Source organism: Ruditapes philippinarum, unplaced genomic scaffold (assembly GCF_026571515.1).
Source record: "Ruditapes philippinarum isolate M1 unplaced genomic scaffold, ASM2657151v2 ctg3534_1_1_1_1, whole genome shotgun sequence".
In the NCBI taxonomy this organism is placed as follows: domain Eukaryota; kingdom Metazoa; phylum Mollusca; class Bivalvia; order Venerida; family Veneridae; genus Ruditapes; species Ruditapes philippinarum.
Genome location: NW_026852240.1, coordinates 31,987 through 104,075, shown reverse-complemented (window position 1 = coordinate 104,075; position 72,089 = coordinate 31,987). Strand labels below are relative to the sequence as shown.

The 72,089-nt window shown below is 34.6% G+C and overlaps 1 protein-coding gene across 2 annotated transcripts; it reads left to right on the top strand.

Annotated features, from left to right (window-relative positions):
- Positions 1-12,670: 12,670 nt before the first annotated feature.
- On the top strand, positions 12,671-43,557 carry LOC132753696 (uncharacterized). 2 transcript variants are annotated; one of them, XM_060744194.1, is made up of 5 exons: positions 12,671-12,829; positions 23,594-23,695; positions 26,602-30,050; positions 37,844-38,867; positions 41,422-43,557. In XM_060744194.1, the coding sequence occupies exons 3-5, from the start codon at positions 26,630-26,632 to the stop codon at positions 43,274-43,276; spliced, it is 6,300 nt and encodes a 2,099-aa protein (XP_060600177.1). In that variant the 5' UTR covers positions 12,671-12,829; positions 23,594-23,695; positions 26,602-26,629; the 3' UTR covers positions 43,277-43,557. The 2 variants fall into 2 exon arrangements, with proteins under 2 accessions (XP_060600177.1, XP_060600184.1); XM_060744201.1 differs by lacking the exon at positions 12,671-12,829 and adding an exon at positions 22,372-22,390.
- Positions 43,558-72,089: the final 28,532 nt, after the last annotated feature.

Sequence of the window (72,089 nt, the reverse complement as noted above, 5' to 3'; positions counted from 1 at the left end):
GTTTGCGACCAGCATGGATCCAGACCAGCCTGCGCAGTCTGATCAGGATCCATGCTGTTCGTCTACCAACTCTATTACAAGTAGAGAAACTGATAGCGAACAGCATGGATCCTGATCAGGATGCGCAGTCTGGTCTGGATCCATGTTGGTCGCAAACGCACTATGTTGGTTTTGTCGTAAAACGGCTCATTTTAACAATCAATCACAACTTTTGAATTGTTCCACATGACCATTTAATATATTTCCATTCCATATTGGGCGCTTTAGATATAAATACCCTATATTGGACAGTTGAGTGCGTATGACATTGTCCATGCATATACATCATTGACAGGTTAAAACGTTTTCTGCGGAACTTTAAGAATTATAGACCCTACGGGGGATAATCCAGATTAACTCCGGGTATCAAAATAAACGACATTTTATCCTTTCATCTTTTGTATAATTATTATTTCAACACAATATTCTTTTTAAATATGAATATGTGTGTATTTCTGTGTTGTTTAATAATGTTTTTTTTTATATATCAAACAAATGATTTACCGAAAGCTTTACCAATCACGTATAATACAAGTTTAAATTTCACGTGCCCATCGTATATCGTGCATCAAAAACAAGTTACGTACGTCACTGTGCGATCAAATAAGCTTTATACGAGTAGTCTTTTAGCTTCAATAGAAGACCTGTCAAATGCAGGAAATGAGAAAGATGTTAAATATATTCTTCAAGAATATTTTTGTAATTAAGCATTATGCTGTTCTTATATAAAATGATTTAAAAGCACATGTTGCCTGATATATCAATATTTTCTTTAATTCTTTAGAAAGGTCAGATATATGTTTAATAATATTTTGGTAATTAATTTAGAGCATCTTATGTGTGAGATAATGGTAGAAAGTAGCGTTAAATTGTGAGGCAATGAGTTGTAAAGTACATGTACCTGTAGTACTTTGACTTCCATATAAAATATGAGCCGCGTTATGACAAAACCAACATAGTGGGTTTGCGACCAGCATGGATCCAGACCAGCCTGCGCCTCCGCTCAGTCTGATCAGGATTCATGCTGTTCGCTATCAGTTTCTCTCCTTGTTATAGGGTTTGTAAGCGGACAGCATGGATCCTGATCAGACTGTGCGGATGCGCAGGCTGGTCTGGATCCATGCTGGTCGCAAACCAATTATGTTGGTTTTGTCGTGACACGGCTCAAATGTAAACAAAGTACATGTACCTGTAGTACTTCGACTTCCACATAAAATATTAACGTATTATAATTATACCAGTTGTCAAAGAGCAAAGAATAGAAAGACAGGTCATCTATAATGGCCAATGAGTAATATTTTTTGTAAACTGTTACAAGATACTAAAAATGAAAAAAAGAAAAAAGGTTTTAAGGAATAAATAAACATTACGGGGGCTTAATGGGCCTTTAAGGTTTTTGTAAACGAGTGTATGTGTTATATCTTCCTGCCATGTATATTAGAAAAACACGTTTATGTATGCAGTATATGCTTAATGAGTGGCGATTCGCCCGTTAATGCACAAAATGCAGGCTTCGCTGTCGAGTACGGACCCAAGACATATCACCAGTCATACCCTTAAAGGGTTAATTCGAAACACATAGTGGTTATAATTTACCTCTATGCAATTTCCACGGAGTAAAGAAGATCGCTGTACGGCGGTCAATGAGCACCTAAATGTAAAGTAACCTCACCTAAATGTAAAGTAACCTTTAGTAAGACATTTACGAAAACCAAGAAGCCCAGATAAAGGCTGTTGGTGCCAAGCAAAGGGCATGTCTTTCTGTCACTTCGTACTAGGTGTTCATGCACACAAGCACCCTTCCTCGTCGTATCTGCTTACTTTGTAGGCCCTTTTGGGCTTCCGTCAGGGCATCGGCAGCTGGATCCGTATTAAAAGTTCTGGTGACGATTTCCTAGCTGGGCCTCTCAAAGACGTGCACGTACCGAGGTCATTTGCTCATAAAGAGAGAAATTTTACTGTATGATTAATGAAACAATAAATATGTACATGAAACTCTTGGATATATCTTGTTTCAGAACGTTTTAAGTACTTACTGCTTTAAGTCATCCCAAAATTACTGTTTCCTGTGTGGCATAACTTGAAATCACGTATATTAAAGCCTTAAGTATGATAAATTGTAGTCATCGGTATTGCGTTTTTGCCCTACGCAGAATACGCATGCGCGAAGTGCAACATCCGTTACTCTGGAAAAATTGCCCTGTAAAAAGGTTTATTACGATGAGCTATATGGGCGTTCTAGTTTCACTGTTGTTTTGTCGGACTACTTTCTTCTAAATTCAGCCAAATACACAAAATTTAATTGGAAGACTTTCAAATTGTAATGTCTAAAAAGAGAAAAATATATATAATAAACAGAAAATTCAAGTTTTTTTTCTATAAATACAGGATTTCTTTTCGTCTTGTGATATGAAAATTATCATATTTCATACCACTCGATAAAAATAAATCCCTTTATTTTATAGGGAAAAAAACTTGAAAAACCTCAATTTTGTCCTAGATAACATGCATAAGGTTATGAAATGTCAAAAACATTTGACAGTGAACAGTTTTTCAAAAGTGATTAACAATACATCTATAATTATATATACACAAAATATGGGACTTAAGATGCATTTTAATTAAGTTCCAGATAAAATTATATTGTGAATGAGAACATTTTAACTAACACATACAGGTATTTGATTCATACGGAAGCGTCCTGGTGCCAATTTAACATTTTCTGAAAAAAAAATCCTACGTAGGACTTTATAACTCTCCCTTTATAAGTCTTACGTAGGAAATAAAAAAGCCTAATTAGGAGTTTTTAACTCCTACGTAGGACTTTGTAACTCCTACGTAGGAGATATAAAACCCTAAGTAGGAGTTTTAAAGTCATACGTAGGACTTACAAACTCCTACGTAGGAGTTAAAAAAGCCTAATTAGGAGTTTATAACTCCTACGTAGGACTTTGTAAGTGATAAATTTTCAGAGTATTCGAAATAAGAAAACGGAGTTATACAACATTATAGCTAGTAAAGCGCCGGATGTTATCTTACATTAGTAATCTTCTAGATCCAGAAAATGATAAATCTTCGAAATCCTTTTGGAAATATATAAAGTCTCGTAAACAAGACAGCGTGAACATTGGAACATTGAAAAACAACGGTCAAATCGCCGAATCCGCTAGTCATAAGGCAGAAATGCTTAACAACCAATTTTGTTCAGTATTTACGAAAGAATCTTTGGACAATCTACCAAATAAAGGAATTTCGCCATACTGCTCGATGCCCAAGATAAACGTTACATTAAATGGTGTTGTTAAGTGTATTAACAGACTTAATCCCAAGAAAGCTTCTGGGCCAGATAAAATCATAGTCTAGAAAGAATGTGTAACTGAAATAGCACCAATTATACGGTCTTTATTCCAACAGTCAATTGATAAATCTGAAGTACCATTGGACTGGAAAAACGCTAACATTGTACCAATTTTCAAAAAAGGCGACAGAACCAAACCATCGAACTACCGCCCTGTAAGTTTAACCGCAGTTGTTTCTAAAATGATTGAACATATAATAGTTTCGCAAGTAATGAACCATTTAGACATCAAGAACATTCTTCATGAAAACCAGCATGGGTTCAGGGCTAAACGCTCGTGTGAATCTCAACTTTTATTAACTACAGATGACATTGCTCGTAGTGTTAATCTTGGTCACCAGGTTGATATGGCGGTGCTTGACTTTTCTAAGGCTTTCGATAAAGTGTCACATCAGCGCCTCTCTGTGAAAATGCAATATTATGGTATATGTAATGAAACCAACTTATGGATTAATGAATTCCTTAACGGTCGTTATCAACGAGTAGTAGTAGACGGAGAATCATCAAGACCGTCACTGGTAACATCCGGCGTGCCCAGGCAACCGTGCTTGGTCCTGCATTGTTTTTACTATACATTAACGACATCGCTTCGGATATTAAGTCATCAATTCGCCTATTTGCTGACGATTGTGTAATTTATAGACCCATACTCACCAGTAAAGATCATAATATTTTACAAAAAGACCTGGACACTTTAGTTGATTGGAGTAATATCTGGCAAATGGAATTTAACGTCGATAAATGTGCGACCATGTCAATAACAAATAAACGTAACAAATCTGTATTTGACTACAAAATGAAAAATCAATCACTACATGTTGTTAAAAACCATCCATATCTGGGAGTTGAACTAGCAGATACTCTGAAATACAACCTACACATCGATTCAATCACAGCAAAAGCTTCTAGTACTCTTGGTTTTATCAAACGGAACTTAAAACATTGCCCGACCACAGTAAAAGAAAGAGCTTATCAAACTTTGGTTCGACCTAAACTGGAATATGCGTCACCAATTTGGAATCCCCAACAACTTAATACATCAAAGAAACTTGAACAAATACAACGGAACGCGGCAAGATTCGTCATGAATAAACCATTCAATCGTAACAATCCATCTAGCGTAACATCAATGCTACACGACCTAAAATGGCCAACACTTGAACAACGTCGTCAGTGTGCGGACTTAATTCTCATGTATAAAGTGTTTAATAACCTGGTGGCTGTACCAGTTGAATACCACCCTCAACTATCAACAAGATACACAAACTCGGTAAAGTTCGTCACTTATCACTGCAGACTTAATGCGTACAAGCATTCATTCTTTCCAAGAACTGTACCTTATTGGAACAACCTACCAGCTAACATCACAACTGTGGACAACTTGGACAGTTTTAAAACTGCTGTCCAGTCTTACGTATTTGTGTAAATTATTAAACATCGTGTATAGTGTACAAACATGTTGGATTTTACTTCACATTACGTTTTCACATTATTTTAACTCGAACGCCTGGTGCCGCACATGGGGGACAGGTTTTTAGCCCACGTTTTATGGAGCACAATTCACATCACCGCTCGTCGCTGATGTCTGCACAGCGGATTTACAGACGAGTTCATCATAGAAGTAGAAGTAGGAGTTATAAACTCTTAATTAGGCTTTTTTAACTCCTACGTAGGAGTTGTAAAGTCCTACGTAGGAGTTATAAACTCTAATTAGGCTTTTTTAACTCCTACGTAGGAGTTATAAAGTCCTAAGTAGGAGTTTGTAAGTCCTACGTAGGACTTTAAAACTCCTAATTAGGTTTTTATAAGTCCTACGTAGGAGTTATAAAGTCCTACGTAGGAGTTACAAAGTCCTACGTAGGAGTTATAAACTCCTAATTAGGCTTTTTATCTCCTACGTAGGAGTTATAAAGTCCTACGTAGGAGTTTGTATATAAGTCCTACGTAGGAGTTACAAACTCCTAGTTAGGCTTTTTTATCTCCTACGTAGGAGTTATAAAGTCCTACGTAGGACTTATGAACTCCTACGTAGGTCTTATAAACTCCTACGTAGGAGTTATAAAAACCTACGTAGGACTTTATAAGTCCTACGTAGGAGTTAAAAACTCCTAATTAGGCTTTTTAATCTCCTACGTACATGAGTTTGTTTTTTTATAGAACATTATGAATTGGCACCAGGGCGTTTCCGTAGATTTATCTTTACACTTTGGACATAATGTGTCTTACATAAATGCTATCTAGATTATTATTTATGTAATAGATATACCATTGCTGCGTTGACGATTTCTGGGTTTGCGTAAATTATACCATAATAACGTGACCTTTCTTATGCCTTAACCTCACGAGACGAAGTCGAGTGAGGTTGCATAGGAAAGGTCACGTGATTATGGTATAATTTACGCATCCAGAAATCGTCAACGCACCAATGGTGTATCTGTTTTAACCTATAGCTCCGCCCAGAAACACTTACTCCTTCGATCTTCAAAACTGAAAATTATACCATAGTCTGGGTATGGTATAATTTACGGTTATTGGAAATTATACTTGGAAGAATTTTAGATAAGAAGCGCTGAAGAGCTATAGGTTACAGTGTGGCAATACCACGTGACATTAACGTCATTTTCGGCATCATTTCCAAGACAAATGTTGCTCGATTCGGAAAAGAAAATAGCCGTAAATATTTTATTTCTGTACCAATTTCTTTGGGATATGCACCAGTCTACGGGGAAAATTATAAGCTTTCCACAGAATATTGGATCATCGTCAGTTTATAAGCCGTTTTATCAAACACTTTGCATAACCTTGGAAGTTATTTGTATTAGAGCGGGCTTCAGTTGCAAGCTATTTCGTTTTCTGGCGTTATCTGGTCTACGTCGTGATTAAAAAGTCAGGTTTACATCAACCGGGAGTACGGAAGGCAAAACTCTACCTAAATATGTTCATATTTTTATTATGAATGACATAAATCTTAAATTTTTCTTCAATTGTCAATTCTGGCACCAGTTCCAAGTCGAAAAAAAGGACTACAGTTTAAAGCAGATTTTAGAATCCGTTGCAAATGCAAAGCAACATGCCTACCGTTCTCTTTCTACAATTTAGTTTTTCGTTGTTGATCTTTCACAGAGAGATTGTGAAAAAACTGATTGTTCCTTAAAGCAATAACACTTACTTGTATCGCAATAGCGCACGTCCAATCACGTAGATTTAGTCCTGTCGGAAAATAATATTTTGGTTTCGTTTTGAAGATGTTTAAAGTATTGCTTATTTTATCCTATGTATTAAAATGTGTTTTATTCTATTTCACAATGGCGAAATTTCACAATGGCGAAATTGATAAGAAATATATGTGCTCTCAGTGAGAGAAAGAGTTAAAATAAAAAAAAAACACGTTTGTATGCTATACACTTTAACGCGAGTGTTGTAAAGCTAAAGGTATTTTTCAGTTTATTTTTGTAAAGAGTAACTGACAAACACTGACACTCGTGAATGTGACGAATAGGTTCTTCTGTCCTCAAAAGAGAGACTTTTAAAAGGTATATATGTTTTCTGGAATTGTTGTATACATAATAAATTTCTATAGAGTTTGATAAACGTAATCACAATTTGAACTTGGAACTTTGCCGTGTAAATCTGATAGTATTGTTACTTAGTTGCATTACTTGTGATTCTCTATTTATAAAAAAAGACCCAAAATTGACATGAATAAGAACGAGAATGGACGCCATGTCGAGTAAACAAAGTAGAAAATAGTAAACAGATAAATGATTTTACAAACTAACAGCCATCGATCACAGTCAAATTTCTTGAAACAAAACATTCAAAAAGACGGCAATAACAATGATTATCAATAATTATATAAATATTCACATTAACATCTGTAAATGCAACATCGGCAAGATCTATGACTGGGGTCTGTTGGACCGTATTTGGTACAAAAACGAATATGGTACAAATGTACCATATTCGGTCGAATATGGTACAAATGTACCATATTCGGACCGAATATGGTACAATTTTCGACCGAATATGGTACAAACATTGTACCATATTCGGTTGGAATAAGTTTTTCTATGCTCGCCAAAACGTATTTGGTACATACCAAAAAAACTCATAAAATGAAAATGGCCTACGTATATGGTACATAAATTATGTATTTCTTAATAAATGAAATAGTCTGCCGATGTGTAAACTTTTTTTCAAACTCAAATTCATTGTATTAACCTAATAGTGGAAGTGACAAAAGTATCATCATCATCATCATCATCATCATCGTCGTCGTCGTCGTCGTCGTCGTCGTCGTCGTAACTAGCAGTAACAGAAACAGCTAACCTAACCACACTTTACATGGATTTTGCTGGTTGTGTAACTGTTTCGCCGGCTAGCTCAGTCGGTTGCGCGTCAGATTGGCACGCAGGCGGCCTGGGTTCGATTCCCGGGCGGGCCAGATACTTTCGTGGAGATTGGTCACGAAATGATTTCTACGGCCATTCTTCCCCCTACCGCTGTTTCAAGTAGGGCAGTTGTCAATTACTGGCGAATGTATCTGCTTAGTACTGGTTACTAAGTACTAGTACTCTAAGACTAGAGACGTGCTTGCTCCAGGTAACTCTGTAAAAGTTTGAGGATTATCGCATTTTGGTTATGTTCATAGAGTGTGAACTTGTAAGGGTAAAGGTAGGCGAGCAAATCCATGAAGCGCGCCAGCGCTTCTTGGAAAATTTGATCGTTTAATACCCCTCGGTATTAATGCTTATATTTTAATACATTTTAATAATAATTGGTAGGTTTTGTCCAGATATGATTGCTTTAAGCAAACGTCGTTGCAGGAATGTCGACGTCGCATTCGATTGGTCGAATGACGTCGCGTCAGCCATATTAATGATTTCGTGCATTGTTTGGGTCAATCTAAAACTTCTGACAAGAAAATATTGCATGAGAAAATCCGAAAAATAAACAAGAAATTGGGCCGAAAAAATAACTAACGAAATTCATATTTCATGCATTTGCAGTTGTTTTACGATAGAATTTCTTCGATATAATTCAATATCCTTTGGTCAGTAGTTTTAGATTGACCCAAACAATTCACAAGATCATTAATAGCAATTTTCAAATTTTCAAAACTTTTTTTTTCGAAAGTGTATTTTCACCAAAACACGATTTAAGAGATTTTGAGCTCTTTTAAATGAATATATCTCTCCAAAAATAAGGATGTTTGACTGGCTGCTTTAGACAGGTGTGACTGTATTCCTAAACATTAGGCGAAAAGAAAAAAATTGTCTGGTTCCGGTGACCCGACCCTACCTATTTTTTTCGCCCGACCCTAAACTTTTTTTTATTTGAATACGAAAAAATTGGTCCGATTTTTTACTCAATATTCAAGAGAATTGTAAAGAACGTTTTTAAAGCGTTCATGTAAACATTCTAAAAATAAAACAAAACTTAATAATTTTAGTTTAAGTTTTGAATCTATAATATGTTGTCTTGATTAAGGGAAAGTAAATTTTGAAAATAGAAATACATTGTATGTGTCAATTATTTGAATTTGAAACATTGGATATTCAATCTTTTTTGGTTGGTAAGCAGATGTGTGCGTTAGAGTGTTGGTTATTTTCTGGAACAGGAGTTGTTAGCTTTAATATAATGAACTATCAAACCCAAAACCATTTGATTTAAAGACTGAAATAGCACAGTATGAGTTTTAGATGAAACAGTCTTTTATTTACTGGGTTTATTACCAGTCCCCTCTAGATCTTGTGGCAAGGTTCGAATCAAAACCTCATATTTTTAAATAAATGTACGAATTTGCACAGCACTAAAGCATTCAACGTAAAGCATTCCCTGCGACTTCTTTTTACGCTGATATTCAGTCAATTTAAAATGTTCTACAACCCATGATTTTGCCATATAATTGCATAAATACTGTACTAGTCATAGCAAGCACCGAAAATGGTCTCGTTTATAGCGAATTATATTTTCAAAATATAACACGTACAGAAAGAAACAATTATTAAACCTATAGGGTTAAATGTGCATAAAAAACTCCTCCAGCTTGCACACTATGCATGTTTACAGTACATAAAAAGCTTAGTGTTGCACGCACAGAAGACTTTAATCACACAAAATATACATTAAAATAACGTTATTATATCACCTTTCACTCAGCATCAGTAAAAATAAATAAATAAATAAAATAAAAAGAAATGCCGACCTACCCTACCTACTTTTTGGGGGCATGTCACCGGAACCAGACATAATGTTTTATTTGGCCTTACTTTGTAAAGTTGATTTGTCGTTCCGACGTCATATTGCTGAGAAGCCGACAAAGCTTTGAAGTTTCCGATTTTTTCTTTGATGTAATTGATGATGATGACAATGGTGATGATGATTGGGGTTTGATGATTGTGATGATGATAACTGCGATGTTTATCGGCCGATGATAATGATTATAATGATGATGATGAAAAAAGTTTTTTATTATGTTGACGCCAATGATTACCGGCCGCCGATGATGATGATTATGATGATGATGATGATGCTGATGATGATGATGATGATGATGAGATGACGATGATGATTATTTTCATGATGGTATTGAAGACGTTGATGCAAATTGTAGTTATGATGATGATGATGATGATGATGATGGTGATGATGATGGTGATGGTGATGATGATGATGATGATGATGGTGATGATGATGAGATAACGATGATGATGATGATGATGATGATGATGACGATGATGAGTGTGTACCATATTCGGAACGAATGTGGTACATTTTTCATCCGAATATGGTACAAGTTTGTACCATATTTGGTCAGGCATTTTACCCCAAAACTGCAGATACGTATATGGTACAATTAGACAGTTGTACCATATTCGGCCGAATATGGTACAAATTTGTACCATATTCGTTTTTGTACCAAATACGGTCCGACAGGGTCCATATGCCATTGATGCGTCCATTGAATACATGGTCAAAAAGTGTGTAAGCATTGATAAGAATATTCACAATTAAGACCACCCCGCAATTAAGACCACTTTGGTCCAGTCCCGATGGTGGTCTTAATTGAGGGTTTTTACTGTAATTGATAGCTAACATAAGCTTAGTAAAATTACGATTACATTTGAAGAGTATATTCAATTTTTATACTTCAACTGTCAAATGACTTACTTCTTTATTTACATATCAGATGATTCACTTATTTAGTATATGCGTCATGTTTATCATGTTTTAGATTTTAATGTATGGTCCTTTTTTATATCTTAGAATGCTACAAAAAGCCTGTTGAGGACATCTGCAGGTCACGCCGCGTGCAATAATTCATGCATTTATAGCCAATGACCACATCGATAAGAAATAGTCCCAAATAGCCCTATCGTTTTTATTCAGTTGAAAGAGACATTATTGTTAAAAAGTTCTACTCGATTTAAATGTGTTCAAACCATAAATATTCCGTTCCCTTCCTCTCTTTACAATGTATATTGGTGAGCTCTCTGATAAAGCTGAGTTGACTGATATAATTAACTAAATTTGTCAGATATGCAGTTTATCAACAGAAATAAATGCAATTATAAAATAGATAGTGTTTAATAGTGTGTTTAATTGTGTTCTTAAGTGAACGAAGTTATATCCAGTTCACGAAAAACGGTTACCGTGGGTATGAAAACAGGATGTAAAAACATTTTTATCAACGAGTGCCACTGTGTTCTGTCATACACGTTCATTGGACAGACTAGCTTAGTCAATCTGAGCCTGCAACATTTTCAATTTTGCCGTTTTTGGCGATATTTAGGGTTTTTGTTTTCAATTCCACGTTTAGTATTGCTACATGACACAAATAGATTTTTCATAATCATTACCGTGAAAGAACAATGATTAAAGAGCAAATCAATTTCTTTACAAATGCAGACAACAATTTTACGACTTTTAAAATCACTTTTAGCGCAGCGAGTAAAAATCATTTAAATATTCATTTGTGTTTATGTAAATCGTATAGTAAATACACTGTTTTTCATGGTTAACATAATTATAGAAAGAGAACGGTAAGCATGTTCCTTTGCATTTGCAACGGATTCTAAAATCTGCTTTAAACTGTAGTCCTTTTTTTTTCGACTTGGAACTGGTGCCAGAATTGACAATTGAAGAAAAATTTAAGATTTATGTCATTCATAATAAAAATATGAACATATTTAGGTATAGTTTTGCCTTCCGTACTCCCGGTTGGTGTAAACCTGACTTTTTAATCATGACGTAGACCAGATAACGCAAGAAAACGAAATAGCTTGCAACTGAATTCCGCTCTAATACAAGCAACTTCCAAGGTTATGCAAAGTGTTTGATAAAACGGCTTATAAACTGACAAAGATCCAATATTCTGTGGAAAGCTTATAATTTTCCCCGTAGACTGGTGCATATCCCAAAAAAATTGGTTCAGAAATAAAATATTTACGGCTATTTTCTTTTCCGAATCGAGCAACATTTGTCTTGGAAATGATGCCGAAAATGACGTCAATGTCACGTGGTATTGCCACACTGGGTTAACATATGTTAAAACAGATACACCATTGGTGCGTTGACGATTTCTGGGTTTGCTTAAATTATACCATAATCACGTGACCTTTCTTATGCAACCTCACTCGACTTTGTCTCGTGAGGTTAAGGCATAAGAAAGGTCACGTGATTATGGTATAATTTACGCAAACCCAGAAATCGTCAACGCAGCAATGGTATATCTATTACATAAAGAGGTATCTATTATCACGGATTTATATTACATGTAATATAAATCCGTGCTATTATAATCTAAATTTAGGGGTTTAGAAAATCATGCCGTACAGGAGAATGAGTTATTTGATTTTTGAAATAATAATTTTGCAGAATAATTTAAAGCCAGTTTTAAAATTTCAAGTTGAGTGGTCAAAGCTTTTCATTACAGATTTTGATTTATAGATCTAAATGTTATAACGAGTTGAAAATTTTGAGAAAATAAACTTTTTACGAATATAATTTTCAAGCAAGTATACAGTATGAAAATTATGACACCAATTCTTTGCTTCACATGTTGTTGAAGCATCTACAGTTCATTATAGACGAAAAGGTATCTGACGATAGTATTTTCACTTCCAATTAAAATGGTGTGAATAGTGATTGAATTTATTAAAATTAAACTAAATTTAGATGGGGTGTTGTTTACGAAGGGGAACAACTCGTGCGAGCTTATTGCTAGTATATTATTTCGTTTAAAATGACGCATTGTAAACAGTCGTAAACTAGAATCAACCTTCATCGCGTAACGCATTCCATTGATTTCTTTTGTAAAGGGGACGACATATCAGTTATTTTGGATCATATAAAATTTGCTATATTCCTGCTCTATCCTTACATTGATCTCCATTGAAACGCTTCTGGATGTTCAAAGAAAGATAGAGTGTAAGTATTTATAGCAAATTATGACTTCATGGTCGGGTATAACCTGTCCTAGCGATTGTAAATAATAATTTGTTCGACGTCGTCTGTTTCAGTATGAAACGGAAATGGCGGCAAAAATGAAACATCTACGTAAATATCGACAGGATGCAATCAGCATATTATTTTCATCAGACGATCTGAATTAAAATAACAATTAGTGCCTTAAATTCTTTTCTGTTTTTCTTCAGAAACTGTCGACTAACTTGGAAATTAAAGTGCTGGAGCATTTTTTTTTACATGTCATGTATCGACGAATATCCTATGACCCATTTTTCATGTGTTTAGACTACAAAAATAACATTAACCTTCAGTCTTGTATCAACCTAAAAGTAAAAGGTTTCGATGATGTAAGGGATCAATAAATTACGAAACATGCATTATGAATGTGTCCGTATTTTGGGTCACATATTTGCTGTAAAAATGAAAGTAGAGATCTTCTTTGATGACATCCTGGATCATTTTTGATAGGGTACTATAAATGGTCTAATCAGTTTGTTTGACATGACCTATGACTGTTAATTTGATTGGTCAAATGTTTGGACGAGGTAATAAGTTGTAATAGCTTGATTGGTCAACTGATTGGATTATCTCTAGTAAGTGATGTCAATAATTTTGTCAAAGACAACAGGGGCAAATTCATGTGTCATCAAGGCATAATGTGACATGTGATAAATCCCATTTATATCAAATTAAATCTATAGCAGATAAACTGTTAATAAATATTCTTAGTATTTAATTGAGACAGTATTTAATAAACATAATAAAGTTAATAACTTTTAGGACAGTTTTCAAAAAAATATCCTAATTGTTTTTTATAATAGTTTTGTATGCTCAAGTTAGTTTTCAGTAAGAAATGGCATTTATAATGTTGTATTTGATATCAATAAATTAGCCAAAGAGAACAAAAATGTTATATTTCATTTAGATTGATCAATTTATCTTTTTAGATTATTTTGAACAGTTTAAACTTAATTGTAATTGAATCAAACTGTAAACAGGGGAGACAAAAAAAATCTGTTTGAAATGCAGCAGGGGCGTAGCTAGGGGTTGATAAATTATACGCAAAGCGAGGCACGAAGTGTCGAGAGGGGGAGCGTGCGGGAGGGGGTGTGGTGTCCCCCTCCCGCTGGTGGGGGTACGGGGGTCTCCCCCGGAAAATTTTGAAAAATTAGATGTTAAATCGTTGGCTCTGGCATGTCTTGAAGCACCTTTTGCACGTAAAGCATGAAGCATTTTTATGTCATTTTCCCCCCATAAATTGATAAACATATAGCTGCTCGTTTTACTTTTTAACTTATTTCATTATAACTTCGAACAGATTTGTGAAGAAAAAAGGCAGTGTACGCCTCAAGTTTTCTAGTTTTCTTATTTTACACATGCATATAAACATACACAACAATTTTTCCATGTGAAGTTTGATTAAGGATGCAGATCATGAAATTGGTAAATATGTATGAATGTCCGTTCAATTGTAAAACGCATTAAACCAGATAACAAGTTTTTTTTAGCTTTTCTCATCAAATCAGTTTGGTAAGAACGGCTTTTCTCTTAAGCCTTCAGACTTATTTATCCAAGTGTATGTATTATTTCCAAATGCACAAGAAAAATTATATACTCTGAGAATACTTCTATTCCATTGTAAGAAAGTAGGGAAATTAACAGATACAACGAGATATTAAATGGTCTAATGATCACTCCATAGGTTTCCTCAGGCGGTGATGAGAAAGTAACGAACTTACTCGTATAGATATACATTATATTTTGTTGCCCACAAAAAATATGGCCTCAATGATGACTGCTAACGCCTCCCTGTTCTTTTGTACTTTCTGCCATTAAGCCGTTGATACGGACTCGACCATATTCTGCTCTTCCTTCCTGCAGATGCGTACAAAGTGGTCGGCTCTTGTGGTGGAATTCATGTGTTCTTTTGAGTGTGTGTGCCCATCAACGACTTATCTTGCGTTGCCCCAGTCAATCAACGGACGAGCAACAAGCACATTTTCAGGCGTATTAAAGACAAAACATGGAGCACAAAATACCCCATCAAATAAAGGGATGTACCTTAAGTAGATGGGTGCTTCTCTTGCTCAAACACAAAGTCTGGCACTCGCCTACTTGTTGCCCTTTTTTTTCGAGTTCTCTGACAGATGCAACCCAACTTGTATGTGGCTCGAACCCTTCGGTGAGGACAACATTTTTTTTAGAATCCGGCATTCTTAGTCGGCTTCTGATATCAATACTTCCGATATGCAGGAATCGTGTCACAGGGAGCTTCTAGCAGTTCGATCGAGGGGAGGAGAAGCGGGGGAGGGGGGCAAAGAGCAGGAGGTGGACGGAGAAGAAGAAAGGAGAGAAGGAGACGCGACATTGGCGTCTGATTTGTTGATCACAGGAGGGTCACATGCCAGGTCTTGTGAATTCTGTTTTGTTTCTGTCTGGTCAGATTCATTATCGACTTGAATAGGGTCCTGTTTTAGGACCATAAACAGGGTCGCTTGTCCTGGAATTTGACGGAGGTTTCTTTTCACTTTGACAATTAACAACACACCAGAAATTAAATTTTGCCCCGAGTTGATGATTTTTAAAATGTTGAACTAGAACTTAAAAGATTTAAATACGTCGTTTTAAAATAGAGCTATACCAAAGGAAACGATTTTGAAAGGATTGGTTAAAATCTTTATAAAAAGTCTAAATAATCTTTATTTTCTGAGAATTTAACCAACGATAAGTTATTGTGAGCCTATTTTGTATGTGCTTTTCATTTATCTCTGTGCAATAAGTTTGTAAATGCTTCGAGTTAACGAGAAACTTAAATTCCTATGGCACATATATTACGATAATTAATAGAAACGTCATACGATAGAGTGACACAATCATAGTTTACACTTGTAAATAGTATGACGCAAGGAAACATTTTGTAAAAACAGAAATGGAAATCTAGATCTATAGCAATAAAATCATTAAAACTTAGATTTTCTCAAGTTTATTTTTTTACCTTCGGATTTTTTTTATACGCAATTGCGTATTGTGCGTAATGGGCGCTACGCCCTTGTGCAGGAACAACTAAAAGAAATGAAAATAGATGAAAATAATATTTTAAATTTTTTATATGAAATAAAAAAATACCTCCATTTATCACACTTCATGCACATACTGTATTACATGCATACATGTACAAAAAAAAATAACATATATGACATAAGGTGGGAAAATAGGAAAAATTCTGAAATAGGTAATCAACACCTGTTAATGGTGACCTCTATGATGGTCATCGATCAGAGCGTTTCTGGTCTTTGATAAAGTTAAGCCTTCACATGTTTAAGTGTATAACCTGATGTCAATTAATAAAACGTTTGCTTAAAGTCAACAAACAGTTGCATGGTTAACAAAGTAAAACAATTGCCTAACTTTAAGACTGGAAAAGTGATAGTACAGTATACAAAACAGTGTCATAATCAGAGCTCCAGATAGCGTGCGTATAAGCGTAAAATACGCATAGAAAATCTAAAATACGCATCACTTTCAAAATTCGTGCGTCACAGTTACGCACAACAAAATGAAAATACGCTCGTATGTCAAAATTTATGCGTAAAAGAATAGAAGTGTAAACATTTGATATGTAGAAAGAAAATGTTTTGAGCATAAAAATACAATATATTTCCATTTTATTGCATTGAAAACTAAAAATTCTGTTGTCAACAACACATGTTAAAGGAAATACAGAAGGGAGGTAACTCTATCAACCTGTGAAATTATTGAAGAAATTTGTGCCAGATAATCATCGTAGGAGTTAACACAGTATTAAGTTTGTTTAGGCATCTATTGACATACTTATGCCTCAATATAAACAAAAATATATTTTAATTTCTTTAACTTTTGTTGTTAGAACAAAATAACATGTTTTTTACCTGCAGTTTTGTACTCAATATTTTCATACCCAGTCTACAGTTACGGACAATTTTCTCTCAGACCAAGACTTTTTTCAAGGAAAGATAAAAAAATCTTGTTTATGTTCTTTTATTCTAATTTCAACTATAATTGTTCAAACTGGAGTACATGATAAGGTACATGCCAACAAAAATAAAGAAAGAAAAATATTGACTCCTAGAAAATAAAATAACTTGAGGGCATCCACTAGAGGAAGTTTTGGAGTCATTTACTCCTTCATTTGGCCTGTGACTTCCGAAAATCAATACTTTCCTTCTTTACCTATATAATGTGACTTCCAATATCAGAGATTTTGAAGTCTTTGACTTCCAAATTTTGAAAATGGAAGCCCTGATAATTTTGCTGTGTATCCTAAACTTGAGTTCCAGTATACTCTGGAAGTCTGACTTTACATGGCATGTTTTGTATTGTTTCACATTAAATCAGTATTTAATTTGTAAAGGTTTTTCTTAAAAAAAAAGAAAATAAACAAACAAACAAACACAACAATAAGTTTAATTTGTTTATAAAAAATGCAAAATGCTTTTTTGACAGATTTTACCCCTTAAGTTTTTCAGAATTTGCATTTTACCCCTCACTCTAAATTTTGAGGGGTAAAAACCCCTTGGCCAAAAAAATTATCTGGAGCTCTGGTCATAATTATAGTGTTAGTATTACCAAAAAGGAAATAAAGATGTCAGAAATAGACAGTGGTATATTTCCTATGTCACAGTGGATTTGATCATGATCTATAACAGACCATTTTGACTTCTTAAGTTGTGAAAAATACCGTATTTGAAAAATGTGTTAAAACATTAATTTTGGTTAATTTTGCACAAAATATAAAAAATCTAAAAAGTATTTTACACTAAAGTATGTAATACATGTATTTAAAGAAAAGAAGAAACACTGTTAAGACCAGGGTTTTGAGTTTGAAAAACTATCGGTGGTGAAAAGTCCTCTTTTCTCTTTAACTTGGAAGTGTTTGTTCTATTTGTCGTGGAACTTGAATCTGGTCAGTTCGGCCCTTAAAGTTATAATTAACTCTGCACCTGTGTCATCACCACCCTATCAAATTTGGTATTACTCTTCTTGTCCTGCATTTCATGCCTGATTTTATTAACTGTGAAGTTGTAAATGTTATTATTTAATGAGAAATAGCTGTAATTATTAGTTTCAAGAATGATACAAATGAGCTACAAGTTTTCTTCGCAATATGAAAGCTTGCTTACATTGTAAAAATGCTAATAATGTTGAAACATGGCCATCCAGACCCGAGGAATTATTTTGGGCAAACTTTAATTTGTTATCTGACAGTTGGAAAAGTCAAGTTATTCAGTATGGTTTCAGTATATGATGGATATATTCCCAAGTTGTTATTTTGTTAAACTTGATCATTTCTCATGTATATCAAAGCTTTAAGCTTATCTACCTCACAGTAATAAAACATTTACAGAAACATTGTCTTATACAAAATCTGATCTGTCTGTCACTTTATCATTGGAAAAAATGACTGCTCTTAGGCAAACTTATATTTGTAAAAAAAAACAACTAAACTATATACCCCATCCTGTAACCAGATAGTGCATGGGTGAGATTTTGAGATATACTTATCTCCCCCTTGACCACTTACATAGTAGTTAGGGAATGATCCTATGTGGGCCATCTGGAAATCATCTGTAAGTGACCTTGTACACATTATCAAATCAACAAACATTGAATAGGCCAAGTCTGCTGCTTCAACAGTAGGTCCTGACATACTATAAGAATCTTACACCGGCTGCCAGTACAGACCGGAATATCTAGCTCGAGGGTAACTGTTTACGGCTGTAACGAGGCTCTGCCGAGTTTCCGCTTAACAGTTACACGAGAGCTAGATATTCCTGCCTGTACCAACAGCCGGTGTTTGATTCTTTTTCTTGCATATTACATGTCAATTATTTTCGGAACAGAAATTATGAAAACTGATATTCTCATTACGCACTTTTTTCTTATAGTAGCGTATGAACTTACAACTTCATTCATAACGGAAAAATGACGTCATCCTAAGAACGCGATTCATTCATAAAAGGCGCAGGTCAATGACGTCATTTAAAGCACGCGACCTGTCTTACATGGGGGGTGTAAGACAGAGTTTTCTAGCACCTGTGTAAACGGTAGATAATCCTGTCTGAGATGCAAGAATAAAGCTGCAAAAATAGACTAAGAATGTAAGCTTGAAAAAAAAAACCATCACAGAAATTGCGATGCCAAGAGTTTTGATATTAGGTTTGTAGCATCCATTTTCACCTTATGGTCCATCAGAAAACCCGTATATAATTCATGCATGGGCAGTGCTCAAGTGTATACCCCAAAACACACATTTCATTTCTGGATTTTCATAGCTAAATGTAAACACATTGACTAGTTTATGATTTTTCTTTGTCAGACTTCTTAGCCAAATTCACAGTTATACTGTGTAAAATCCTTGTTATCAGTAACTTGAAAAACAACAACAAGTCTAAATTTGTTCAACTTAATAGTAGTACTACTTAATAGAAGTATTGTCTTAGGCATGTACATGACCTCTAATGATTTTTGAGGTCAATGGTTAAGGTCAGAGTGATGTATACATAATCCTTATATAAATAGATACATTTTTGTAGGTCAATGAATTGAGAAATTACAAGCCTTAATACTGGTACATGAAACTCTGTAGTGCATTGTCCATGGATAGTGGGTGACCTCTATTGATTTTTTTTCAGATTCATATAGAAGGTCAAGGTCACATAACAAAAAGATTAGGTTATCAATAGTTTGTATTGCCCAGGTTGTCCCACATCCTGTACATATCAAGAATTCACTGTATTTATATATAACTTAAACTAATGGACTAGCTAAAAGTACATTTATATGCTTATCCAAGGGTACATAGTGAGTGAACAGGGGGAACTTCCGAAGTCAAAATAACCTTACTGTACATTTTGTAATAATTGATTTAATTCCTTTTAATTTTATAATCTACTTTGCATGAACTATAAATCACTCACATGGCCCAGAATTTACCTGTTACATTCAATTTATAGAGTGGAGTAGTCTGTTTTTATTTTAGGCAGATTTATATTTTATCTTTAAACTTTTTTCCAATATCAATTGTTGGTCAATGGTTATTATTAACAATCTTTTTAAAAATATATACTTTTAAAGTTAATCGATAGATCTCTACTCTGCCCATATATTTGAATAACAATAGATTTAACCACAAAAAACTTTCTTTTGTTGTGGTGAAATTCTTATTGTTATTCACAATTTGATTATGAGAATTAGACCAGTTACGGATCTATGCATTCACCTCAGTTTGCCAATGAAAATATGAGCATTATTAAACATGACACTCAAAAATGCTTTAGATAAAAATGAAACCAGTTTTGTTAACTTTGGTAGGGACATTGCTCATGGCCAGTAGATGGCCCAAATTTAACTTTTAAGGGAAGCACCTCTCCCATCAACCACTCCAACAAAAAAACAACCCTGTAGTGACACTCCATGCAAAATCCTTGTCTTAAATTGATAACTATTCAAACATGTAGGTATATATGAAACTTATAAGTTATTATACTATTGGTATCATATACATGTATTGCTGATACAACACTTGACCTTTATGAAATATGCATTAGTATGTAGATAGGCTTTTGTGACAGGCATATGAAGTGGGGGACACATTGCTAGTGAAATTTTAATGCAATGGCTCACAAATTTGGATTTGGGTACAGTTTTACTTATATCTATAATGGCTTTTGATTACAAGTTACCTGCTTTTTAGCATTAATTTTGAAGATTTTGTAACTTTTCAGTCAAAAATGTTCAAAAGAAAAAGATGCTGCAGGAAAACAGAGCAAATTGCACAATTTTTTTTTTTTTCCAAGAGGAGGCGGGGATTCCATCTCATTTTCTTAATCTATAAAAGTAGCTTTAATTGACTTGTTAGATGGATTATAACACTAAGATTTCAATGCCTTTATTGAATTTAACCATATTTCAACGCCTATATTGATTTTAACCATATGTGAAAGGTATAGAATTAAAATGTGCTGTATTATAATATGTTTATTTCCTTTTATAAAGCGATACTCAATATAAATGCTAATTTTAGATTTAAGTAAATTTGTGTTTTCCCTTCCTGACCCAAGCAAACTTAGGGTTCACATTTTTCCCCACTTATTTATCTTTCATCAGAATACATTAAAAAGCTATTTTTTATTGTATTTAATTGAACTAAAATTGTAATTTATTCAGTAGTAATTTGTAAATGGTCACAGTTCATTATTTTATATAAACCACAGGGCTATTTTCACAGCTCATGGAAGGGGCCCCATGAGTAAGACAAAATGGGAAGAACAAAACTTTGTAGGGGTGTTAATTGAAATTAGGTAGAAGACTGCATGATTTTAAAGAAATTTTCCTGATGAGAAGTAGCCTTAGGTGCCCCTTCTACAGAAAAAGGAAGTCTTGTAACAACTGACTAACTAGTACAATTGATAGATCCCTTTATGACCCCAACCGGTCATTATTGCATTTACAATAAGAATTTCACCACAAACTGTTTTTAACAAAAGAACACATGTCAATGTTTGTGATCAACTTTGTTGTTATTTTAATAAAAGGTCAGAGAATGGTAACTTTTTCAAAAGACAGGATTGGGAAAACATTTATATTTTGCCTAATGTATTTCTATTTCGCGTAGAAGACTGAATTGGGAAGAGACCTTAGCCACTCAAATTTGAAAAAAAAGTTATTGCAAGAATTGCTAACTTTGGAAGTATAAAAACAGGTGTAAAAATATCAATAGGGAACAGAACTTTTATATAAGGTGAAAATTCATTAAATAGAACACCATCTTTTTTTGTATACTCACTATAGGAAAAGAAATCTACCAATACATAGTGTTTAAGTTTAAAAATATTTTGGTTATATAAAGGTTTATGAAAGATTTATGAAGCATGATTTATATGTCCTGTTTAACATGGTGATTTAATAAAGTCAGAATGTATGTTAGCGAAAAAAAAAGTAGGGAGTGCACAACCCTATGTCATAAACTATTTAGGATAGTTTTCCGCTCATATGACACCCAAGTTTGTTCAGGACCAGTGCATATTAACAGTCATTCACTTGGCAGGACAATATCTGAACGTGATCATTATAATGACTTTATTAAATATTTTAGATTTTGGCTGCATTCAATAATTTCATGATATTCTATTTATAGCAGTATATAAATATATTTCATCAGATATTAAGACATTAGTCACAGCCACTGACCAGTAACTTGTTTGATTTACCTGTGTGTACAACTGTATACCGTGTATTGGTTTTATCCCCCACTGGTAGCCTCATTTTGACATGCGCTGGTGTTTGCCAGTATGTATAGATTTTCTTCACATAAAGCCCAGGGAGATTACTCTACATAGGTTTTTCTTTTGTGTTTAAAGCTAATCAATTTTGTGAGGTTCATGTTAGGGTTCAAGTGTTAGTTCACTGGTTATTGATTTATTTATATCTTTTCATGTAGTAAACTCAGTATAGTGATACTTACAGTTGTGTTAACATGTATAGGTGTGTTGCTTTTTGTTTTGTTTTCTTTATAGTTGTTCAATCAATGTTTATTATAAATAGATATAAAGGGTTTTCAGATTGATTGATTTGTTGAATTTATAGTAATGGATGATTAATTGAATTTATAGTAATGGATGGTCACCCTACGAGTGGCTATGTTTTAATGATTTTCTTTATTATGATTTAAACACATGTACTTTTGTCGAGGCAAGATGGAAATTAAAACACTTATAATAGTTATTTATAATTCAACCATTTAAAGCTGCATGCCTCCAGATTAGCCAAACTATTTCAAGAAAATTAAACTTGAGATATTTAAGAAAAGTAAAAAAGATTCAAGATTCAAGAAATAATTTATAAAGTTCTGTAATTATTAATGTATTAATGACTGATTTTGTAGTATTTATCACCATATTTCTACTGCATGACTAAAACATTAAGGTCTGTTTTTACACATTTTGACGTCTTTTTGGTAATTTACACAATTTTAAGTGCTGTTTGTGATGCTGCAAATTACTTTCTTTGTTCACTCCACAAAATTAATAATAAGTTATATATCTGGGGACATACGCTTTTGAGAGGGAAATTAGTTTTCAATAACTATGATATTTTATCTGTTTAAATATACTCACATTATTATGTGTATTAAGTGAAGTCATAAAAAAAACGTTGACAAATCTGTGTATTTCGAAACTTTTTCAGAAGATACATATGTAGCAAGAAAAATTTGATGGTTAAGATTGCATAATGATTCACATTCTACATGTACTTTTTGTTTGGATGAAGAGGTTGGTTAAACATAGTATTGAGTCGTTAAACTAAAGTAAAGTAATACAAGACTGTTTGAAATTGGTAATATGATAGTAGAGAAAATACATACATGTATACTTTCATTGTATTCAGTAACTCAAGTCATGCTTATTTGTGTCACAAAAATGGCTGTACCAACTCAGGCAAACACTAGTATGTGAAAATAATTAAGAATTTACATTTTGTCATAATGACATTTTGCATGTACACTGAATTTTTGTTGTATTTCTATTTAGATGTAAAAAGATAATATGTTTCAGCCCAACCCAAGATGGAGATTTTGATGTCCAGATGATTTTTTTGGACAAGTAAAATTGACAGTTCTACACTGTAGTTCTATATCACAAAACTTTTTCAGTTATTTGCATAAATTTATTTTGTTTTTATTTTTAGCATGAAAAGAGGAAAGAAATGAATGTCGGTAAATATGGCTCTGCTGACAAATACAGATCTTGTGAAAATACTGACCAAGATCGCTTTGGAAAAATGATATAGGTAAGTTTTCCATATTCATTTATTTATTTTTTTAATGTTTTTATTTTAATTTTTGTTAATATAGCTTATTGAATTTTGATGATATGTCAGTGCATCAATGTGTTAATTATTATATTAAATATGTGAATTTGTTGATACGTTGTCAATCCCTTTAAACTGTAAATTTGTCAGCCTACACAGTCAGCTAGCCTAACATTAATGTTTAGCTACAAGAGGAAAGAAAATTTGGATACTTAACTTCCTGCTTCAACAATTTATCTGAAATTGTTAACTGCTGTAAATAATAAACAACAACAGGACAACAAATATTTAACTACAGTATGTGAACATTTCAGTAATCATGTATGGAGGAAAATCTGATTTTTTTTAAAAATACATAAATCAATGTATGGATGTTTGATAACTTCTGTTTCTTTCTATGAATAAATGATTATATGCGACAGAAAATTTTCAGAACGATGTACACTTTTGAGCACAAAGTGCTCAGAAGTGAGCTAAGTGAAATCACTTTATTTGTATTTTTGACACAATTTTTACTCAAAACAATTTTAAAGCTTTTACAAAACTAAAGGTAAAACAAATCTAGAGGTTAGCTACTTTAACCTGGTGTACATGTTGGTCACCTTCACAGTAAGCTTAAAGGAGACAATCTTGTCCTCACAGTTTAAGATATGTATTTATATAGATAATATGTATCATTACCTTATAGTTCGCCACAAAGTTGTATCAATCAGGCCTATTGGGTGAAAATTGGCACTGCCCTTGGGTTTATTATTGTACATTGTATGTGATATTGATTTATTGAAAAGAAGACATTCATTTCACATAATGAAGTATTTTTGCTTTTGCTTCACCTTAATTTATGAAAAAAAAAATGTTTGTTACTTCTATAATGGAAAGTTGAACTTATTATAATGATTAGTTACTAGTATGAATTGTAAATGACCACCTGATCTTAAGAATGTATGTGATAAAATCTGCAATGGTATTTTTGTCAAAATTTATTTGCACATACAACGTTATATTGATAAATGATAGCAAACCACTATTAGGCATGTTAGCCTAGGGACTTGTCTTTTAAGTTTGTTGTCAATTAGATTATTTACAATGAGTAATAATGTAAACACTTAATACAACGTTACACTTGGGTCTTATTTCCAATAATATATGCACTAAGTATAGAGTCTAGGCTGTTGTGTGGCAATCATATGTATAATGTTTCTTTTAAATACAGACAGCATAACAAAGTTTTAAGCTAGTGGTTACCATTGGTATAATGGCATTATTTAAGAATCATATTTCTCAGTTGTTATTTGTATTTTATTTAGAGTTACTGCCCTTTGTAAGTTTGTAAGTTAAAAGGGGAAGAAAAAACTGGATGTAAATTCAATGTTTGGGGATATCTGCATGATTTTAAAGAATTTATCTTTGGGGAAGCAGCCCTATATAGGCCACTGCTAAAGAAGGAAAAAAAGCCCTGCCTTAGCATGTCTCGAATCCCGGGATTTTCGTTGGTCCAAGTACAATTCTGTGCTGGTTTATAACCAATCAAACACTTGTTAGTCCCCTACCGGTTTACCGGAGGGGACTTTAGGTTTACCCTCCGTCCGTCTGTCTGTCCGTCCGTCAGTCCTTCCGTCCGTCAGTCCGTCCGTCCACAAAACTGGATCCCGCGATAACGCAAAAAGTACTGAAGATATTTTAATGAAACTTGATATATGGATAGATGGCAGTATGGAGATTATGCACGTCTTTTTTTTTCTTCCTATGTCGAAAATTCTGGTTGCTATGGCAACAAATAGACTGAAAATATGGCAAATTTTACACATTACCTGGATCCCGCGATAACGCAAAAAGTACTGAAAATATTTTTATGAAACTTGATATATGGATAGATGGCAGTATGGAAATTATGCACGTTTTTTTCTTTTCTTCCTATGTTGAAAATTCTAGTTGCTATGGCAACAAATAGACTGAAAATATGGCAAATTTTACACATAACCTGGAACCAGTGATAACACAAAAAGTACTGAAAATATGTTTATGAAACTTGACATATGGGTAGATGGCAGTATGGAAATTATGCACATCCTTTTTTATCTTCCTATGTTGAAAATTCTGGTTGCTATGGCAACAAATAGACTGAATTTCAAGATTTCTGATTCTAGTTTTTAAGTTTTTTCACTATAAGTTCTTTATTTCTTAAGGTATTTTCTTCAAACTTTAAATATAAGTTGCTTGTCATAAACCACATCATATGTGACAAGGTTTACAACTCTAGCACAAAATTTATCAGAATTACCTCCCTTGAACTTAAAATTTTCATGAAAAAAAACATTGTTTTTTTTTAATAACTTCTTTTTGTGAATGTATCTACTTCAAACTTCATATAAATGTTTCTTATTGTCACTCAACATTTGTGAGTGTTCAATACTCTAGCAAGACTATTTCCAGAATTATGCCCCTTTTGAACTTAGACTTTTTTTTGAGAAATTGGTAATTTTTCTCCAACTTCTTCAATCATGATAGGATTTTAAAAATGTTATATTTTCATAACAGGGATGTTTAAAAAATAACTTTAGAGTGTCCTTCAGTCCGTCTGTCTGTACATAAAAACTGTTTCCTGTGATCATTTTAAAAGAACTTTTTCAACAAATTTACTTAAAATAGGAACCTAAGTGAATGGCCAATGGCCCTTCAGAATGTTGCTTGGGCTCTTACCGGTAGGGGACTTATGGATTGCTTGCAATACTATGATAATTGCTTGTTTTTGTTTAGTGCTTACAAAATTGTTTAACATTGGACCCTGGACAATAGTGCTTGTTCTAGTTGAAATTAGCTTTGAATGAATATGAAATTTTACTTTGAAGGCATTTGATAGATCAATGTCTCTTTCTATGTTGCAGGGTGGACTCTATTGCCTTGTATTCTAAGATGGATGGGTTCAATCCTCTAGACCTGTTGGCAAGTGCTGCTGAGCTGCAGCAGCAGAAGCATGATGATGGCCCTGAGAGAATAATCATTTCTAGACCGAAGAGGTATACTGCAGCTAAAACAACGTATGTCAGCACAAATGGACAGAAAGAAAATAGAGAACTGACTACTAATAACAATATTACGAAAAGTAAACCAAGTGTAGTTATTGTCAAAAAGATTAGAAAGCCAGACATTAACTCAGATTTAGAGAAAATGTTGGATGAGCATAATTACGGAAATGCAAAAAGGAATAGTAGTAAGATTGAAAAGGTCACTGAAAGCAATGAACTAACTAGACAAATGGTAGATAAAAGTACAGGTTCGGAACAAACAACAACCACTGATGGACCGATTTTAAGTAAAGTTCATAACTTAACTTCAAGTCCTACGTCTAAAATGTTTGACTCCGAAATTGTCCATATGGTGAACGGGAATGTTGGCTGCAGTGATAAGAGTGGCTGTCTAAATAGAGTTTGTGCTAATTATCAGGGAAATTCAGAACAGAAATGTTCAGAATGTGATATCCATGAAAATACAGAGATTGTTTTTCATAACTTTGAACAGAACAGCATTAGGGCAACTGGTGAATCATCTGATGCGCAGATTCAGAAAGATAATACGAAAGAAGGCAAATGTGATACTTTGAAAGCAAAATCTGATTTATTTTCTTTACATGATGATGGTTTAGTGTTGAATGAACAAACTGGTGAATTAATTTTAAAAAATGGTCCAAGCATCACTAAACAATCTTTTACATCTGAAAAGAGTGATTTTAAGCAATATCCAATTTCCAGTGTGGCAGAAAATACTTCAGAAAATCTTGCCAAACCAGAACTAAATGATCAGTCACAAAATTTGAAAGTTATTGCATCTAGTGAAATTAATTTGAAGAACGAGCAGGAAGACCTTGCTAGTGAAGTTATGCCGAGTTCTTCCGCCATATCAGATGTTGAAAAAGGCAAATCTTTAAGTGTGCGAAAGCAATTTGATGGTCCAAATATTGACATGTCAGGAATAAAAAAGAAACCAGTTGGACTGAATATAACTCGAACATTACCGGAGGTACAAAATAATGAAGCTGTATCCATAAATAAAAAGTGTTTATCATATGATTCTCTGAAAGATCTTGAGATAGGAAACATTTTATGTACAGATGACTCATCATCAAGTGTTCATTTATTGTCACCTGACTGCAGAAATCCGGACTCTGTTGGAATTGTAAGTCCTAAAATTAATCACAAAAATGAACTCGGCTTGGGAAATCAACATTTCGACTCGGCTGTGGAAAATAATAAGACTCCATTTTCAAAAAGTCCTCTTGAAATTGATGCACAGGGCAAGATCAATTTGCAGTCAGTGAATGAAACTATGAATAAAACTGATAACCCTAGTCAATTATCTTTAAATCTTTCCGAAACCAATTGTCCAAGTGAACCCGATACACCCAGTATTGAAACAGTTTCAGATAGTAGAGAGTTGAACGTAGAATCAGGGCTGTTGTTTACTGATAAAGTTGATACTTGTGAAAAGAGTGCTAACGATATATTATCACCATCAACTAGGAAAACCAATATCTTTTGTTTTGATTCAGACCACTGTTATGCTGGTGTGCAAGGAAAAGTAAACACAACAGGAGACTATGGGGAAACGGATTGTTCTGAACAAAATGAAAGTGAGGAGGTAAAGACTCCGCAAGGATCTTTGAGCGAGTTGTCTCAGGACAGTGGGTACGAGGATGTGACTCAATCCCCTGAAATGCATCAGCAGCAGCAAATAATTCCAGTGATATCGGAAAACGTTGAAAAGTCTCCAGCTCTGAAAAGTCTTGTTCCAGTGCTTGTAAGTTTGAATAAAAATGGAAGTTTAACCGTTCATGATAATAACTTGGCAAGAACTCTTGGAGGACCAGTATTTTTGCATGAAGATATGAAATTTATAACAGGGACCAATTTAGCTAAGGTACCGTTGGCTGCACCTGTAGGAAAGGTTGCATTTCCATCAGTGACTGAAGCCCCAAAGCTAATTAAATCTACACCTGAAAGTGTATTAGGATTATTAACTCCAAAAAAACAAGAAGTGAAAGAAACAATTCCTCCAGAAATGTCCCCACCAAAATATGGAAAGTTCAGGATAGGGACGTTTGCTTCATTCAGTAACACTGGTGCTTCTTTGGAGTCACCAGCCAAGTTGATCTCATCTTCTATAAAAGTACAGGGGGAAGATAAATCGGAAAATACATCTAATACATCTCTTTTAACAGGGAGATCAAATAGTGGAAAATCTTCCCCTGTAGTAGATACATTAGGTAGTCTTGTACAGAAAGTGAAAAGCAGCTTATCTCCCTCTTCCCAATTAGAGCAGTTTGTTGTTGATCACATTCAGCATGATCATGATTACTGTACGAAAAACTTAATGCCATCTGTAGTGAACAGTTTTCTTGAAGCAAGACTTCTTAGTAAGGACAATGTTAAAGGAAAAGTAACTCATGTAAAAGGGAAAAAGTCTGATCCAGATTTCAAATCTGATAGTAAGTCGGCAAAGCGTAAAAGGAGCTCCGCGAGTGTGACGAAAGAAGATATAAACGAAGACTTTGATGTGGATAGTGAAAGTGATTTACTTGGTATTCCCACTTCATATAGACAAAAGTACCGCAGTGAAAAATATATTGAATCAAAGCGGACAGATCCGAAAGTTAAAATTACCGGAAGTAGTAATTTTCAGGATCAGTTTGTATACTTTATGAATACTAAGAAACGCAGTCGCCGACGAGAAAGCAAAGACGTACCGTTACCAAATGGTACAGACCGTGTTTTCATTCCACCTAAGCCAGGGGATATTGTTGTGCCTCATCTAACTGATCAAGACATTGAAAATCTTAAATTGCGCTCAAAACAGGGAAAAAACTCGGCTGGTACTCCTTGTTCAAATTATCTTAGAAATGAATTCATGGCAGCAAAGCTTAACAACGGAGTGTTTCCACCAACCCAGCCACCTGAAACTGTTGACGATGAAAAGACAATAATAAATACAATCCTGAGTCTTGAGAACGAGGATTTGGTGTCATCTAATCAAAGTGAAACGGTGCCATATAATGAATCGATGGAAATGTATGGTCAGGGTTTGAATGCTGATATTATGAATTTGTTCCCGGAGCAAATGAACCTTACACCAGAACAAATGGATATGCTGTACAGTGCTGTGGACGAGGTTCAAAACTCCTCTCCAGATCTTATCGGGGCAGAAAAGCTTGTATCAAGAGATACAGATGCGTTTGATGATTCAGGCGTGGCATGTTCGACAACAATCGCCGATACTGAGGATAAAGTTGGAGACGCGCAGCTATCAACTCCTGTATCAGAAGATACCTCCAGCACCATAGGTAATAATGAGCTGTTAAACCATTTTACCTTGCCAGTAGCGGAGCTCACTCTGGCCAATTTAGAATAATAGCGGCAATTATTTGTTTACTGGCATGCGAGCAGTTCCCGTACAGAAGCAGTACCCGTATTTTTCATTTAAACGCTTGATTTTTACTTGCATTCTTTAAAAATTCATTTCAAATCAAGCAGATACATAAACGAGACAAAATCTAAGTGTCAGTTCGGCAATACGCATTAAAAGTCTCATTTTAAATCACTTTCACCTGTGCGTCGTCAAAACGTGACCTTGTTTTCTCTGGGGGATTCCGTCCTTGCGCGCATGCGCAAAAATATTTACACGTGAGGCTTGTTAAAGGGTTTTCCACTAATACCAACTGTTTACAGATAAGTAGGCAATGTGATTAAAACTTGTTTAATTATCAGAATTTTGACCAATATTACTATTTAAAATAATTTTATGGTTTTGATGCTTAAAATATCATGTATACAAGCATGCTATTGCATGTGAATGCGTTGGGGTAACGGTACCGGGTAATAGATACCCGCGTTTAGTCTACGGTCTATTTCCTGAATTACATCTATCTATTTCTTAGATAATGGTCTGTTCAACAATTGTAAATGAAAAATAGGTCCGATATAATAAAATTGTATAATTACAATGGGTTAGATTTTATGTACGGAAACTACTCCTCTTCATACAAAATAATCAATAATTTCGGTACCCCATATGAGGCCTCATAAGTAAGGGTTATTCTATGTTTAGAACATGATGGAATTTCCATGATTTGTGTGACGAGCCGAATATTGATGTGTAAAATTCAAATTTTGGTGAGTGAGCGTAATAAAAAATAATGTTTAAGTAACTACGATTTTTGTACGGGAACTGCTCGCATGCCAGTAGAGAAATATTTATGTTATCATTTTTGCAGCAAATATTGAGTGCCATGAAATACATGGCATTATGGCCTTAAGTGTTCAGTGAACAATTTATGAAAATCTGATTAGGGTTCTACCAAGTTTAAGGGAGAAGACCCTGTCTCTCAAGTTCTAAGGAGATAAAATACGATATCAAAGTATAAATAAAATATTGTTGATCATGAATGTTCTATATATAGATGCATTCTCCTTTTGCATACTTTTAAAAAGGTATAAATAGTATAATTTCTTAATTTTACGAAATATTTGCAGCTGTTACATAATCAATAAATTAATTGATTGAGACTGTATTATTTGCATGTAAAAAATTCTAAGCCTTTCTTGAAGATATGTTAGCTCTGACTTTGAACTGCTTAAACACTAAAGTTTCACCTTTAAAGATACATGTACTTGATATTTTCTTCCCCTATTAATTTATCATTTTTGCCTCTGCAAACAAATTTTCACTACTTGTGGACCAGATTTAAGGCACACCTTAAGGAGTTGCCACACCATTAGAACTGTTTTGTTTCTTCATTCAGGCATTATATATTATAAATGTATTTCCCTGCTCATACATGTGACACTTGTTTCAATTTAAACAGGGCTTTTTCCTTCTATAACAGGGGTCAATTAAAGCTGCATGCATCCAGATGAAAATCACAAACTTGAGAAAAATGTACTAGAATTTTAAGAAAAATGAAAAGATTGAAGTAATAATTTACATATTATGTGTGATTAATGACTCATTTTGCAGTATTAATCATATCTGACAACTGAAGTAAGGGCTATTAGCATATTTTGATACATGTTGATTGTAAGTGCTGTTCGCAATACACATGTGTAAATTACTTTCTTTGTTCTCTTTACACTATTTTACTATTGAATACATTATCAAAATTTTCATCAAATAAGACAAAATTAGTATGAATCTGGAGGCATGCTGCTTTAAAGGCTACTTGAACCCTTCCTTTCAGGAAATTCCTTTAAGATCAGGTAGTTTTTCCCTAAATTTAAATTTACATCAAAATTTGTTCTTCCCTTTTTGTAAAAAAAAAAATGTTTTATTTTTTTCTCCCGAATTGGCTCAACCTAACTGTAAAAAAATGCCCTTTTTTCACAAAATACCCCTTTAAAAAATTTACAATTAAAAAATTTTCTTCGACAGGGTAAAAAAAGAATAAAATTTTTACTGAAAAAAAGAGGCATGAAGAGGTTTGAAATTTGGGAAAAGCTTTTGATTAGAAAATTTTACCCATTATTCTAATGCTAATGAAAAAGTGTGAAAAGATATTTAAAAATTTGGGTTTAATTTAGGTAAGGGAAATAAAAACCACATAAAAAAAAAAATGTTGATTAGAAGTATGGTAAATAGATAAGGGGTTTCCTGTTTACATTTGTCCATAATTGGTACGAAAATTAATATTTACAATCAATTAGCATAGTTTTCTATTTACTTTTCTTATATTAAAATAGAGGTTTTGCTGTCTCTCTAAGATGCAGCTGTTTTGAGAGATATGTACAAAATTTTGAAGTTGTTTACTGAATTGAGATTTTACTGGAAGGATGTTATTGACAGAATCTTGCAAGAACACATACATAAAAATTTTCCTAAAATTTAATATACACATGCAGAGACTACGATATTGCTTGAATGATTTTCCCAAAAAGATTTGTGTAAATTTTTGAATCTATATTTTAAATTGCTTTTAAAAATTAATGGGAAATACTTAAAAAGAGCCGAAAAACTAAAATTTTGTTTGATAGTGTTACCCCGAAAGTGATTTTAAAAAAAATACTGCCCCTTAAGGCAAAACGGTTCCCCCAGCTTTTAAATTATTTTGAAAATAGACTTTTTTATAGGAAAAGAAATTTTAAATCTAATGGAAAAAAAATGCTCAGATCTTGCTAAATAGATATTTAGCATGTTGTATTACCTAGTAGACCTCTACAAAAGTTATATGTATGAATTATGGAGCAAGGGTCAAAATATCACCTCTCTTAGTAAGGATTTATAAGTTATATTTAATATTAGATGTGGTTTAGACAAGTGTCACGAATTGATCTTTCTTAATTGAAAAATTACTTTTGAATACTCAAAACAAATTTGCATTTGGGTGTATATTGCCTCTCCTTTGCCCTGCTCTTGTTTGTACACCCACCTCATAATGTTGAAGTAAACTGGAAAGGCAATTTGCCGCATCTGACACTCACTCTGTACCTTAAAAGGTCAATGTCATCTTTGTAGTAAAAAATTAGGCACTTTTGCCCTTTAATTCCTATACCCATAAAAATAGCCCTAAAAAGATCGAACTTGGTTCAAATTTGTATCTCAACAAGGTTATGTTCATAATTCAATGTGCACAGGTCAGAATCCATGCCATCATGTGCATGCTCAAGGTCAATGTCACAATTGAAAATTACTATTAAATGAATTATTAGCAAAAATACAAAATCTTTGTTCCAGTGTACATTGCATTATCAAGCTACATGTATGCCCTTCAAAAAATGAATTATTGTTTTGAAAGATTGCTTCTTACACTTCATTTATTGACCTACTTTGCATTTTTTAAGCCATTGGACCTTTGGTTTAGTTTTGGGGGGATGGGGGCATTAGATTTACCCTTGTCTGCCGTCCGTTCTCTTTTTATGTCGCATGTAGCTCAAAAAGTAATTGACCTAGAGTCGTGAAACCTTACAGGAATGTTGATCAGCGTGTGTAGTGGTGCACCTGGGTATTTTCATGTGGATATTTTTAGTATTTTTAGAGTTATTGCCCTTGACTTAGTAAAAATTTGCTATTTTCAACTTGTCTTGCACACAACTCAAAAAATATTAGACCTAGAGTCATGAAACCTTACAGGAATGTTGATCATCATGTGTAGTTGTGCACCTGGCTATTTTGTGTGGATATATTTAGGATTTTTAGAGATATTGCCCTTGAATTAGTAAAAATTTCCAATTTTCAACTTGTGTTGCATGTAACTAAAAAAGTATTTGACCTAGAGTCATGAAACCTTACAAGAATGTTGCTCAGCATACGTAGTTGTGCACCTGGGTATTTTCGTGTAGATATTTTTGTATTTTTAGAGTTATTGCCCTTGACTTAGTAAAAATTTACAATATTCAACTTGTATTGCACGTAACTCAAAAAGTATTTGACCTGTAGGCCTGAAAGTTTACAAGAATGTTGGTCATCATGTGTACTAATGTACCTTGGGGTTTTCTTGTGAATTTATTCAGTATTTGTAGTATTTGCCCTTTACTTAATAAAAGATTTTTAGTTTTCAACTTGGACACATTATATATTTTTGTACATTAAATATTTGACCTAGAGACATAAGATTGACAAATCGGTGGAGTGTGGGGCACCCGTGTCCTATGGACACATTTCTAGTTTATACATAATATTGAACTTTTGATGATGCTTTTATATTGTAGAAATTGTGACCATTTGTATACATGTATATATATAGGCTTGTAGCAATGTATATAAGATGAATGATCTAGGGCTATCATGGCATTTCTGTTTAACCATGCTTGTTTTAGTAATTGTGCAAAATCAATGGTTGTTATCTTTTTCATATCTGATAAAAGGATTGGTTGTAGGTCTGTTGTCCTCAATTTGGTACAAGTTCATTTTCTGAAGACCACTTATAGATTGGGATTATATCAAAAATTGTCACAATTTTTGTTTTAATTATTGTGTTGGTAGTCATGGTTTAAAAACTACTAATATGATAGGAAAACAACAGTGAAGATAATATTTGTCATTACATGTTAATGAAAATTGCTCAGATGAAATTGCTTTTTATTTTTATGATTTGTAGCTCAAGATAAAATACAGATTAGCTGAGGTAAAAAAAGAAACAAAATAAAATCAACCAATGGTGATAATATCATCTGAGGTGAAAGAAAGGTTAATCAGCGTGAAATTGAAACATAATTTATATTCTTTTGTATGAATTTTTAGCAAGATTTCTTTTTGTCCCCCGCAGGGGGATATATAAAATAGGCTCCGTCACACTTTCGTGTCCGGTCCATATCTTTGTCATTTATCAAGGGAATTTGAAATAACTTGGCACAAATGTTTGTTATAATAAGACTATGTGTCATGCACAACAACCAGACCCCTACCTCCAGGGTCAAGGTCACACTTGCTCATTCAAGGTCAACATTGTCTATTTTATGGTGTATGTCGTTTGCGGTCCATAACTTTCTTATTTATGAAGGGATTTTGTAAATACTTGTTAATAATTGTTCTCAATAATGAGACGACGTGTCATGCGCATTGTTCACAATAATGAGACGATGTGTCATGCTCAAAACTGGTCACCTACCTCCAAGGTCAAGAGCACACATGGAGGTCAAAGATTAACATAGTCTGTTATAGGGTATATTTTGTGTATGGTCCATAACTTTTTCATAGATCGAAGGATTTTGAAAATAGTGGGCACAGATAGTCACTATAATAAGACAATGTGTCATGAGCAACACCTGCATCCCTACCTCCAAGGTCAAGGTCACACTTAAGAGGTCAAAGGTTAACATAGTCTGTTATATGGTATATTTTGTGTCCCGTTCATAACTTCTTCATAGATAAAGGGATTTTGATAATACTTGACACAAATAGTCACAATGATAAGATGATATATCATGCATAACATCTTTGTCCCTACCTCCAAGGTCAAGGTCACACTTAGAGGTCAAAGATTTACATAGTCTGTTACAGGGTATATTTTGTGTCCAATCCATAACTTTTTCATAGATCAAGGGATTTTAAAAATACTTTGCACAAATAATCACAATAATAAGAGGATATGTCAGGCGCAAAACATGGGTCCCTACCTCCAATGTCATACTTAGAGGTCAAAGATTAACATAGTCTGTTATAGGGTATATTTTGTGTCTGATCTATAACTTCTTCATAGTTGAATAGATTCAAGGGATTTTGAAAATACTTGGCACAAATAGTGACAATAATAAGACGATATTTCATGCACAACACCTGCACCCCTACCTCCAAGAACAAGGTCACACTTAGAGGTCAAAGCTTAACATGATAGATTTTTATGCCCCCGCCATATGATGGCAAGGGCATATAGTGTTACCCTGTTCTGTCATTCCGTCCTTCCGTCCTCATCAGTTTCCGTTCGTTATCTTAATAACCGTTGCACATATTCAAATTTGACATATAGATATGTCATGAGAAAATACAGGTCAAGTTCGAAATTGGTCATGGTTCGATGATTTTTGGCAGAGTTATGCCCCTTTTACTTAGAAAATAATATGAAATTTTCAGTTTCCGTTCATTATCTCCCCAACGGTACAACCCATTCAACTCAAACTTAAGAAATGGATATGTCATGAGAAAATACAGGTCAATTTCAAATTTGGTCTTGGTTCGATGATTTTTGGCAGAGTTATTTGGTTTGATGATTTTTGGCAGAGTTATGCCCCTTTTACTTTGAAAATAATATGAAATTTTCAGTTTCCGTTCATTAACTCCCCAATGGTACAACACATTCAACTCAAACTTGACATATGGATACGTCAAAGTAATGCGCAGGTCAAGTTCAAATTTGGTCATGGTTTGATGATTTTTGGCAGAGTTATGCCCCTTTCACTTTGAAATAATATGAAATTTTCAGTTTCTGTTCATTATCTCCCCAATGGTACAACACATTCAACTCAAACTTGACATATGGATATGTCATGAGAAAATACAGGTCAAGGTCGAATTTGGTCATGATTCGATGATTTTTGGCAGAGTTATGCCCCTTTTACTTTGAAAATAATATGAAATTTTCAGTTTCCGTTCATTATCTCCCCAATGGTACAACACATTCAACTCAAACTTGACATATGGATATGTCATGAGAAAATACAGGTCAAGGTCGAATTTGGTCATGGTTCGATGATTTTTGGCAAAGTTATGCCCCTTTCACTTTAAAAATAATATGAAATTTTCAGTTTTCGTATATTATCTCCCCAACATTATTACACATTCAACTCAAATTTGACATATGGATATATTTTTGGAATGCGCAGGCCAAGTTCGAATTTGGTCATGGTTCAATGATTTTTGGCAGAGTAAAGCCCCTTTCACTTTAAAAATGATATGAAATTTACAGTTTCTGTTCATTATCAACCCAACAGTGTTACATATTCAACTTAAAATTGACATATGGATATGTCAAAGGAATATGCTGGTCAAGTTGGAATTTGGTCATGGTTCGATGATTTTTTGGCAGAGTTTTGTCCCTTTCACTTTGAAAATAATATAGATACATCTTAGGAATAAGCAGTTTAAGTTGGAATTTGGTCGTTGTTCAATGATTTTGGACAAACTTATCTTTCCTGAATGTTGGAAAAAATTTGAATTTTCAGTTTCAGCACTCATACTTTTGTGGAAATGTATATAGCCATTATTTTGGCAACAAATATGCAATTTGCTATTTTCAAAAGGTTAAGACTGAATAATTTCAGTGCCTTGAACATTGTATAAAAATGGTTTGTGTTAACATTGAAAAGTTTTAAGGGCTTTGAACATAGAATGAAAAAAATAATTTGTGCAAACAAATTTGGAACTAAATATTATAACATTTGAAATTTTGGCTGCATGCGGGGGCATCCGTGGCATGATGACACATTTCTAGTTAAATTTTATGTTTCATTTTATTTCTTTAATAAATTTATTGTTGCATTTGCAGATCTAGCATTGATCATACTTGTAATTTTGGACTGAAAGTCCTGAGATCCATACCTCTATCTTGAAATAGCACAATTTGATGCTGCATATAAAACTTCCCTGAGGCGGGGGACATTGGTAACTCTGTTACAAATTCTTGTTACAAAATATTTTTGTTTTCTTCAGATACGGAAAGTGCTGAAAAAGATGCCACTTACAGTACTGAAGTAAAAGAGATAACTGATATACAACAAAGTCTAGAGACGTCTGGAGATGTGAATGATAATAACCAGGTGATAGAAAAGACTGATAATTCAGAAAAACAACCAGTTGTGACAGACATTTTACACGATGTTGACAATACAGGTTCAGGTGATAGCGCAAAAAACAGTCTTGGTGTCCTATCGTTAAGTTCAGAGACTGACACAACATTAGACCATTTACCTCAACCTTTTGGAAAAGAAAGCGATGTTGCTTCAATAACAGCAACAACAGTTGTTACCTCTGATAAGGCCGAACTTCCAGCAACAGCAGCAGCACTAGACGCGGCTAGAAGCTCAACGTTTGAGTCAGATATTAACTCTGTAGCATCGAGTTCATTAACATCAGAAATGTCTATACCGCAGATTGATAAAACGCTCTATCTTCTGGGAAATGACTTTGACAAAGGTGACCTCTTTCAAGAAGGTGCAACAGCACCTGCATCGACAACGCAGGTTGACTATAACGCTCCATGGATTGTTACTGTGAGCATGTACTGGAATGATTTACCAGCTATAATGATCAACAACCAGCCATTTGTAAGACTTGTTGACATTCATAAGCAAATACTACCAGCTAAAGATACAGGAATTCTAAAGAAACGATGCCAGCTCATGGGAATTGAAGTTGAGAATTGTTCTGAAATGCAGCGGTACTTTCTAGTGCAGTATGGAAAGGCGTTTAATTCTAAAAGTACTTTGATTATTTCAAAAGACGATGCCAAGGTTCTGATTGGCTATTACGTAGATCCTCAGCCGAAAACGTTACGTCCAGAAGATCATCACAGGTCCATTGTTGATCATAGACGTGAGCAGTTAAGAAGGATAGCACTAGCTCGTCGTGCAGCTATTCGTGCTCAAAGACTGGCTGAAAAGAAGAGTGAATCAGATCCAAGAGATATTTCACAATCAAAGGATGATGTTGATATTGGTCAGCCAATCCATAGCAGGTAGATGAAATTTTAAAGATAGGTAGTACAGTGGTCAAATTAAGGGATACTTCAGGGATCATCAATTTGGCTAAACAATTCTGTTGAAATTTGGATAGCTACACCTGTGTGGCTTTTAAGCTTATCTGAACAAAAAGTGCTCGGAAGCGAGCTTTTTTGATGGCATGTTGTCCGTCATACAGAATTCTTTTAAACAGTATTTCCTTAACCACATTGTAGATTTTTTCTTTGGAATGATCCTTGGGTGACCTTGTACAAATGTTTTATAAATCAATGTTCTTTGCGTGATGCAAAGGAAATAGAAATAGACTAAAATGAGTTTCACAGAGCATAGATATTTTGCTAATAAGTAGCATCACCTTAATATAAATAAGACAGCAGGTAGTCAGAATTGGCCCTGGCTCGGGTCACTTAGTTTATATAGACTGCTACATAGGAAAAGTTAACTCATTTCAATCTTCTAATGGTAATCTACAATGCCCAGAGATGAGATGATTTAGAATGTAGAATTGCCTTGTGGTCATCTACAACAACTAAATCATTCCAGGAGTCAAAATTGTCTAATCTGGAAATTCCCCAAAACTCAATCCCCACAGCCTAAATAATTGGCATGTGGCACAGACATAAGGTCTTTCAATAAAGCAGAAATTGGCCCTGCTCTAGATAGAGCCTGGTGTTGCTTTTTAAGTCTGTAACACCCAAGGTTAGCCAACATCATCTTTGTTTCAGTACCACATGACCTGTATTGGTGCACAGTAAAACCAAACTAGCAAACAATATCTTTGGATTGCTCTGGTGTTCTCTTTGTTTGTATAGCAAAAATGTCTTAAAAACTTCTGCCCAGAGCATAATATATATTCAGGGTCAAAAAACCCTTCATTGTAGAGGCTGAATATAGACTGCTTCCCCAACCAAACTAGCCTCTTTTTTTCCCCAGTTTGGTCCTCAAAATTCCCCAGTCTTTTAAAATTTCCCATAGAATTTAGAACAAATTAAATGATGGTGTAAAATTAAGGTCTTTTACTGCCTTATTCGTATTTCCCAGTGCTTTTTGCTTTTCTATTTTGAAGAACTTGTTAAAAGTTTGTGAAAATTTGAGACCCCTTTTCCCAAAGTATGCCAAAATAACGCATATTTTCCCCAAAAATGGTGTTTTGGCCCTGATATTTGGCAAGTAGTTATCACTTTGTGCATCTCATGCCCTTTGAGGTAGAATAGGTCCCGACCCATTGGTCTAAGTTTATAGATGTGTGTTGGAAGCATATTGAATGTTTTTCAAATTGTGAAAACTTCATTGCCCAGAGCATAGATATTTGACATGTCATATGGGACCACTGAAGTATTTTATTATACCTCATTTAAACTTTTTCTATAAAGCCTAATGTGATGTCACATGGTGCTATTTTGATCTATAATCCTGAAGGTCAATATTATTTTTTTGCAATATTTTCCAGGGGCAAGTACTTTATATAGACTTTAGAAAACATAAATGTTCTAGTTCTCTCCCCTGATAAATGGCTTAAGGGCATTAAAATGTTAGTTCGGTATAATAAAAAAAAAACATGTCTCTCTGTCTCTCAGGGTAATAGTGTGTATAAGCAACCTTTGAATTGAAATCACATCTCAGCTATCAGGTTGTTATATGTACTATTACTCCAAGATAGGTGATATTTTATAATGTAAATCATACTGTTTGGGTGAAAATGTGGCACACCCAGTTTGATCTTAATTACTTACTGCTGCATTGAACTTTTCTAGCAATGAATCTCGGGTGAGTGATCTAGGACTAACATGGTCCTTGTGTTTGTCTGTATGAAACCAGTGTCAGTTTTGATTTTAATTGAACCAAAGTTGCATGAAACTCCTACCACTTTGGTATCTTTCAGCTTATTTGAACGAGAAGTAGTCGAGAGGTGAGCTTTTTGACTGCATGATGTCCAACTTATACTTCATTGTCCACAAATTTCTCTATTAACAATGTCTCTTTAATCATGCAGCAGATATATTGACCAAATTTCCTTAGAAATGCCTTTTCAAAAGTTTTAAATGATATTGGTCTGATGAGCTAAAAAAAAGTTTAATTTTGAAATCTTCAGCAATCTGCTTTTTTGGGTCTACAATGTCCTGAGTTTAAAGTCCTTACAAAAGTAATGCCAATCATGTATCTGGAGTCAGAATTGGCCTCACACTGCAGGCGGTTAAATAGTTTACAGTTATTTGGAATTCTACATTTTAAGCTTCTTTTCTGAAACTGTGGGGTCTATAGCTTAAATATTTGGATTGTTATATTGTTACTGTACCAGGTCCCTTTGATCTTCCTTAATTGCTGTAAATGTGCGCAATAATATTAATATATGATTATTGAAATTAAAAATGTAAAAGTTCATATCTATTAGTGTGTGAAATTGAATTTTAATCTTGGTGATCTATTTAAATTTTACTGATATTCTTTAGGCTTAACTTACTGAATCAGTGATCTTATTTGACATATTTAATCAACTAAGGTTTACATTCTATAGTTTTCATATAACACATTGTGTTTGCTTATTTTCAGTTTACAAGAACAGTCAAAAAAAGTTGTTAAAGTGTCATCAGGCATCCAACAGAACCAAATAGCAGAAAGTGATGGCCACGGCAGACAAAGAGCAACCCGCCATAAGAAAATTAACTTTTTAGAAATGCTGCGAGGCGATACAGGCAATAATGCTCACGAAGAAGAGACTGGTAATGAACATGTTAAAAAACACAAAGTTCAGCATTCAGAGACGAAAAGGAAAAGTAGGTTAAAAGAAAAGAAGATTAAAGTTGTGAAATACACCATCGAGACTGACAGTAGTGAGGAGACAGACAGTGTACATTCTGATTATAACGTGGAAAGTTCCGATACCGACTCCACTAGTAGCTCGGATATCAAAGTTTTGAAGAGACCTGTTGAACCAAAACTTAGTCCATATTTTCTGGCGAAGGTTAAAAATCGAGTTAAAGGAATTGCAAAGACCTACGGGAAGAGGAACATTAAAGGAGGAATGAAACGGTCAAAGTCTTCATTGACATCGACACCTTTGGCAATACAAGTTATAAATAAGTCCACGGTAGTATCCAAGTTAGTCAAGTCTACTTACAGACCATCTGTGGGACTGAAGTCGAGGAAAGAATTGCCACAGAGAAAATCTTCAGGAATTGTTGGTAAGAATTTATCTACGCCCGGAAAAATTGACAAGACTGATTCAAATCACTGTGAACAAAAAACAGACAATGATTGTGTGAAGAAGGAGGTTAACAACTTGGTTTTAGATGCTGATAATGTCGGTGATTCTAAACTGAAGCTAGAGGAAATACAAAAGTCAGACAGTGTTTTATCTGCTAACAGTCAGCAAAGTATTCAAACAGCTGAAGGAGAAAGTGAAAAATCCAGTAGTGATGATATTGAAAGCCCTATTTCAGAAAAGTCGTTGCAATTAAAAGCAGTTGATGCCGTTACTATTCAGACTGACTCAGTTGGTGTTGAAAATGTTGATGAAGGTTTTGTGAATATTGAGAGTACTGACAAATTGAATGTTCAAAATCTGAAAAGTGAGAGTGGTGCAATTAAAGAAAACAAAATGGAGAAAAATTTTACGAAATCAAACAGTGAAAATACTTCTCCGAGTTTAGTGGAGAGCTCCACGGCATCTGTGATGAAAAGAAAAAGTATTGTGCAGATTAGAAATGATGAAACACCTATAAGGATAATTCACAGGGAAGCAAGTTTGCAAGTGCAGCAGAGAACGAGGTCTCAGCTGGGAGAACTGTTTGTCGATCACTATCACAATAAACGGTCTTTATGTGTTCGTTGTTACACGTGTAGAAAGTTGATGTCCGTCGATAACTTCTTACACCATCTGCATGATGTGAGTGGCGGATTACAATCCGTAACCACACCTCAGACCATCGATTTAAGCGACGAGAGTTTGAACGAAATTGAAAGCAAGCTTTGGGAGACATTTTTGAGGAAGAAAGAACTGTTCGATAACAATCAGTTGCCGTCCGACTCGAGGGATATTAGCGAAGATAGTTTAGTGTACGATATGGAAGGAAAAGGTTCTCCTTACAGTGAATACAGCATAGATGATAAAAACAGTCAGTCAGGTCCAAGAATAATAACAACTCCTGTTTCACCTATAAAAAGAGAAAAAATAATGCTAAAAAATAACTCTGATGAAAAGAAAAAGTCACGATTGATATCGAATAAGTTGCCCTCTCATGTCCCTGGTTGTCAAACACCGAAAGTGATACCGGACGATAAAACGGTTAGAACTAGTTCGAGAAAACGTAAAATGAAAAATCTCTATGGGTTCGACAATTACTCTTTCACGAAATTTCCGCGTATGATGAAAAACGCAGTTGTAGAGGACGATGATAAAGAATAATTAATTTTATTATACACATTGGTTTAAAAAAAGTTTCTATGACTTATTCAAGAACCTATTATATCAGTTTTGACGTGATTTATCACTGTAAAACATAGTGCTGTTGTGTAAATTACACACTTCGTAGTTTATGTGATCATCCGGAGCCTGTTATATTTGTAGTGTACATATTTGTATTGTTAATTGTAAAAAAATAAACTTAACTTACTAAAAACTCTTTACAAAAAATAAAGTGATGGAAGGATTAAACAATACTTCAAAGTGTTGTGAAGAAAATATTATTCATAGTAGTTATTGTTTTTGTTGCAAAAAGTACTAAAAAGGTTTATGTTTCCCACGTTTTAAAGATAGCTTGTAGTTTGTTTGAACCACTCTAAGTCCCATTATGCCTCAGGAATGGTTTAATTTTTATTTCTCAAAAGCTTTTTAATTTTGTTATACTTTTCTGGTATCAAAGTTTCTCATTGGCTTATTACCATAACCATCTATTCCTTTTTGGCAATAAGTACAGTCATAGTAATTTTGTATGGAAGTCTAAATATTACTTTTTTACATTTTTCTATGTTTATGACCAACAATTTCACAATTATCACTATTTTCTTCAAGTTACAGGTATCTAACAATTTCTAAAACCCTTATTAAACCCTTATTAAAACTTTATAAAAGTCATGTTTGCCCTTTCTAAAATAAAAATTTATTTGTTTCTGAGGTATAATGTGCCGTGAAACTACCCCAAGTCAGAGGTTATTAAGAAATTTTCTACTCTAACTCTGATCTTGGGCATTTGATTGGTCAGAAACCAGCACAGAATGTACACTGGCCAATGAAAATCCTATTTGAGACAGCTCAAAAACTTTTATAGCCTTTCCACCAGGCTTGGAGGGTATAAAACCTTTTCTGAGACTTAAAATTTCAAATTGGTCAGTATACATTCTATGTAATTTTCTGGCCAATGAAATACCCGATTTTGAGCGTAGAAAATATCGTCATAGCCTCGTACCCATTCCTTATGAAAAGTGAAAAGTTTCTATGAGGAAACGTGGTCGACTTTCAACCCACGTAAGGATTGAACCACCAAGCCCTGGGTTGAGTGGCAGACACCTTAACCACAACTTGACAAGGCCATTTCATCCCTTAGTTTTCTTTTATTAGCTCACCTTAACATAATATAGTAGCAAATAAGATTCCATGACGTGTCAGTTAATCACAATTATTCTCTCGAAAACCTGTAATTGAATGTTAAAAAAAGGCCTTAAAATTTTTATATTTCTATTTAGATTTAGTATGACTGGTTGGTACAAAACAGATAAGTATATGTTGACTTTAATTACCTGCAAAATTAATTGATGCAGGCACTGGAAGCGCTCAAATAGACACACACAGGTCAGAAGGGGGAATGTTGGTTCAATAAATCTACTGAATGTAATAGAAATATCAAAAAGTTTAGGCTTTGTTCTCAACCTTCAATCGTATACACACAACTATTGAGATGGTGCGACTTGTTCAAACTTCGACCTCGTGAGATATTTAGCCCGTCTGCACATCGAATTCGTTCAATAATTATTACATAAGCAATAAAACGTGAAGCTCTGTCTATATCACTAGTGGTCAATAAGCATCATAGTGATTATAATAATTCTGTTTGCTTGGCAATTATTTCTAATAGAAACCACTATTATTTTGTGCCGGTAGACAAAAATGACAAGGTCGCGCTATGGAGCTGTATGTTAACGCGGTGGCATTTAATTGGAAAAATTCTCACTCAATTACTGGATTCTTAGTTTGTGCGAGGAAACTACTTTTCAGATAGGTGGTTCTATTCTGATGGGGCCAGCACAGATGAAAGACCCCATATCACTGTAATAGTGTCTTAAACAAACAAAAATATCGTGCCTCATATCGACACGGAGCTTTATAGTACATCTACAATAGTAAAGAGATTTCTATTATGTTTGTTCTGGGAAGACGGACACAAACTGATGATCAATTTGACAATACCCTGGCCAGTTGAACATTATATAGCTGATTTTGTTTGTGATTCTGGTTCTGAAGTTTTGAGCGGTTCGTTTCTTTTATTTGCGGTCAAGGGGACGTAACTCTAAACACGTTGGCGACATGTGTTTACGATAAAAATTGTCATGTTTATATATAGCCACGTGATTATAATAAATCGTGCACGATAAACAAGAACGATTTCGTCAGTTCTAAAAATACAAGCACACAGTGATAACTACAGCGTAGTAAGCAGTCGTTCATGTTTTTTTTAACATAATTTGATATTTGCTTTATCCTAGGTCATAGATTGTCGAGATTTGTCGAAATGGACCTAACTGGTTAAATATATATAAATATTCAAAGTAAGGCGAAGTTTACGATAAATACTAGTATCATGTGTTTATATGTGATGATATAATAGCACTGACACATGTGTTTGAGGAGTTCGGAGGGTTCGTCTGCAGGTATTCAGTTTCAGCTTCCCTGTCGAGGAAAATGTGCATTACAGTTGTGCATCCATAGCGCACAAAACGTCGAGACATCAATATCCGGTAAATTATAGGCCCATTGACAAATAGCATGCATGTACTTAAATAATCTCAATCAAAGGCACTGTATATATAGATCTCGAAAACAAAGTACATGTAATAAAACATATGCAAGAAACCACGTGCTAGGGAAGAAACAAAATTAAGTTATCGGCGTAATTAACTCTAAAGATAACGCCAGGTCCTGAACTTTGTAAAACCTGCGTGGTAATATGGTTTGCGTTTAAATTTTACATAAAAAATTAGCTACTTTATATTTTGAAAAAGAAAATTCGTGTGTGTAAGTGCGAGCTGAACGATTTTGACATTTATAAATAACTCGGAGTAGCTTAGATCATTAGATCACTGATTAAAACTTTCCGGCGCAACTCATCGTACAATTTGCAAATCTGTTCATTTAACTTCAATTCCTTCTGATTACCATAATTTGATCAGACTAATTCAAACTATCGTGTAAGAGTTTCTTCCCTTTAAATATAAATATGGAAATTACGGTGTCCCTATCGTGTCATTTATATTTAACGACAATGTGCCAAACGAAATATCACATGTCGTTTGGACAAAAAAGCGCAACATTATTCAAATGTGACTTTGCATTGTCTAGTGTACATGCAGAATTGCATGGTCGCGATGTCACTTCGCATTGTCGTGTGTCGACCCTTAAACGTGAGGAACGACATAATAAATGGCACGATTAGGACGCCTTAGAAACGATGATTCATTCACGTGTCGCCGGGTTTATGAACAATGTTATATTCGAAATCTTTGAAATCAAGTTTCAGAGTAATGAAAATCCCATCCCCAGCATTTTAGGAGTGCCATTTATGACAATTAATATGTCAAGTTTAAAGCAGCATGCCTACGGATTCATGAAATCTTTTAAAATGTATTAGAAAGTTTAATATTGTCAAACTAACAAAGGAGGTAATTTACTAATTGCAAACGGCACTTTACAATCCACGTAAATTACAAAAAAGAGGTCAAAGTATTCAAAAATACACATTGATGCGTAAATAACACAGTAGCAATATGGAGATAAATACTGCAAAATCGGTCATTAACTGCATATAACATGAACATTATTTATTAAATTGTGAATATTTTTACTCATCTTAAAATCTTAGAACAATTTTCGCAAGGTTGATTTTCTTGAAATAGTTTGGCTCATCTGTAGGCATGCAGCTTTAAAGTTAGATTAACTTACCAGCGACAAAATTGCTTGAGGAGACGACACTGTAAATAATCATTTATCGCGCAGTTAAAATTGAGAATCTTCATATTTATTAAAATTAATATCGAAACTATATTGTATTGTAAATGATTCATTGCAAACAATTCAAGCAATTCAAGGTTACACTCAGCGTTGTGCACTACTTTTGGAGTTATAAAAGTCGTAAAATTCTAAAGTATATACGGACATTTTAGAGTCAATTGTTTGACCTAAATTGCGAACAAGAAACACAATGTTTGAAGTATCTTTAAAAATGATACTCGACCAAAGCAAATCTGCTTTTTTTATGCCCCCGTCCGTTTATCTGTCTGTCTGTCCGTACCCACTTACACATCATTCGTGTCCGGTCTGTAACTTTGTCATGCATTGAAGATTTTTTTAACAATTGGCACAAATGTCTACCACGTCATGATGATGTGTCGCGTCTAAGGTCGTGGTCACACTGAAGCACAGGAAGATTTTGAAGGTACACAAACTCTGGTGTAGTATTCAAATTTGGCTTCCTTTAAGATGCTAGAGGCATTTTGTAGTACAAGTGGTATCTTGGTGTATTTTACCTATTTAAGGTTTGCTGAATCCGATAAAGGTGGATACCAAATTGAAAAACTTGATCTTGACCATTGAAATGGCCATTTAAAATGACCACTAAAATGGCCGCCAATTTTTTTTTTATCATAAATGGATGATATATCAAATAAAACTTTTAAGGAAAGGAAAAGCCTGCAATTTGTCACAAAGCATGTAAAAAAACAATCCAATATGGCCGAAAATCCAAGATGGCAGATATTTTATAGTAATATAGTACTGAAAATGTTAAGGCATTTAAACATGTAAATTTAGGGTTTACGTAGCGAACACTACACTCTTTCCTGCCCTATCTGCTAGATTTTATCTGACACTCAGATGCCTATTTATATTTCACAGCGTAAATATACATTAATTAAAGGCCCCTTTTTCTGAGTACTCTTGGGTTTTGGTGTTCGTTTTTCTGTTATCAGTCGTCATCTTCGTTCTTCTGTTATCGGTTCTCGTCGCATTTCTCTGCTGTCAGTTCTTCTGTTATTGGTCGTGACTTTCCTTCTTCTGTTATTGATCCTCGTCGCAGTTCTCTTGTTGTCAGTTCTTCTGTTATTGGTCGTGATCTTCATTCTTCTGTAATCGGTCCTGGTCTCAGTTCTTTTGTTGTTAGATGTTTAACTGTTTTTCTGCTATCGTCTTCGTTCTTCTGTAATCGGTTCTCGTCTCTATTCTTCAGTCCTGGTCTCCGTTTTCTTGTTGTCAATTATTCTGTCATCGGTCCCGGTCTCTGTTATCGATCCCCGTCTTCATTCTTCTGTCATCAGTCCTCGTCTATATTATTCGGTTCTAGTCTGTTTTTTGTTGTAAATCCTCGTCGCCGGTGTCTTGTTGTCTTGTTGTCAGTTCGTCTGTTATCGGTCCCTGTCCTGTTCTGTTTTCGGTTCTCGTCTTCGTTTTTCTCCGTTCTACCGTCACCGGTTCTCGTCTCTTTTCTTCGGTAATCAGTCCTGGTCTCCGTTTTCTTGTTCTCACCATTTTTCTGTGATCGGTTCCCGTCTCTGTTATCGATCCCCGTCGTCATTTTTCTGTCATCAGTCCTCGTCTATATTATTCTGTTATCGGTCCTCGTCTCTATTTTTTGTCATCAATCCTCGTCTCCGTTGTCTTGTTGTAAGTTCTTCTGTTATCGGTCACTGTCTCTGTTTTCCTGTTATCGGTCGACGTCTCTGTTTGCTTGTTGTCAGTTCGTCTGTTATCGGTCCCTGTTCTGTTCTTTTGTTACCGGTCCTCGGCTCTGTTCGCTTGTTCGGTCCTCGTCTCTGTTCCCTTGTTACCAGTTCTTGTCTCCGTTCTTCCTTCTGTTACCGGTCGTCGTCTTCGGTCGTGTACTTTCGGTACTTGTTTCCTGTTCCGTTAAGGTCTTCTCATGTTTCTATCGTTGCCGTCATTCTGTGTTGATGTCCTGGTTTTGTCAGTCTTGTAGTCATATATTCGTTCAATGGAGTAGCGGGGGGTCGAACTCACGACCCCTTGATTTGTAGGCAGACAGTGTTACCACTGCACCATAGCGCCCGCTCTGAATAATAACCATTTTTGAAAATCCTTTATACATAAAATACTATTTCAATGGCTAACAAAGGGTGTATTACAATTATATTTTAACACCTCTACTATGTAGCCAACCCACGTGACTTTTGTATATGGTCAAAGAAAATATTACTCGATTTATACCAAATAATATTTTTATAGATAACTTTGCTGTTACTTTAAGATATCCTGGAAATTTATTGGAGGGTACCCGGAATGATGTGATAATCTTCTTGTAGAATTTTCTCAAAACCGTGACTGAATTCCAAAATTTTCGAGAGCTGCCATGGTATAGCAAACACACGTAGCAATCCCCTGGTTTCAGACATTTTATGACTCGATGAAAATATGGTGTTGTTATTGTTGTTGTTGTTTTTAACTTTAAATTTCAAATTAAATAGTCACATATTTTTAAACAAGATGGTAAACTTAAATATGCCCAAATGTCATCAAGAGCAGTTTTGCATGTGGAAGGAATGTATTTTTCAGACTGTACAGTCAAATGAAACAAATAAAATTAAGAGACGATATTACCTGATTGGTAATTTAGATGAATAGAAGTAAGTTTTCTTCTTTTTATTGCTTTTGACATTAAAGTTATTTATCAATTTCAGCTTTGCTTTTCTCGAAACAGCCTGACATTGTCAGAATTGTCAGCAAAAATAAAATTGAGGTACCACATGAGGAAAATCTTAAGAAAGTAGTTTCGTCATTGAAAAGTGTGAAATTATATTTTGATAATTTTCACTGTGAAATAATCAAATATAATTTTCACGGATAAATCAGTAATCCACTGAAAAGCATAAAATAAAAAAACTATGGAACTAATGTTAGTAAAAGTCATATCTGCTAAAAATGTAAACGTCATCGTTACTTCCGCAGTAGCACAGCCGGTTAAGTGATTAACTGATGTGTGAGAGGTCTTTGGTTCGATTCCTACTGTTGCCATTGTTTAAGACCTGTTGTTTTTTGTTGTTGTTTTTTTTTGTGGGGGCGCAGTAAATATTTTAAAACACTTTTTGTCTCGGTTTGTGTTGTGTTTATGGCATTGACATGACACTTTTTGACATTTCAAAATAATTTTTAAATACTCATTTTAAACCATAAATACCATAATAAGTGCAAAATATATGAAAACCAAATGAACAACTCTAAAAGAAAATCATAGCTACAAATAATGTTGAAAATTACGGAACACCTGAAGTGACATTTTCCACACTTTGAATTGAATTGAACGAATTGAATTCGTTTTTACGAGATAATAATTCCAAATTAGAAATATTATTTCGTTTTAACGAAATATAAAATCTTAATAACGAAATATTGATTCGTTATTACGAAATATTATTTCGTTATTACGAAATATTAATTTGTTATTACGAAATATTTATTCATGGTAAAATTTATAAACTAAGTTTATTGTTCAATATAAGTCAAGTAAACAAAACATTAAAAGTGATTTTTTTTTCAATCCTTTAAACCTTAACGCGCAAGTAAAACAGTATTGTATATACTGTTTATTGAGTCATTAGGCTTATAATCGCTATATTTGGTGGCCAATCTCATTAAAATCTGATCATATTGAATAATCATTTGATTTTGACAAGAATAATTAATTGCATCATATTGTATCATAGTTTTAATGACCTATTTTAGTATTTTTAAGCGGCCATTTTAAATTTACCTTTTAAAGGTCAATGTCAATTTTATTTTCTTGGTATCCACCCTCATCGTCTTCAGCATACCCATATTAGGTTTAAACACTCAAGATATTACTTGTACTATAAAATGCCTCTAGCATTCATATTTTTCTTAAAAGCAGTCCTGTCTATAGTCCGTGTTCTGTTGCTCTTCATAAATCTGATTCATTTGCCTTTCTAACATTATAATTCATACGCGTTATGTCTACACATTTCTGATTACTTTTTCTTCAAAGTAGTATAAATATTGCAATTACATTTGAGTTCCTCATGATGACGTTGCGATGTTTACGGCACAATATAACAATTCTTTACTTCTTTACTCTATTTCTTTATCACACACATATACAATGTATAATGAAAATAAATCAGTATAATTTTTGGCTGGCATGAAATAATTATAGTGTCTAATAAGTATAGGCCTAGCATACAAAATACTAAATCACCATAACTTAAGTAATTACATAAGCGCAAAAGAAACTTAAGTGGTCAACGCTATCTTGACCAAAGACAAATTAATTTTTTGGAAATTGTAACACAAAACTTAAAATACAACGCTTTTTGAAAAGTAAACATCTTATCTTTTTAAGTTCTGAAATTTAAGGCCCATTTTGTTTTGTTGATTTGAGCCGCGTCACGTCAAAACCAACAAAATGGGTTTGCGACCAGCATAAATCGAGACCAGCCTGCGCATCCGCGCAGTCTGATCCGGATCCATGCTGTTCGCTATCAGTTTCTCTACTTGTTATAGGGTTTGTAAGCGAACAGCAGGGATGCTGATCAGACTGTGCGGATGCGCAGGCTGGTCTGGATCCATGCTGGTCGCAAACCCATTATGTTGGTTTTGTCGTAACGCGGCTCATTTGTACTTTTTACACAGTTTGAGTCATATCTCGGTGTCGCTCCACTTAACTGGCTTCCCTGGATAACTAAACATTTATTACCGCAGTTTCTGCATAAGTGACGCACTTAGAGACAAATAAATATTTAGACTCAATGTCTGACGGAAAAATTTCGGTTTCAGGAAGTTAAAGCTGCATAAGCATACTAGAAATATCCTTGTTAAGTTATAATTAACACTTGAAATAACAATGGATTATTTCATAAGTGATTCTTTAATTCTATTGACATATTCTAGCATCTACTTGTGTGTTAAGTAGCAGAGGAACTCCTTGTTTGCGTGTTTCTCAGAAACTGGGTTACTTTAACTACACGAGAAATAATCATCCGGGTATGAAAAAGAAAACAAAATTACAGTTTTTGAAGTTTGTATATTCGTCAGATCTATACGTCATTTTTATATACTCTCTTCACAGAACAATGTAACAAAAAGAATCAATGTCCATTCTTTATTATATATACAATCATATTAATTAATGGCAGTGTTATGGTCCTTTACTTAGTCATCAGAAATGTATATATTATTATTTTGTGGAGCACGTTGCCCCATTTACATTTTTACACCATATGGAATTGTGGGGATAACAAGGGCATAGTCGTTACACTTTTCCATCACTGCAGGAGCAACTGAAATAATTGTGTGGGACTAAATGACATTGGAAGGTCATAAGCAAGGTCATAACCGCAGAACGGATACATTTTAGAATGAAAGTTTTACCACAAAACCGCCCAAAATTTCTGCCTTTAGTCGGACCATTTTTTTATTTTTATTTTTGCAGAATATCGCAGAATATCAGGTTTGGCTTACTTGCACGTCTCTAAAGTGTTGTGCCAAAGATAGTCCGATTTTTTGTTGAAACTTGAAAGTAATAGCTTATCACTACCGTAGGTGTTTAAATTTGTTTTGTTTATGAAGATTACTGCATATATAAATAAAACGATATCGACAGCCTACCCTCATGGAAATTCTAAAACTTATTTTACCAATTCTTAACTATGGATGCTTACTTGATAGTCATGTATTAGAAAATATACATTTAAAGTTTTGTAATAAGTTGTTAGGAGACACAAAACAATTTTATCTGTGGTGAAGAACATCTTTAAAAAAAACAATGAGAGCTATTAATGTTATAAAGTACTGGTTAAAAGTTGTTCAGTCAATTACAAGTAGTACAAAATATGTCAAAGTTGTATATATGATCTTATGTGTAGAGATTAGAACTTAAACCAAATTCACTAAGTCTGTTATGATTTTGTTACAATTAAGTATGGATAAATCGGGGCGTTGGAGATATAAATTTATTTTTAGCAGCAGTAAAACAAAGATTAATAGATACATTGGTACAAAATTGGTATGCAACTTTAAGAGATTCATCAAGAGCAAGAAGTTATGTTTTATTTTGTGTTTTGGTTTTAAATCATATCTGTCAATGGTTAATAGTGAAAAATTTAGGAAATCTTTATCACGTTCCGGGACTCTTCGTATAGATTTAAAGTAGAAACTGGTAGATGACATAAACCTGAAGCAATTCCTTATAATAAAAGAAAATGTTATATTTGCTTAAAAATAGAAGATAAATTTCATTTTTCTATTAGAATCTCCACAGTACAAAACTTTTTAGAAAAAAAATTTAAAAAAAATAGACCAATATTTATTGAATTTTTTACATCTAAAAAAAAAATGAAAATATTATAAGAAAACTACCAATGTTTATCTTTAAAATGTTTGAATTAAGAACAAATGCTGAATATTCGTAAATTATAGTAGTTAGGAAGGTACATGTAATATCATTATGCAAAACTTGTGCTTCATTTAAACCTTGCTGTAATATAATTATTCTGTTCATATTAAACCTAACTTATGTCTCAAATATAAAATAAATGTTAAATATATGTTATGTATGTTTAATGACCTTGATATTATGTTTCTGTATGTATGTATGTATGTATGTATGTATGTATGTATGCTGTGTACTCATGGGTATAATAACCACATGTATTTGGAAATAAAATCTAATCTAAATTTAGAATCATTTAGTTAAGAATCATTTTTAAAAACCCGTTATCTAGGGGTAACATGGTGGCTTAGGATTAAAGAGGTCCTGGGTTCGAATCCCGGTCCAGTCAACTGATTATTATGTCTTATTTGCTGATTAGGGAATTAGCCAAGATATGCAAAATAAAGTATGGTGGTATTTAAAAAATAGACACGCGTGACACTTAAAATTAACAAAAATAAAAAAATCGGAAGGTGAAATTGTTTTAATATTTGAAAAATGAATGTCTTATGCTATATAGAAAAGATTAAAAGTTGTGAAAAATTGATTTCTATGGTAAAAAGACAAACAAACAAAAAAGAAAAAGAAAGAAAGAAAAAAAGAGGACCACTTTGCCTTGGAAAAAATCGTAACCTGAAAACACAAGTTTTCCGTTAAATATTTTTTAACCATTTAATAACCGGTGAAATTATATAAATTTATTCAGCAGATGCTAAGTTGAATTAATTATTATCATGAGTATATTTATCTTGGTTACTACTTCTGCTTATCTAATAATTTTCAACTGATGTACTGATGATGATGATGCTCTGTGCCATGTCCAGCATGTGAGTGGTTCCCTTTGAGCGAAGTGCACTGTGAGCCATGTGTGAGTTTTATGATTCATGGTCTGTTGGAAGTGATAAGTAGTGTCCTGTGAGTTATGTTTGTTGTGTCTTAATGTGAGCGTTTTGTGAATAAGGTAAGTATTTGATAAGTGTCCCGTGTGTCATGTTCGCTGTGTGATGTGTGTTAGGCCAGTGTTCTGTATGTAAGGTTAGCTGTGTGCGTAAGGTCTGTGTGTTTGAGATGCATAGTAACCTGTGCGTAATTGTTCTAGAAGTGTCCTGTGTATCAGGTCTGTCTTTAAGTAGTTACCTGTGTCAATTTGACAGTGTAAGTCTGTGAGTAGTGTCCTGTATGTCAATAGAGTGCCGTGTGTCAGTATTAGTATGTGTTTCATGTTCGCTGCATACATAGTGTCTTGTGTCAGTGTTTGTAATTAATGTTTTCTGTGTCAGGTCAGTGTGTCATTTTGTCCTGTGTGTTATGTTCGTTGTTTAGCTCGTGTCCTGTAAGGTCAGTGTGAGTGTTTGTAATTAATGTCTTCTCTGTCAGATGATGTGTGTCAGCGTGTGTGTAGTGTTCTGTGTGAGTAGTGTCCTGTATGTCAGTAGTGTTCTGTGTGTCACTGTGAGTAGTGTCTTTTGTGTAAGTGTGTGAGTAGTGTCCTGTGTGTCAGTAGTGTCCAGTGTGTCCGTGTGTCGGTAACTTCCCGTGTGACCGTAGTGTACTGTGTTTCAGTGTGTCAGTAGTGGCCTGTGTGACCGTAGTGTCCTGTGTGACAGTGTGTCAGTAGTGTCTTTTGTGTCAGTGTTTGAGAGTAGTGTTCTGTGTGTTAGTAGTGCCCTGTGTGTCCGTAGTGTCCTGTGTGAGTAGTGCGCTAGTCTCAGTACTGCCCTGTGTGTCAGTAGTGCCCTGTGTGTCGTAGTGGCCTGTGTGTCCGTAGGGCCCTGTGTGTCTGTAGTCTTCTATGTGTCAGTAGTGTCCGGTTTGTCCGTGTGTCCTGTTTGTCCGTATGTCAGTAGCGTCCTGTTTGTCCGTGTGTCAGTAGTGTTCTGTTTGTCCGTGTGTCAGTAGTCACCTGTGTGTCAGTGTGTGAGTAGTGTGATGTATGTGAGTGTGTGAAAGATTGTTAGTATTTTTAGTGGAGTAGCGGGGGATCGAACTCGCAACCCCTAGAATTGTAGTCAAACAGTGTTACCACTGCACCACAGCGCCCGCTCTGATTTATAACTGTTTTAGAAGTTCCTATATACATTATCACATTATGCACTTGAATTTTTTCACACCTAAATAGTTAATAGCTGTTAGGTATAAAGTGATTTACAATGGCTGACATTCGTGTCCTTGCACGAGGGGTTATGATAAAAGACTTTACACAAACGAGTAGTAAAAGGAAAATAAGTAAGACTGTTGACAGGCTTTAAAAAAACAAAAACATACCAGATAAAGAAGCCGTGTTTCGTAAGATAAAACCGCAGTTCTAGTATTGACAATAAGGTAATTAATTAATTAAATAATTGCAAACTATCAGCTAGTATGTAATTGGTTATTCGAATATCCAATTACCATCTACCTACCAAATTGACGCTCATGGAAATTTCCCTCATTTTGTTCGCCGGGTTTGAAAAAAAAACATTTTCGAAAAACAGCTGCATGTTAAAACATACTACTATATTATTCCGTATGGGGCCGTTGTTGTTGTTGCTCAGTGTTTATTTAGAAAAAAATAACCGAACAATTTACCTTTTGCAGTGTTACAAACTCTTATAGATATACAGAACTTATAAAACAACCAATGGATAAGCGTTATACTGTAAAAAAAGATATTTTCGCAAGGCGAAAATTTCGCAAAATCAATATTTAATTCGGACTAATTCGCAAGGTTAAATATTTGTGAATTTCTACTTTGGACTTATTTCTATTTATATAGTACTGATATATTTAGTGACAAAAATTAGCGAATTAAGCGAAATTTAATCCCTCGCGAAATTTTCTGATTTACCACGTCATTTGGCTTAAAGGCATCCTGTTACATGTATAATAAACCTGAAAGTTGTTCTCAGTATATAAACAGAAATCATGTGATTAAATACACGATCGGTCCTTAAACAGAAGATGAACGGAAAGTTGTGGAAACTTGAAATAACAATAAACCGGTCAATGTCAAGAAGTTGAAATAGGAAGATAACTGAAGTGACAAATTGAGAATAATAATACGTATATCTTCATGTTTATCAAAATTACTATCGAAACTACATGGTATTGTAATTGATATCATTGAAAACAATTCAAGCAATTCAATATCACATTCAGCGATGTTGAAATCCTATCTAAATGCACGTGCTACTTTCGGAGTTATAAAAGTCGTAAAAATATTAAGTATATACGGATATTTCAGAGTCAATTGTTTGACCTAAATTGCGAACAAGCAACGCAATATTTGAAGTATCTTTAAAAAAGATACTCGACCAAAGCAAATCTGCTTTTTTATGCCCCGCCAGTTTATCTGTCTGTCCGTCTGTCTGTGCGCCCGACTTACACAGCACTCGTGTCCGGTCTGTAACTTTGTCATGCATTGAATAATTTTTTAAATAATTGGCACAAATGTCTACCACGTCATGATGATGTGTCGTCTAAGGACCATGTCCCTACCTCAAAGGTCAAGGTCACATTCTCACAAGAAGATTTTGAAGGTACACAAACTCGTACCTATCATACAAAAAAAAATCTACGACAGGATTAGACTTTCCGAAAGAAAAAATCCTGAAAAATTGTCCTCGGAAGTTAGAGACACGTCTACAGAGGAGAACACAAATAGATATCAAAGAATCGGTGACGATTTTACATCAGAAATTTAAGTACTACTTCTTCAGGGATGTAGTCCGTGTTCTGTTGCTCTTCATAAATCTGATTCATTTGCCTTTTTTAACATTATAATTCATACGCGTTATGTCTACACATTTCTGATTACCTTTCCTTCAAAGTGGTATTAATTCTCCGTGAAATATTGGCAATAACATTTGAGTACCTCGTGATGACGTTACAATGTTTACGGCACAATACTTCTTTTATTAACTCCCTTTATTTACATGAAATGTTAAATTCCGTAATATCTTTATAAATAATGCTTTTTGAAACTTACAAAATCGATAAATCTTAATTTAAGCATCATAATTATTTATGGTTTAAAACCATAAAAAAAAATGTGTTACAGGATCTTTAATGATAACATATACATAATAATGATCGTAGATAAACTAGTATGAATTTTGGGTGGCCCCATGGCGCTTTTTTACTTAGTATTAAAATGTTTTATTAATTTTGTGGAGCACGGCCCCTATTAAATTTTTCACCATATGGAAATTTTGGATAAAAATGGCAAAGTCTTTCACTTTTTGGGCCCCAATGCTGGGAGGGATAACCCCAGACGATCATTTTAGAATTAAGTTTAACAACCAAACGCCAAAAAAATTTTGCCCTTTTCGGACCTTTTTTTTTTGCAGAATTAGGGTTTTGGGTCACTTGCACATCTCAAAATTTTGTGCCAAAGCTTGGTCAAGTTGAGTTCGATTTTGTTGAAACTTTAAAGAAATAGCTTATTACTATCGTATGTGTTGGAATTTGTTTTGTTTATGAAGATTACTGCATTTATAAATAAAACGATATCGGCAGCCTACCTTATTTGCGCGAATCCCGAACTTTGCATGTTTTCCCCATAAAACAGACCACATAAGTTAGCTGGTCGACGTAGGGAGACGAGGTGTCATATAATCATGCTAAGTTAAATTTATTATTATCATGAGATTATATTTATCTGAATTACCACTTCCGTTTATTTAATATATTCCAACTAATGATGATGATGCTCTGTGGGCCATATCCAGCATGTGAGTGGTGCCCTTTGGGCGAAGTGTTATTTGAGCCATGTGTGAGTTTGGTGATATAGGTCTGTTGGAAGTGTTGGAGTAGTGTTCTGTGAGTTATGTTTGTTGCGTCTAGTTTTATGAATAAGGTCAGCATTTGATTAGAGTCATGTGTGTCATGTTCGCTGTGTACATAGTGTCTTGTGTCAGTGTATGTAATTAATGTATTTTGTGTCAGGCCCGTGTGTCAGTTTGTCCTGTGTGTTATGTTCGTTGTGAGTGTTTGTGATTAATGTCTTCTATGTCAGGTGATGTGTGTGAATGTCCTGTGTGAGAAATGTCCTGTGTGTCAGTGTGGCAGTAGTGTCCTGTGTGTCAGTGTGAATAGTGTCTTGTGTGTGAGTAGTGCCCTGTGTGTCAGTAGTGTCCTGTGTGTCCGTTGTGTTCTGTGTGTCAGGAGTGTCCTGTGTCAGTAGTATCCTGCATGTCAGTAATGTGCTATTTGTCAGTAGTGTTCTGTACGTGTGTCTGTAGTGTCTTGTGTGTCAGTAGTGTCTTGTGTGTCTGTAGTGACCTGTGTGTCTTTAGTGTCCTGCGTGTCAATAGTTTCCTGTGTGTTAGTGTTTGAGTAGTGTCAATTGTGTCCTGTGTCTGTAGTGGCCGTCGTGTTAGTAGTGTCCTATGTGTCAGCAGTGTCCTATGGGTCTGTAGTGTCCTGTATGTCAGTAGTGTCCTGTGTGTCAGTAGTGTCCTGTGTGTCAGTGTTGTGTCCTGTGTGTCAGTAGTATCCTGTGTGTCAGTAGTGTTCTATGTGTCAGTAGTCTCCTGTGTGTCAGTAGTGTCCTATGTGTCTGTAGTGTCCTGTGTGTCAGTAGTGTTCTATGTGTCAGTAGTCACCTGTGTGTCAGTAGTGTCCTGTGTGTCTGTAGTGTTCTATGTGTCAGTAGTGTCCTATGTGTCAGTAGTCACCTGTGTGTCAGTAGTGTCCTATGTGTCTGTAGTGTCCTGGGCGTCAGTAGTGTTTTATGTGTCTAGTATTTTTAGTGGAGTAGCGGGGGATCGAACTCGGATTCCCTAGACTTGTAGTCACACAGTGTTACCAGTGCACCATAGCGCCCGCTCTGATTAATAACTGTTTTAGAAGTTCCTATATACATTATCACATTAGTAAACTATATGCAATTGAATTTTCACACCTAAATAGTTAATAGTTGTTAGGTATAAAGTGATTTACAATGGCTGACACTCGTGTCCTTGCGCGAGGGGTTATGATAAAGAACTTGACACAAACGAGTAATAAAAGGGAAATAAGTGAGACTGTGGACAGGCCTTAAAAAAACATACCAGAAAAAGAAGCCGTGTTTTGTAAGATAAAACCGCAGTTCAAGTATTGACAATAAGTAAGCTGAAACGAATACTTGTTGTTAATGATAAATGATGGTTTAAGACGAGTCTATTTAATCAAGTTTCACGATTAAAAATATTTCTACATTTTTTTTGTATATGCGGAATTTAGGTGAAAAAAGTATGTTAAAGCCGCAAACCTCCTGGTTCATGCTAATTTTCATTTTGAAAATGCAATGTGAATTAAAAGTAAAATATTTTCAAGTGAACAAAGAAAATAGCTAGTTTACATAGTGCAAAAAAACTTTCAATTCGCATAAATTACCAAATAAATGTCAAAATATGCAAAATAAACCTTATTGCTTTAGTCTCGAGATTTTGTTTCCTAAAGTCTTAGTAAATTTTATGCATTTTTTCAGACTTATAATAACAGTATATTACAAGGTAGATAATTCTACAAAATGATATCACCCCCGCACTCTACGTCGACCAGGGGACTGAGATGGTTATTCGCGTGAATCCCCAACTACCTACCAGAAGATAGTTGGTAATTCGGATATTGCTGTTTATTTTTAACAAATGTTACGTTTATATAACAAGATATGTGTTTTATTTAATATGGTACCTTCCCCCCTCACCATAAATAGACCTAGCTTAGTCGCCTGAATCCCCACATACCTACTAAAATGTATAGTTGTTAATTCAAACTTTGCATGTTAACATTTAAAAAGTACTTTTCCGAAATAAACGTAACAGAAATATGAAGAAAGATGTGTTCTCCAACATAGAATCACACTGTCTCCTAATATGTCCACCAGGGTACTCTGTTGCTTATTGGCGCGACTCCCCAACTATCAACAAGAAGGTAGTTGGTAATTCGAACATTGCATGTTTTCCACTCGAAATAAAAAGAACTTTTCCGGAATAAATTTAACGGATATATGACAAAAAAAGATGTATGTTTACCAACATGGAACCACCCTGTCTCTTTATGCCATCTAGGGCACTCGGTTGGTTATTAACGTGAATCCCAAACTAAAAAGTTGGTTATTCAAATTTACCCTAAAAACAAAAAATAATTGTTCACAAAAAAGGAACAGATAGACGAATTCTACCAAATGGTATCACCCCGTCTCTCTACATCGACCAGGGCACTCGTTATTCGTGTGAATACCCAAGGTAATTCGAACTTCTGGTAGTTAGTTGGGGATTCCTGCGAATAAATATAGGTCCCCTCCTTTAATGTATGATGTGTTCTAACAATAGTTGATTGAATTACCAACTACCGCCTGTTTAATAATTTAATAACTATTACAATTCACCATACAGAACTTATAAAACAACCAATAGATAAGCGTTATACTGTAAAAATGATATTTTCGCAAGGCGAAAATTTTGCAAAATCAATATTTAATTCGGACTAATTCGCGAGGTTAAATATTTGTGAATTTCTACTTTCGACCTCTTTTTATTTATATACTACTGAGATATTTAGTGACGAAAATTAGCGAATTAAGCGAAATTTAATCCCTCGCGAAATTTTCCGATTTACCACGTCATTTGGCTTAAAAGCTTCCTATTACATATAATAAACCTGAAACTTGTTCTAAGTATATAAACAGAAATCATGTGATCGGTCCTTAAACAGAAGATTGTCGGAAAGTTGCGAAAACTTGAAAATAACAATAAACCGGTCAATGTCAAGAAGTTGAAATAGGAAGATAACTGAAGTGACAAATTGAGAATAATAATATGTATGTCTTCATGTATGTCAAAATTAATATCGAAACTACATTGTATTGTAAATGATATCACTGAAAACAATTCAAGTAATTCAAGATCACAATCAGCGATGTTGAAATCCTATCTAAATGCATGTGCTACTTTCGGAGTTATAAAAGTCGTAAAATACGGATATTTCAGAGTCAATTGTTTGATCTAAATTGCGAACATGCAACACAATATTTAAAGTATCTTTAAAAAAGATACTCGACCAAAGCAAATCTGCTTTTTTATGCCCCGTCCGTTTATCTGTTTGTCCGTCTGTCTGTTCGCCCACACATTCACAACATTCGTGTCCGGTCTGTTACTTTGACATGCATTGAAGATTTTTTTTAATAATTGGCACAAATATCTACCACGTCATGATAATGTGTCGCGTCTTAGGACCATGTCCCTACTCAAAGGTCAAGGTCACATTCTCACAAAAAGATTTTGAAGATACACAAACTCGTACCTATCATACAAAAATAAACTACGAAATGATTAGATTTTCCGAAAGAAAAATTCTGAAAAAATTGTCTTCGGATGTAAAGAGGAAACAGATCTAGACAAATATAATTCAAAGAATCGCTGATGGAAAAGAACACAAATTGATTTATATCAGAAATTGAAGAACTAGTAGTCCCTTCATAAATCTGATTCATTTGCCTTTCTAACATTATAACTCATACGCGTTATGTCTACACATTTCTAATTACTTTTCCTTCAAAGAAGTATTAAATATTGGCAATAAAATTTGAGTTCCTCGTGATACTTCTTTTATTACCTCCCTTTATTTACATGAAATGTTAAATTCGGTAATATCTTTATAAATAATGCTTTTTGAAACTTACAAAATCGGTAAATCTTAATTTGAGCATCATATTTATGATTTAAAACCATAAAAAAATTGTGTTACAGGATCTTTAATGATATCATATACATAATAATGATCGTAGATAAACCAGTATGAATTATGGCTGGCATGAACTATAGTATTAACCAAGTATAGACCTAGCATACAAAATACTAAACCACTATAACTGAAGCAATTTAAAAAGCTCAAAAGAAACTTAAGTGGTCAACGCTATCTTGACCAAACGACTAATTAATTTTTTTTGGAAATCGTAACACAACACTAGAAATACAACGCTTTTTTTAGGTTCTGAAACTTAAGGGCCATTTTGTTTTGTTGATTTTTAGTTTTATTTAACCCGTTAAATAGTTTTGGTCATATCTCGGTGTCGTTCCACTTACATGGCTTTCCTGAATAATTAACCATTTATTACCGCAGTTTCTGCACACGTGACGCACTTAGAGACAAATAAGTATTAAGACTCTATGTCTGACGGAGGAATTTCGTTTTCAGGAAGTTAAAGCTGCATAAGCATACTAGAAATATCCTTGTAAAATTATAAATTACACTTGAAATAACAATGGAGTACTTCATAAGTGATATATTCTAGCATCTAGTTGTGTGTTAAGTAGCAGAGGAACTTGTTGATCATGTGTTCTGAGAAGCTGGGTATTTTAACCCCGCGAGAAATAATCATCCGGGTATGAAAAAGAAAACGAAGTTACAGTTTTTGAAGTTTATATATATTCGTCAGATCTATACGTCATCTTGATATACTCTGTTCACAGAACAATGTAACAAAAATATCAATATACATGTTTTATTATTTATACATACATATAAATTAATGACAGTGTTATGGTCCTTTAAATAGTCATCAGAAATGTATTTATTATTATTTTGCAACCATTTACATTTTTCACACGGAATTGTCGGAATCACAGGGGCATATATATATATAGTTTTTACTTTACACTTTTTCGGCACTGCGGGAGCAACTGAGATAATTTTGTATGACTTGATGACATGAAAGGGTCATAAGTAAGGTCATAACCGCAGAACGGATACATATTAGAATGTAAGTTTTACCACCAAACCGCCCAATAAATGTCTGCCATTTGTCGCACTAAATGTCATTTTTAAATGTTTTTGCAGAATATCAGGCTTGGCCCACTTGTACGTCTCTAAAATTTTGATCCAAAGCTTGGTCAAGTGAACATAAAAAACGAAGTCTGACTTAGTTGAAACTTTGAAGAAATAGCTTATCACTATCGTATGTGTTTAAATTTATTTTGTTTATGAAGAGTACAGCATTTATAAATAAAACGATATCGGCAGCCTACCCTAATGGAAATTCTAAATTAAGAATCATTTAGTTTATTAAAACCCGTTATCCAGAGTTTAATAAAACCCGTTATCCAGGGGTAGCATGGTCGCTTAGGATTTGAGAGGTCCTGGGTTCGAATCCCAACTATTAAACAGCTGGTACTTGGTTATTCAATCTACTATCACAAGCATGAAATGTTCGAACATATTACATTTTTAAATACAAAATAAAGGAGGGGACCTAGTTGGTAATTTGCGCGAATCCCGAACTAGTAGTTGGTAATTCGAACCTTGCATGTTTTCCCCTCAAAACAGACCACCTAAGTTCGCTGGTCGAATTAAATTAATTATTATCATGAGATTATATTTTTCTTAGTTACTACTTCTGTTTATTTAATGTGTACCATGGCAAGCATGTGAATGGTGATGAATGGTCTGTTTGAAGTGTTTAAGAGTAATGTTTGTTGTGTCTAAAGGTGAGCGTTTTGTGAATAAGGGCAGTATTTATTATAGTCCTGTGTGTCATGTTCGCTGTGTACATAGTGTCCTGTCTGTTAGGCCAGTGTTCTGTATGTAAAGTTATGTTTGAGTTAGCTGTGTGCCTATAGTGTCCTGCGTGTGTCAGGTCTGTCTGTTTGAGATAGCATAGTAACCTGCGCGTAATTGTGCGAGTAGTGTCCTGTGTGTCAGGTCTGTGTTTTAGTAGTTTCCTGTGTCAATTTGACAGTAGTGAAAGTTTGTGTCAATAGTGTGCCGTGTGTCAGTATTGTCCTGTGTTTCATGTTCGCTGTGTACATAGTGTATTGTGTTTGTAATTAATGTCTACTGTGTTTTCGTGTGTGAGTAGTGTACTGCGTACCAGTAGGTGATATTTCAGTGTGTCATGTTCGTTGTTAGGCCAATGTGAGTGTTTGTGATAAATGTCTTCTCTGTCAGTGTGAGTAGTGTCCTGTGTGAGTAGCTTCCTGTGTGTCTATAGTTATTTGTGTCTGTGTGTGAGTAATGTACTGTGTGTCCGTAGTGTCATGTGTGTAAGTAGTGTCCTGTGTGTCCGTGTGTCAGTAATGTCTTGCGTGTCCGTAGTGTCGTGTCATGTGTATTAGTAGTGATCCGAGTGTCAGAACAGTATGTGTGTCAGTAGTGTACCAGTAGTGTCCTATGTGTCCGTTTGTGAGTAGTGTCTTGTGTGTGTGAGAGTAATGTCCTGTGTGTCCGTAGTGTCCTGTACGTGTGTCCGTAGTGTTATGTTTTTCCGTGGGTCAGTCGTGCTATGTGTGTCAGTAGTGTCCTGTGTGTCAGTAGTGTACTGTGTGTGTAGTGGCTGTAGTGTTCTGTGTGTCAGTAGTGTTCTGTTAGTTTCTAGTGTATGTAGTGTCCTGCGTGTCCGTAGTGTCCATGTATGTACGTAGTGTCCTGTGTGTCCGTAGTATCATGCGTGTCCGTAGTTTCCTGCGTGTCAGTAGTGTCCTGTGTGTCAGTAGTGCCTTGAGTGTTTTCAGTAGTGGCATGCGTGTCCGTAGTGGGTCCTGCGTGTCAGTAGTGTCCTGTGTGTCAATAGTGCCCTGAGTGTTTATAGTGTCAGTAGTGTCAGTAGTGTCCTGTGTGTCAGTAGTGTCCTGTGTATCTATAGTGTCAGTAGTGTCCTGTGTGTCAGTAGTGTACTGTGTGTAAGTGTGTGAGTAGTGTCATGTGTGTGAGTGTGTGAAAGATTATTAGTATTTTTAGTGGAGTAGCGGGGGATCGAACTCGCAACCCCTAGAATTGTAGTCACACGTGTTACCACTGCACCACAGCGCCCGCTCTGATTTATTAGTATTTTGGAAATCCCTATATACATTATCACATTAGTAAACTATATGCAATTGAATTTTCACACCTAAATAGTTAATTTAGCTGTTAGGTGTTTTACAATGGCTGACATTCGTGTCTTTGCTCGAGGGGTTGTGATAAAGGACTTTACACAAACGAGTAGTAAAAGGAAAATAAGTTAGACTGTTGACAGGCTTTAAAAAAAACAAAAGAAGCCGTGTTTCATAAGACAAAATCTAAGTTCTAGTATTGACCATAAGAAAGCTGAAACAAATACGCGTCATGACAAAACCAACGTAATGCGTTTGCGACTAGCATGGATCCAGACCAGCCTGCGCATCCACGCACTCTGATCAGGATCCATGCTGTTCGCTATCAGTTTCTCTATTTGTAATAGAGTTTGTAAGCCAACAGCATGGATCCTGATCAGACTGCGCGGATGCGCAGGCTGGTCTGAATCCATGCTGGTCGCAAACCCATTATGTTGGTTTTGTCATGACACGGCTCAAATGATGGTTTGAGACGTGTCTATTTAATCAAGTTTCACTGGTTAAAAATATTTCTATTTGCGGAGTTTAGGTGAAAAAAGTATGTTAAAGCAGCAAACCTCCAGACTCATGCTAAAATGGTAAAATGTTTTCATGTGAACAAAGAAAGCAGTTTACATATTGCAAACAGCACTTTCAATTCGCATAAATTACCAAAATAAATGTCAAAATATGAAAAAAATGCCTTATTGCTTTAGTCTCGAGATTTTGTTTCTTAAAATCTTAGTAAATTTTATGCATTTTTTTTTATCTTCAGAATAATAATTACGGTATATTACACGATAGATAATTCTACCAAATGGTATCACCGCGCACTCTACGTCGACCAGGGGACTGAGATGGTTATTCGCGTGAATCCCCAACTACCTACCAGAAGATAGTTGGTAATTCGGATATTGCTTGTTAATGTTTAACAAATGTTACGTTTATATAACAAGATATGTGTTTCTTTAATATGGCAACAAATCGACCTAGCATAGGACTCAGTTGTTATTCGCGTGAATCCCCACTTACCTACTAGAAGGTATAGTTGTTAATGTTTTACTTTTAAAAAAGTACTTTTCCGAAATAAACGTGTTCACCAACATAGAAGCACACTGTCTCCTAATGTCCACCAGGAGACTCTGTTGGTTACTGGCGCGACTCCCCAAATAAATACCAGAAGGGCTTTGCAGGCGGCGTCTAATAAGCGTTATACTGTAAAAAAAGATATTTTCGCAAGGCGAAAATTTCGCAAAATCAATATTTAATTCGGACTAATTCACGAGGTTAAATATTTGTGAATTTCTACTTTCGGTCCTGTTTTATTTATATAGTACTGAGTAATTAATGAGACAAAAATTAGCGAATTAAGCGAAATTTAATCCCTCGCGAAATTTTCCGATTTACTTAAGGCTTCCTATAACTTATTAATAAACCGGAAAATTGTACTAAGTATATAAACAGAAATCATGTAATAAAATACACGATCGTTCCTTAAACAGAAGATTGTCGGAAAGTTGCGAAAACTTGAAAATAACAATAAACCGGTCAAAAATAGGAAAATAACTGAAGTGACAAATTGAGAATAATAATACGCATATATTCATATGTATCAAAATTAATATCGAAACTACATTTTATTGTAAACGATGTCATTGAAAACAATTCAAGCTATTCAAGATCACAATCAGCGATGTTGAAACCCTATCTACTTTCGGAGTTATAAAATCGTAAAAATCTTAAGTATACACGGATATTTCAGAGTCAATTGTTTGACCTAAATTGCGAACGAGTAACACAATATTTGAAGTATCTTTAAAAAGATACTCGACTAAAGCAAATTTATTTTTTATGCCCCCGTCCGTTTATCTGTCTGTCCGTCTGTCTGTGCGCCCCCACTTACACAACATTCGTGTCCTGTTTGTAACTTTGTCATGCATTGAAGATTTTTTTTTAATAATTGGCACAAATGTCTACCACGCCATGATGGTGTGTCGCGTCTAAGGACCATTTCCCTACCTCAAAGGTCAAGGTCACATTCTCACAAGAAGATTTTGAAGGTACACAAACTCGTACCTATCATACAAAAAAAAATCTACGACAGGATTAGATTTTCCGAAAGAAAAAATCCTGAAAAATTGTCCTCGGAAGTTAAAGACACGTCTACAGAGGAGAACACAAATAGATATCAAAGAATCGCTGACGATTGATTTACATCAGAAATTTAAGAACTACTTCTTCGGGGGTGTAGTCCGTGTTCTGTTGCTCTTCATAAATCTGATTCATTTGCCTTTCTAACATTATAATTCACGCATTAATTCTACGCGATATATTGGCAATTACATTTGAGTTCCTTGTGATAACGTTGCGATGATTACGGCACAATTTGACATTTCTTTACTTCTTTAATCGATGTTAATTATAGATATCATATACATATAACGATCGTAGATTAACCAGTATAAATTATGGCTGGCATGAATTATATAATTTATAATGTCCACCAAGTATAGGACTAGCATACAAAATACTAATTCACTATAACTGAAGTAATTTTATAAACGTAAAAGAAGCTTAAATCGGCTACGCTATTTGACCAAACGACTTATTAATTTCTTTTTGGAAATTGTAACACAAAACCAAAGAATAAAAAGCTATTGAAAAATAAACATCTTAGCTTTTTAGGTTCTGAAATTTAAGGCCCATTTTGTTTTGTTGATTTGTAGTTTTATTTAACCCGTTTTATAGTTTTTGTCATATCTCTGCGTCGTAACTGTTAACTGGCTTTCCTGGATAACTAACCATTTATTACCGCAGTTTCTGCACAAGTGACGCACTTAGAGACAAATAAGTATTTAGACTCAATGTCTGACGGAGAAATTATACGGTTTTCAGGAAGTTAAAGCTGCATAAGCATACTAGTAGTATCCTTGTTAAATTATAATTACACTTGAAATAACAATCGAGTATTTCATAAGTGATTCTTTAATTCTATTGACATATTCTGGCATCTACTTGTGTGTTAAGTAGCAGAGGAACTCCTTGTTTGTGTGTTTCGGAGAAACTGGGTTACTTTAACTACGCGAGAAATAATCATCCGGGTATGAAAAATAAAACGAAATTACAGTTTTTGAAGTTTATATATTCGTCAGATCTTTAAGTCATTTTTATATAGTTACTCTGTTAACAGAACAATGTAACAAAAATAATCAATATCCATTCTTTATTATTTATACAATCATATTAATTAATGGCAGTGTTATGGTCCTTTACTTAGTCATCAGAAATGTATTTGTTATTATTTTGCGTAGCTCGTTGCCTTTAAGCAACCATTTATATTTTTCACACGGAATTGGCATGATTACAGATGCATATAGAGTCTTAACTTTACACTTTTCCATCACTGCGGGAGCAACTGAAATAATTTTGTAGGACTTGATGACATGGGAGGGTCATAACTAAGGTCATAACCGCAGAACGGATACATATTAGAATGTAAGTTTTACCACCAAACCGCCCACTAAATGTCTGCCTTTCGTCGGACCAAATGTAATTTTTAGTTTTTTTTTTTTCAGAATATCAGGTTTGGCTCACTTGCACGTCTCTAAAATTTTGTGCCAAAGCTTGGTCAACTGGACATAAAAAACGAAGTCTGATTTTGTTGAAACTTGAAAGAAATTGTAGGTGTTTAAATTTGTTTTGTTTATGAAGATTACTGCATTTATAAATAAAACGATATCGGCAGCCTAACCTAATGGAAATTCTAAATTTAGAATCATTTAGTTTATTAAAACCCGTTATCCAGAGTTTATTAAAACCCGTTATCCAGGGGTAACATGGTTGCTTAGGATTTGAGAGGTCCTGGGTTCGAATTCCAACTATTAAACAGCTGGTACTTGGTTATTCAGCATGAAATGTTCGAACATATTACATTTTTAAATACAAAATAAAGGAGGGGACCTACAGTCAACTATCGTTATCTCGACATCGCTTTTCTCGATATTTCGTTATCTCGATGAAATTTCGAAAGTCCCGATTTTCTTCCTTCTTAATCTAATTGGAAATATTTGCTTATCTCGATATCTTTATTTCGATATTTTCAGTATCTCGATGTAAAATTTAGCCCTAACAGTTATTTTCACACTATTATAGTTGCAATATTGTTTCACAACATCAAAAAATCAATCAGCGGTCGAACAATCTCAAGAAAGACCTGATAATAACCCGAGACAATATCCGGATATCCGGATCAACCACCGTGAAAACAATGTTTTCATTATATTGGTGTATTACTGAGTAAACCTCACTATATGTGTTTTTATCACAGACACTCGTATTTCCGCTAACGTTACTTCGTTAAATATTGACTAGGCTTATGAAAACAAGACTTTGGGATATCATAGTCTATTTGACATAAGGTATGTACATGTCTTTTGTTAAAATAAGTTTCTTCCGTATTCAAACCCTAATATGTTTATCTCGACATCTCGATATTTTTTGGACGGTCCCGATGACTTCGAGATAACGGGAGTCGACTGTAGCTAGTAATTTGCGCGAATCCCAAACTAGTATTTGGTTATTCGAACTTTGCATGTTTCCCCTCAAAACAGACCACCTAAGTTCGCTGGTCGAATTAAATTAATTATTATCATGAGATTATATTTATCTTAGTTACTACTTCTGTTTATTTAATGTGTGCAATGCCCAGCATGTGAGTGGTGCCCTTTGAGCGAAGTGTTCTGTGTCCATGTGTGAGTTTTGTATGGTCTGTGGGGAAGTGTTTAAGTAGTGTCCTGTTATGTTTGTTGTGTGTAGAGGTGAGCGTTTTGTGAATAAGCTCCGTATTTGATAAGTGTCATGTTCGCTGTGTACATAGTGTCCTGTGTGTTAGGTCAGTGTGAGTGTTTGTGATTAATGACTTCTCTGTCAGGTGCTGTGTGTCTGTGTGTGTGTGTGTGTGTGTGCGTGTGTGTGTGTGCGTGTGCGTGGGTGTGTGTGTGTGTGTGTGTGTGTAGTGTCCTGTCTGTCAATGTGTGTGTGTAGTGTTCTGTGTATCCGTAGTGTCATTTGTGTGTAAGGTTAGCTGTGTGTGTAAGGTCTGTGTGTTTGAGATATCTGTGTGCATAGTAACCTGTGCGTAATTGTGCGAGTATAGTGTCCTGTGTGTCAGGTTTGTGTTTTAGTAGTTTCCTGTGTCAATTTTTGACAGTAGTGTAAGTCCTGTGTGTCAATAGCGTGCCGTGTGTCAGTGTCAGTGTGTCCTGTGTTTCATGTTCGCTGTATACACAGTGTCTTGTGTCAGTGTATGTAATTACTGTCTTCCGTGTATCACTTTGTCCTGTGTGTCATGTTCGTTGTTTGACTAGTGTCCTGTGTGTTAGGCCAGTGTGAGTGTTTGTGATTAATGTCTTCTCTGTCAGGTGCTGTGTGTGCGTGAGTAGTGTCTTGTGTGTCAAAAGTGTCCTGTGTATCCGTGTGTCAGTAATGTCCTGTGTGTCCGTAGTGTTAGTGTGAATAATGTCTTCTGTTATTGTGTAAGAAGTGTCCTGTGAGTCAGTAGTGTCCTGTGTGTCATTAGTGTCCTGTGTGTCTGTAGTGTCCTGTGTGTCATTAAAGTCCTGTGTGTCTGTAGTGTTCTGTATGTCTGTAGTGTCCTGTGTGTCAGTAGTGGCGTGTGTGTCTGTAGTGTCCTGTGTGTCATTAGTGTCCTGTGTGTCTGTAGTGTCCTGTGTGTTAGAAGTGCTCTGTGTGTCTGTAGTGTCCTGTGTGTCAGTAGTGTCCTGTGTGTCTGTATTGTCCTGTGTGTCAGTAGTGTTCTGTGTGGCTGTAGAGTCCTGTGTGTCAGTCTTGACCGGTGTCTACGTTGTGTCCTGTGTGTCAGTATTGTCCTGTGTGTACGTAGTGTCCTGTATGACCGTAGTGTCAGTTGTGTCCTGTTTGTCTGTAGTGTCCTGTGTGTAAGTGTGTGAGTAGTGTCATGTGTGTGAGTGTGTGAAAGATTGTTAGTATTTTTAGTGGAGTAGCGGGGCATCGAACTCGAAACCCCTAGACTAGTAGTCACACAGTGTTACCACTGCACCACAGCGCCCGCTCTGATTTATAACTATTTAAGAAGTTCCTATATACATTATCACATTAGTAAACTATACGCAATTGAATTTTCACACCTCAATAGTTAATAGCTGTTAGGTATGTATAGGATAGATCATGAGTACCAGTTGGATGTGAGATTTATCAACGAGCGAAGCGAGTTGATAAATCTCACATCCAACTGGTACGAGCGATCTATCTGACTTAGACCACAGGTAGTTTTCTCTGTTTAAGGTGAAGATTAAACATGCGTAAACGTTTTTTTTTCTCCGACAGTTACATAGGGATATCCAAATATTTCTTATGCAATCTATATGGCCTTATTGTAGGCAAAAATGCACGAGAAAATGGCATAATTCATGTTCTTTCATAAGTTACTGAATACACAATCTAGTGAATGATAGATAGATTTCACATTCTTTCGCAAAGGTGCAGTCAGATGAAAATTGGGAAGAATTTAACATTTCTGAATGTGATAACATTATAATTTCGAAACTTGGGAGATGTTTGTTGTTATTCCTGTTGATTCCTCATTTAAATGATTTAATGACATAACACCGTACACAGCGCTTGGAAGCTAGACTGCTTACCGGAATATACCCTTAGACAGAAATCATGGGCGATGGCTACTTATCAAGAGTGGGCTCGTTGG

Coding starts and splice junctions, on each gene's coding strand:
- LOC132753696 (XM_060744194.1), top strand. CDS start 26,630: ATGGATGGGTTCAATCCTCTAGACCTGTTGGCAAGTGCTGCTGAGCTG. Junction 30,051..37,843: donor AGATACCTCCAGCACCATAG/GTAATAATGAGC, acceptor TGTTTTCTTCAG/ATACGGAAAGTGCTGAAAAA. Junction 38,868..41,421: donor GGTCAGCCAATCCATAGCAG/GTAGATGAAATT, acceptor GCTTATTTTCAG/TTTACAAGAACAGTCAAAAA.